At 28.7% G+C, this 72,089-nt stretch overlaps 1 protein-coding gene across 1 annotated transcript; it reads right to left on the reverse strand.

Moving 5' to 3' along the window:
• Nucleotides 1–12,544: 12,544 nt before the first annotated feature.
• Nucleotides 12,545–44,474, reverse strand: LOC111034853 (alpha-tocopherol transfer protein-like). The gene is made up of 7 exons (XM_022316252.1): nucleotides 43,866–44,474; nucleotides 22,352–22,452; nucleotides 21,694–21,847; nucleotides 20,618–20,811; nucleotides 18,205–18,315; nucleotides 12,670–12,820; nucleotides 12,545–12,601 (listed from the first exon to the last, which is right to left on the reverse strand). Exons 1-7 carry the CDS (start codon nucleotides 44,035–44,037, stop codon nucleotides 12,567–12,569), a joined length of 918 nt encoding a protein of 305 aa, XP_022171944.1. The 5' UTR covers nucleotides 44,038–44,474; the 3' UTR covers nucleotides 12,545–12,566.
• Between the last annotated feature and the right edge of the window lie 27,615 nt (nucleotides 44,475–72,089).

A 72,089-nucleotide genomic window follows, 5' to 3' on the forward strand; every position in this document is an offset into this window, starting at 1 on the left:
AACTGATTCTATTTATTGTTTCATTTTGAATTCGGACCATTATCACGTTCAAATCACGATTCTTCTTCTGGATACCACTAACAAGAAAGTGGTAAACATTTTGTCAAACAAGCGTTTCTTCCATTTTATTCTGCTTCTGATGAATTTCTAGGAAACTTCTTTTACATTTTAAAAATTGACTCTCCTAAAATAGTATTTTTGTATTAAAATTCTTCTCTTTATAATATGAGCTGCATGACACCATTTTAAACATTTTTCTGAAAAAAAACTAGATCACAATAATACTGTAATATGAGATGAAAAAAGTTCAGAACCATCTTTCGGATGTGATAATTAATCACATTAATGTACTAACAACATTTACACATCTACCTCTTTCAATATAGCTAACTCGTAGTAGTGTTCTACATAATATGTTTTAAAAAAATGTCTTTATGCATATTATTCTTTACTAATAGAATCATCCTTGATTTGCTTATACAAATTAATAATTAAAAACAATTATTATAAATAGTTGTGTAATTTTGTAAGTATATAGGAACTCAGTGGTCGTGTTCACTGAATAAACATATGAATGGAAATAAATTATTAATTTGTACATGGAATTGAAATATAAACTGAAATATGTTTTCGTTGTATGAATTTCATAATTTGAAATGATATCTATATTCTTGTGAGTCATACAATCAAATTATTTTGTACACATTTTCTTTGAGGCCGTGTAAAGGGAGTGAAATTAGTTCGCAGACTCGATGTTGGCCGGAACAGGAAATGAACGTATTTTTACAAGTATTGTCACAATAGAGTGGTTATTACTGTGTATATTGTACACAGCTGTAAATACATATAATACTAAGCAGCAATTGACTTAGTAGATAATAGTGGACACCAAATATCACTTATTACTTTATGCTTTAGTATTTATAATTTAGCTAATTTATTTTTATTATTGTTTACCTACGGTAGTCATCGGTCGGCAAATTAAAATATAGAATACATCGTATGAGTCTATGACCTCTACAAGCTCTAGTACAATTTTAGTTACTACGAAAAACGTCTTAGTTCTTCGCATATTATATAATATCCGAAAATGGCAAATTGTTGCACTCCACTTGAATGGACTAAATTGTAAAATTAATGCTGTTTGGCAAGAATAAATTACTAATTACTATAACTTTTAAGTTTGCCTATTGGAAAATAAATTTTACAGCGCCATAGAAGCAAAACGAATAAAACAAAATTTGAATATTATGCAGTTTCAAATTGTTAGCACCTGCAAAATAATAATAAATCATAATGTCAAACTTATTACACAATTTTTCTTAACTTTTAATTGGGCCACTTGCACACACATGGTTGACCGGTAACAAGTAGTATTCCTAAGTATACAAAAAAACTTTTGCACAGTAGTGAAACGGCTGTAGTTATGAGATTTTTTAAGTAATACTATTTAATCCAATTATCGCACAGTGTCTGGGAGTAAAAAAATAAAAGTAATTCCACTTGAAATCTTCACAACGTTCAATGTAATTAATTTCATGCTTTTTCAAAGTTTAATGGTTGGAAAATTAAATAAGTCGAGCTTATATTTAATGTCTTCTTTGTAATTAAACATTATAAGTGGCATTGGACATTGTACATGGTTTTCAAAAAAAAAAAAAAAATTATAATTTAAATAATAATAATGCATTCTATTTATTTTTAAATGAAGTTGGTACAACTGGTCACAAAAAAAAAAAACATTAATACATTTTCTTTCTCAGGTCCTTTTTCACACGGAAATTAGCTGTATAGTAAGTTCACTGATATAATCAAAATCATTGTAATGTCAAAGTATAAGATATTTATTTATACACATGAATATATAGCTAGGTATATGTGTACAGCACGAGACCGTTATAACTAAATCGTTATAACTAGATGATGTTATATAGTTATTGCGTGGTTTATTTATTTTATATTTCGAGAAAATAAATCTTACTTTGCAGTGAAACGTATGCAAACATTATATTGTTTCTTAAAGAATATATTACCTTTGGATACATAAAAATGTCAGTGTTTTACTCGAGAATGTAAATTAAAAGCTTCATTATAATATAAGTATTATTATATTATATTCTTGTATCTTTTTGTAAAAATCCTGTGACGCAATATTCATACTACAATGACGAATATTGTGATATTTTTCAACTCAAAACCCCCTAAATATGAAACCCTCATATTGTATATTTTGTTTTAAAGAAGGGAAAACTTATTTCCGAAACTTGTGGGTTTTCGTGATATGTCTATAATTTCTTCATGTAATTCGATACCATATACCAGGGTAGCTTCTTAAGCCTATTTATTTCTTAGTATCCCTTTATATATTGCTTGTTTGTTTGTTTTTTTTTCTGAGATTTATATTAAATTATTATATTATACGATATAAAAATATTGTTATTTGATCTTATCTTTTCAGATAAGTACTTTTAATGTACTCTCATTTTTTTTCTGTATAGAAAAATTAAATTTGTTAAGACTATTACATATGATATTCAAAAGAACTTCTGTTATTTGAAACTTCATAAATTGATATTTTCGGTAAGTTATGATAAAAAAAAGATTTTTTCTTGAGTTCGACTAAACGCGCAGCTTAAAAAAAATTGATTTCTTTCAACTCGTCTGTTCCAGTATATAACATAATATATTCGATGTATTTTAATTCCTATGTTCTTACAATATTTATGTATTTTGATGACTACTATGTAAACGAATAAAAATTAATTACAAATAATTCAAAAAATATATTAAAAGACTTAAAATTACATATTTCAATAGTTATAATATTTTTGCAAAGGATAAAATGTGAAATAGTTTAATTATTTTTTTTATAATATTACTTTTGATAATAATAATAATAATAGTAATAATAATATAAGATGGTAAGTAAGCTACTTAAAAAAATTATTAAATATTTATATTAGGTATTATTTATTACTTGTTATTTTAGTTTACACTTTAATTCATTCATCTTGTAGTATTGTTTTTTATCTAACCACCATCAAGTATAACAAGACACCATGAATTCTCAAATATAAAAATATAGGAAGTTAAAATAACTAAAATAAATACAGGTAGCCGAAAAAATTGTTGATAAAAATAATAATACTTAGTATCTGTGTTTGATTAGTTGCATAATGTATGTATTATTAGATGAAGTTATACTATTAAGTTATACGTATTAAAGATAATACGTACCACGTGAGTAACTAATAACTATAATGTATATGGTTCTGTAATGAATTCAATTAACTACATCATTCTTAAACCGTTTAATAAACTTGAAGATAGTTAAATGAACTTTTTTAAATGTATCTACGGAATCTATGGAATATTTTCTGGCGCCGATCTACCGACATTAACGGGAGGGTGGATTATATATTTATACATATAATATATTATAAATATGCAATAATTGCTTATTAATTATAATAAATATTTTTTTCTTCAGCTGAATTGAATGCCTTTATTGAATTATCTACCCTCAATCGGTCATAAATTGTTATTAAAAATTTATAAATGTGTGTTATTAAAATAAAATACGACGATTTGTTACTGAATAATATCACAATACATTTACATAAGAAAACACAAAATATTATATTTAAATTATACTGCCAACGAGGGGGGGGGGGCAATAGTCGCCCCTAAAGCCCCCGACTGGATCCACTCCTGTGTACGTATCCATATTTATTTATCCCTACACACTTACTACTGAATCAGATGAAAAGGGTATGTTTGAATGATATATTTTTATGACTTAAGTTTCATTTATACACACAATAATGATCTGAACCATAACAAATTAAATATAACTATATGGGAGATACATTAGGTACTAAAAAGTGATTAAACGCCTTATTTATTTAAACAAATTTACCCCAGTATAAGTCCTATCACTCTGATAATAAGGTAAAAATTGAGTAAATTGTTTTTAATAAGAGCAAATTTAGTATTTGTGAGTCACTTTTTTGAAAACACTGTAACACTGTCCTTTTTCGGTATTCAAATTTCTCAGCTAAAAAAAACCACAATTTCAAAACGTATACCTAGACTTCTGACTAATATGTTTAAGGTACCTTAATAAATTATTAATTTGCAATAAAATTTATTTTAAAAATTACTTACATAGAACAGAACTTAATCCGATGTAGCTTAATATTGGTATTTGGTATATTTGGTAATATTGGTTTGTATTGATATTGGTATCGTTTGTATTGGTCTTCGATATCATACGAATAAAGTATATTACACTCTGTGTATTCCATTCATGGATATGAACTTCGTTTTTACACTTCCCCACACAAATTATTAGACTAGGAGCCAACACTATAAGAATAATAATGGTCATTTATGACTTACAGCAGGATTTTGCTTGTTTAGAATATTATAAAAAGTTATCTGCTTTTAAAATTGAATGTTATGTGATATTAAAATATATATTATTATATTCCTGAAAAACGTAAAACGAATAAGTGTTATCGTATTGTCTTAGGTTTTAATTAAATATTCATAAAACATAATCGCCATCTATGAGAATTTATTGTATCATCTTACTAACCCCGGGTTACAATCAGTTCTTATATTTTGCATTTATTAATATTTTTTTTAAATAAATGTACATAATAATGAGTAAACAATTTAAAAGAAAAACTATTTTTCAAAGAGCCATTTGAATAGTTAATTTTTTATGAAAAATGGTATGGTTCAATTTCTTAAATTCGTTAAAATTGTATTTTTAAATTGTATTTTATATGTATGCAAAATATAGTAACACTGCTTATGTTTCTGTCAGTGATGAGTATTCATTTCTATCTTAGGTAGCATTATTAACTACTACGGTATAATAATATTTATTATGATGATCAACTAAAAGGCGAGACCCGTTTCGACAAAAATCGTACCTACTTCTACCATTCCTTTTTGGTCAAATCAATAAACTTAATATTTACTTTATGATACAAAATATATTTTAAAATAGTAAAAATATAAATTGTTTAAAAACCATGCAACGTAAAAAAAAAACCTATCTAATTGTTGTTATTTATTATTTGATCGGTTGTTTAATTGTGAGGGCAAGTGGCAACTTCCATTAGGTATAATATGTATAAAATATGAAATAAATAATTTGTGTACAAGTTTTATTTTCAATACTTTTCTATATGTTTAACATGAATTATCTAAATGTGCATGTTTAGTAACTGTAGTAGATACTGATAAAATAATTATTAACAGAAATTATATTATTAGTTATAATATTCACCTATTATATAGTTTGTATACAATTTATATTTTTAATACATTTCTCCATGGATAGTACATAAAGTAAATATTAAGCTTTTTGGTTTGGTGAGAAGGGGAATCAACTGTTTTTAAGTTTAGCTTGAAATTGAATTGCCTATCAATGGTGTACAAATTTGAACTTGAAAACCTCGTAAAAATGTAATTGACTTTCCAGTAGACATTTTTTATTGTTGGAGGTATACAAGCTTATTAGGAATCTTGTATTCAATTTTCAAATCTTAGATTAAAAAAAAAACTTTCTATGAATTTCTAACTAAAAATTATTTTCTAGATTTTTAAGTATTATGTCAAAATTCGAAATTCCTAATTAAAAATGTATGTTGGTTTACGATCAGCTTTTTTATTTTTAATTTTCACTAACAACAACTGACACAAAACCTCGTATGATATTTTTAAGTTTTTTGACCTAGCAAACATTTTTTTATCGACATTAATTTAAAAAAATCTAATTATTATCGAAAAATTTATTTGCTTATAAATAGTTCAAAATATTTTATTATTACCCATCATCATAAGACCAATACATTCATCTCTCCTCTCGGAATCTGAAATAATATAAAAAACGGGTAACCGTATAATATTATGTAGGTGAATTTCGTAATTAAGTAGGCAACTAAATTGAATGCGTAAAATGTATAAGGGACACATCACCTATTTTTCAAGATGGTTTATATTTTATATGATATTTAAATATTATTTTTTGGTATAAGTATTTTTTTAATTTGGTAGGTACTATGTTAAATAATTTTTTGCTGAAAATACTAAACAAATTAAACAGATGTATCATAGAATGGTGTGGTTCGGTTTATAGTGTCAATATCATAAAATTAGTTGAAATATATTGAACAATTCTTTGTGTATATGAAATAATAATATAAATATAAAATAATGGTGGCAAGTGACAAGCCTCTAAAATAATCATTTTTTTTTAATTACAACGAAATAACTTAAATCGTTAAAAAAAATAAAATTGTTATTATTCGTTTAATTATCCAATTTTGTAAAAATTATAACGCTTATAAAACATTTTTTATCCATGTTTAATATTGTACTGATATTTTTTTTTAATTGCTTTAATAACAACTTGTTAGAAACACTGTATAAATCATTACCTAGTAATCAATATTTTTGACCGTGAAAAAAATATTAACTTTATTTTAATTTTAGTTTGTACTCTATATAACACATTCCAAAAATATCTATTTTGAGACAATTTAAACTTTAAATGCATACAATTTATATATTTTACAATATTTAACACTTGCAATTAATTAAATACGTTTAGGTAGGTTTACCTATGTTTAAAATTAAATTATATTTTCAATTTGACTAACAGGAAAAATATATTATTCAACATACATATTAATGTATTCAATATACATAAATAATTTAATTATAACATTTTGAATATACTATAACTTGTTTTTAAACGTCTTTTATGTTTCAAGATTAGCCGCAGGGATCACCAACTTTTTAAGACGATTGAGCTAAAATACATTATTTAAATAGTTATCTAGGTATCTGGTGATCTACCAGTATTTGTTTAGGTATATTATTTATATCAGCGGTTCCCAACCTTTTTAGCTGTGCGGACCACCAATTTTATAAAAAAATCTCTGAGGCCCACAAATAGCTCACTTATATATATGAATGCAGAAATATATATGTATATACAAACGTCAGTTGTCAGAACTAAAAACTTAATCACAAGTTAAACAATTTAATGTGATTTTTGATATTACTTGTCCTTCATGAGAGAATCAATATCGGGATGAAAACTGGATAGTTTTAGAATTAAATCATTTTTAACATTCAGTTTATTCCTATGCTTAGCGTTAATTTGACACTAATTTGACACTACAGAGTGTAGATAATATTGATAAATATTATTATAACCAGTAATATTATTGGGCATGTACTAAAAATATATAAAATTAAAGATTATATATTTATATGGTTCACGGCCCAATACCATTCTGCTCGAGGCCCACAAGTGGGCCGTGGTCCATGGGTTCGGATCCGCTGATTTATATTATTACATGCACCATAATAATATTCCTATTTCATTATTTCTCTAAAATTCTCTCTATTATTTTTTTTTTTAATTGTATGTTTTTCTTCACATTAATACATTAGTTTGCAGATATATAAAGCTTGTGTTCAAGTCTGAAACTCTCTTTAAAAGGTGTATTTAAGTCTTAAACTTCAAGGTAACGAACGTGAATAACAGATATCTGTTTAGTTAATTTTTTATAAGATCGGCTAAAATTCCTCGAAAAATTGACCAGTCGATCATCGCGATCCTTAACGGTTAAGTTGTTCACAGTAGGTAAAATATATTGACAGACACCAGTGAATGTCGACATAGGTACAACAAAAGTCGTAACTATAGTGAATGTTGCCAAAACGGCCTTTACGCGGTTATTCATCGATCACTGTTGACATATTTTAATATTAGTGTTTGGTCAATTTTGACCGAGCTTGTAGCACGATGCAAACTAAAGGATATATTTTTCAATAGTATTAAAACGCTGTCGATCTATCGCGATATTTCGGAACTTTTAAACTTGGTTTTTTTAACATGTTCGACTGTTATTCAGGTTATCGCATGAGATATGGTGAGCTCGATATGCAACAATCCGATTTTGTAACTTTTAGTTGCAGAATATAAATCGTTAGAGTCGACGCCTACCCATACTATAAACCTAGATCAATGCTTTTTGTAACGATATTTTAAATTTTAAATTTAACTTGAAAATGGAAAATATTAAAAACGTTTTTATAAAAGTTAAGTGCACTTTTCACTAAAAAAAAAAAAAATGGAGATAATTGTTTTTACTTAAGTTCTAACAAAATATATAATAAATAATATATAAGTAAAATAATAAGTGCTAAAGAAAAACACACATAACAGAAAACTGATTACATTAGTTTAAATCGGTTTGATGTTATAAGTATTATGAGTATAAACTATAATCGTTCCATCTAGTAAAACTAAAATTATTTATTATGAAAAAAACGAAAACTATATAAAATTATTTTTGACACTCATATAAAAACTGGTCATGGAGGGTAAACCAAAAAATGCTGAGTGAACTACAGAACAAATTCAAAAATATAAAATACGAATTTGTTATGTTATTTATGAGTTTAGGTGTATGAGTTTAATGCAAAAAGTTCTAAAAAAAAAGTACTGTAATTAAACCTATTACCTATAGGCTGTGAGCTGAATTCTGGGTGTCAAATAGACTTAGTAGATATTTATGCAAACTCACAAAGATGTCCAATTTAAATTTATATTGAATTATCTGGATCACCTATCAACGTTTATCCAATATCAAGAACTCTTTAATCTACAACAGCAGAAAAAGGGGCATATGACTTATTAAATATATTTCTTATTTTTGGTGCTCCGAATATATTTTACATTCAGACAACGGAATACGCAACGTTCGTAAATAAATTATGTACGTACACGATAACAGAAAAATACGTGGTGGTGTAAACATTTTACACCAAAAACCACGGTACAGCCAGACGTAAGAATTCATAGAAATGGCAAACCAAGATTTCCAAATTATTTCACAGATAGTTATAATCATAAAATATCATAATATTACGGTTTACGATACTACAAAAAGGTCAGAAACATTTCCGCTTAATTTACGGCAAAAAAACGACGTATCATTAGGCAAACGCACTTGTTGGCGATTAAGAATAGAGGAATTATGGCACTAAATGTACTTAAAACACAAACAAGTGTAATGGTGCGATCGTCCAACCAAAAAATATGTCCGTCTGCTCAAGTGGGCGATACTGTTCGAGTGCGTGTTCCAGATATCGGCCGAGGACGTACGGATTCCCAAAATATCTTACCCGTAGTTATGGACGTAGATAATGACTTCTAAAAATTGCCAAAAAAAACATGGGAACGTGGGATTGTCAGTCAGCAGCTGTACACTCGTAATCAATTTGCAGCGTGCAGAGAAAAAAAATTGGTATCACTAAACGACGTAATATCCGATAAGACGATTTCTTTGAGACAGGTATCGACAGTTGCTTCAAAAAGTGGTGCCCAAGGTTTGGTGAGACGCCTTGGTAAAAAAGAAAATGTAGTTTTAGATCGGGGGAGGATACTTTGCAACAGTAAATGCCACGATAAAGTGTAACGTGTTGCATGAACGAAAAATAATTATAACCTAAAGTATTTTTTATTACAGTGAACTATAGTAGTTATGTACGGATTTTTCATTTATTTGTTTATTTTGTTTTTTTTCTTTACTGATTGATCATCAACTACATAGTTTATTAGCTCACAAGTGTTCTTTAAAATTAAATATTATATAATATTATACAAATTGATTTTTTTTTAAATTATCTTTTTTCTTCTCTATTATATTCTATCTATATATTATGTTTGTCTCTGACTAATTATTAATCGCGAAATATTTTAATTGTAATTCTGTGGTTTACCATTTACTAAATAAATATTGTGGATATCAACAAACCCCGTTAAATGTCTGTATTTTGGGGCATTTGTAAAAATGTACGACATTCATCAAAACGATTGGTAAACGTCAACAACCACTGTCAACACTCATCGTTCACTGCTAGGTGGTGCCCTACACCTTAACATAATTATAAAATGGGAGTTTACCAAATACGGTAATAATAATGTATTTTATAAGATTATTTTTAAATCCATTTTACTCAACATTTTTGTTTGATCAATAAACATAAATTATTCCCGAATACTCCTGCTAATATTATAGTACGGTTATATATTTTATTGATACCCCGTAACAATTTGAATGGAGTACAATAAATTATTTTAAAATGTGCTCTCTTAATCGTGAATTAATGTGTATATTCAAGCAATACAATTTATAAAAGTTAAAAATGTGCCATTACGTGAATAATGTGAAATCAGAGAGCTAACTGGTTAACGAAGCTAAATCTTTTGTCATATAAAAATCAGAATACTAAGAGTAACTACAATATTATACGTGTGCGTTTGAGTCACGTATATTATGATATGGACAATGGACATACAACGACGTGTTTAGAAGTAAAAAGAATTTTAACAGGGACACGGGGTTTCGTTTGTAGTTTCAAAAATGAAAACGTGTATTTTATTGTTGTTACAGTGATAGTTATAACGCCTTTCTTGTATGAACCCTATCAAGGGTGGGGACCGAGGAAGGGGTAAGACTTCATGACCTAACCGTGAAAACATGTGATCGTGTTCTGGCAGTCATAGTTAACTACAACTAATTACTGCTCGCAAAATTAAAACAAAGCGACGAAAACGATCACGACAATAATAATTCCGGCTACAACTATAGGCAATTGTATGCGCTAGTGTTGGTTTGTTAGTATCCCGATGGGTCAGCCACTAAAATATCAATATAATGATAATAATATTATGGCGATCGTATTATTTTTACTGTCGATTGTTTTATTACTCTCGGTTTTCATCGTTAATTAATAATTTGAGTTTTACACGAAACGAAAAAGAACAAAAAAAAAATATTCATTTTCTACATTAAAATGTGGTTTTTAACGTGTCCGCGACGAGGTTTTGTTGTTTAAACACTTCGAGTGCATCAACGAAACTCGAATAAACTAATGAGCACGTTATTCATCACGTATTTCCATGCAGTAAGAATTATAATACGTAGCGCCGTTAATCCGATGTCATACATGAGATATTATTATGAGTCCGGATAAACATACTCGCAATGACTACTATTCTGTTTAAATTGATGTTTGTTTTGTATTTTACTTGTACCTAGATAGTCTAAATATCAATTTTAATCCCTCATTTGTTTGATATATGATCGATGTATTTGTCACTATGCATAGTACAATTATACACGCACCTACAATCTACATAGATAAAACATTAGAATATAACTTATCATTTGTTTGGTTTGGGAAACACTAGTTGTGTAGTGTATTTTTTCAACGGATTACACTATCCGCAGCAGGGGTTGCGAGTTTTTATATTATTCGCCTGACCTAAAAACTACCTAAACGTGATTAGAAGAGCACGCTAAATTTATTATTTCAAAATAATATTTGTTTAATAGTTACACAAGGTAGGTAGGTACATCGGAAAGACTCGTGTTATCATGTTCGGCAAACATTGGTCCTATTTAATAGTCTATATATGCATTATATTCTCCGAGAATTAATGTAAATATAAGGGAACCCCTTTTTTTCATCACTTTAAATTATTATGAATTCCAAGCGTAATTATAGTGTGGAAATTTGGATTTTAGTTGTTCAATAATTTGTGTTCATTGCTCATACATATTCATAAGTTCGTAAAAAAATTACGATAATTATTAAATATAATATATACATACATATTCTTATAGGTACATGATAATTCATTTGTGAGATTATAATAATTTGTTCAAACTCAATACCTACGTCCCCGTTATATTACATCGGTTAAATCGAAGTGTTAATAAACAATAGCTATTCACAATAAATTTTTATACGTCACGTGCGCCTGTTATATGTAGTGTGTATGATAATATTATTTTATCAATTTCATTCAACTACGTACGTAATAGTTACTAAAACTTTTAATTTTGTATCAAATATTCAAACCACTAAATCCTCATGGGGGAGAAGTTCAGAATTACACTTTATTTAATATTTTACTTAATATTTTTTCTTAATAATTCATAAATACTTTAACAAATTATAATTGAAAACTAAAGTGTTATTTTAAAATTCAAGTTATGACGACAAATGTCTTAAGAAATATGTATAATAAAACAAAACTTAGGAGAAAAAAACATTTAGGTTTTTATTTTATCATTGTAATAAAATTTAATTTCAAAACTAATATTAGTCATGTCATTGCAGTATGATTAAATACTATGTAATCATATTATAAATATTTGACACAGTAGAAACAAATAATCATCAATCAAATAATAATTTGATTTAGTTCAATAATTTGTAATGAAAGTCACTATAATATAATAAATACATTTGGATAAAATAATAAATACAGCAATTTAATTAGGTATTATAAAAAAAAAAAATAAGTATATAATACATATTATAAGTTTATATAAGTATTCTTCATTTTTCGTTAATAACCCAATAACAAAAAAATTAAATCTAAATTTATAATAGTACGTAGTATTAAATAACATAAAATTAACGGATCTAGTCTACAGAGTTTCGTAATATATTTTTGATTATTTCTTCTTTTTGTAGCCGAATTCATTTGTCACTAAAATAGATAAAAGGACCACTTAAGTCGTTAGTATGCAATTATTTATTATTTATATTACGTCATACCTTTATAGTTGTCTTCGTAATAACACAGTAAATTCCATAAATCTATGCCTTGGTCGGTTTCAATGTCCATGAGACCACCATATTTAGTTGGTAAACATTTGGCATCCAGATGTTCCAATAATGTTGAGTGATCATAACCGTGCAAAAGCATCTGCAAAAAATTTCACAACAATTATGAAATACAGTTTGTCGACAAGAAACTAAATTTAAAAAAATGTGCATATTATGTCATGAGCAATGTAGGAGGTTTGAAAATTTGGAAATATGAAAATAATAAATTTACGATCGCAATATTTCCTAGAGTTTCAAGGCGAAGTATACTCTGCTCAGAATCTAAAGAGTAAAGAAGTTAAATTGACTCACATAATCATAAGAAAAAGAAACAAAAAAATGGAAGTATTTCGTACATTTGGCAGTATTCAATTAAAATAATACTGTGGCAATTAAACAATTTGGGTAAATAAAGAAATGATTTATGTAGTATGCATAATATTATAAGACGCTTTTGTGTAAATTATAAGCCAAACATAAGTTTAGTTGCGAAATTTCCAGACGACTCTAAGTACCTAAATTAAAAGAAGTGGTTTGCGTCAGAATAAATAAAAACAATTTTTTTCCAATATAATTTATCTAATTTAATATGGTAGGTATGTGCATCGCTTATTTTAATAATCATACAATAATGGTATAAGAATAATATCATGTGTTCTTAAAATTATTTTTTTCCTGAAAATAAATATTACTCAAATTATTACTAAAATCAGATATTGGACACAATATGTACATATTTTCATGTTCCAAATACAATTTCAGATGAGAAGCCGAGTTTGATTTAATAAAATATATATATTATATTTTGTTTTATCAAATTTGAGGTACCTGAAGTGGAAAATAATTATGGTACTCTTTGAATACCTAGGTTTCTATTAAACTTTAAGTATTAACTTTAGAAACAAAAAATAATAATAAGGTCAAAGTAAGTAAATTAGTTATACAAAAACGTTTCCAGTATAATATTTTGAATATAGCCGTATAAAAATGCAGGTTTATCAAACAAAAAGTCTACGTAACGATATTATGCTAATTTTAATTAAACCCCGTTAATCGGTTCTGACGCAATTGACGAGCTATACCAGTTTTTATTATTTATGGTAAGAGACCAACAAAACACAAAATTCTACATTTCTGATACATTAGTAAATATTATAATTATGTATTATGGACACCATACATTAACATTGACATACATTGACGATGTAGATTCTTAATTTTAATGAACATATTTATTTCAAATATACTTTTTTAATTTAAAATAATATCAATTATAGAATAAATGTTAATGACAATAACAAGAAACGGTAATAGTATTTAGTACTAGGTACTTAATAATTAAAATATATTTTAGATTAATAGATTTTGGACTAATAAAATCTCGTTTTTCTGTTTCATAAAGACCCAGTTTTCAAATATTATTAATTCAAGGATGTGTTACGTGAAAATAGATTATTAATATTTCGTTCAAATTTAAATATCAAATTATTGCGAATTTACTTTCAAATTGTTTATTTTAATGCTCCTAATAACTAAATATTTTTAGAGGAATATAAATTACATTTTCAAGTTCACTAACCATGCTAAAAAAATTTGATCTACATTTAGGTATATTAAAAAAAATCAATGGTTGAAAATGTCTATAAATTGCTCGAAAATTAAAAAAAAATCATTATTATTATTACTATTATTTCTTTGAAAAGTACTGGACATTTAAAATTTAAAATTTTCAAAAGTAAAAATTAAATTCACTTTACTAGCAGTACACATATTGAAGTTGAAAGTTAAACCATTTTTACTACCTACTACAAGACGTGTACAGTGTGCAAGACTCGAAAAAAAAATTACAAATGCTCCGCTCAGAATTATAAATAAAGCGAACCGGTTAAATGTTTGTACAAGTCTATTATGTCATATTGCAAACATTTTTAAAGAAAAATATTAGGTATATGGTTATGCGTCGGATAAAATTCACTCCGATGCGTAAACACAGAATACAAATAATTATTATATTCGTTCCAGGTATTTTATTTGTTTATTAAATATTACACAATTAAACTTAACTTTTGCGTTTATTTATTATATGGGTACTCGAAATACATACATACTACGTTCGTAGAACATAAATAATATATTATAATGTATAAACTATAAGTGTTTCACCGACAACTTGCATTAAGCTGCTAGTTGTAGTGGGGGGGGGGAGGGGCGAAACTCCATTAGGTATTCCAATGCAACACAAGTAGGTTCCCGAGGGCACCTCTTATTAAATAGCTATTTCTAAGATATCTGTATCGTTTGTTACTCAATAAATTAAAATGTACAATACTTATTGACCTTTACATACCTACCAACAATATATTTGACATACACATCCGAGTGGTCTATGATTTTTTAAAACAAACCCCGATGTTTAATTTATATTTATGTAACTGCAATTAATGTTGCGAATTTATGTAGATTATCCTGTTTATTTAATTCATAGATTTTCTTCAGGTATAATTTGGTATCTACCTGCATGCTATATGGTTAGAATAGCCCTGTAGAATCATTGTACGTATAGGTATTATTATGGTGTGTCATTAGAAGTCTGAATACAATTTATTCTAACTCAGTAGGTATTCATAAATATTATTTTGTTATATAATATGATGTTCGTGGGTATATTTTAATTGTCGCAATTTATTTATATATTTATTTGGATTTCCAAGAAACATACAAACATACAATATATCATTATAATGGATTATTACTCGTTTATTTTTATTTTTATTTAATTACTGTCCAGATTAAATTCCAAAAAAATAGTTTATAGACACGAGTAAACACGTACACCCACTTCGAATTATAATTCTCGCTAAAATTGATTGATTTCAATCTAACTTGTATACAATTAAATACAAATACAATACATTTCAAATTTTATCAATCACCTTAACTTCAAAACATTAGAATACATTTTCGCTACAATTTATAATATAAACATTATCCATTTGTCATCCTTAGGTACCACTAATACAGAGACCTTCAAGGTTCAAATTAGATGACTGTACTATGTCAACTAATAAATCTAAAACTAGATAACTCAAAATTTTACCTCCGATTAAGGGACTCAATAATCAAACAATTAATAACGAATCTTAAATCATAAAATCCCGAATGGTAACAACTCAACAATAGTCATTGTAGTTATTCTCCTCTCCACACCATCCACAATAATATTGGAAAAAAATAAAAACTTTTTATCACAAATTCTTTTTTTCAATAGTATCTGAAAACCTAATACCACCAATCATGATGACACTAATCAAAATAAATTTCAATACACACTAACTGAATATCAAGAAAATACCATCCAATAAGTATACCAGTGTATTATAATATGAAAAGAACAATTAATTGTCTTAATGTTAGGTATACAACTTTCGATTTAATTGGACTGGAAAGCTTTATCTGAAAACCAATTACGACTTGTTTAAATATACAAACAGATACCCCCGATAACTATAGAATACTTGTTCACTTTTTAAAAGACGAAAATGCAGATTACCACATCTTTCAACTTCAGTTTCATAAATCACTCGGATAAGTTATTAAAAATATTCACATCTCAACTGATTCCGCCGAAATCGTGCCAATACTAAAAGTAAAAAGATGTACCTGAGTTTACCATAGGACAAGCAAACATAAAACAAATTACAAAAATATAACTACCTGTTTTATTTTGTTTTAATCTTTACTTAATCAATTAGTAAAGGAATACTTAACATATGCCTTCTCTACTAACCAAAAAACTCAGTGTTAGAACTACATAAAAGCCGTAAAATTCATCGATTCCAAAACTGACAGTCGTACGACCACTTTTTTCTCTCCTCACAATGGTTACATCCGGTTTTTTAAATTTTAAACTCCCTCCTAAACCTCTCATGGAACGCCAATGGTCTACAAAACAAATAGACAAATACCCAATTACGCTCCAAGAAATAATAATATAAATCAATCCGAAACCCATTTTAAAAATAACTATTCTCACTATTTACCAAGTTTTTGTTAGTACAATACCAACTATACCGATAACGCTACTCACACTGCTCATCTGGTGGTGATGTAAAAGGAAAGCTACCCGACAGGGGTACCATTCTACCGATTCTCCAGGTAAACGCACATTACATAGTGAAACATGCAAACACTTTCAAGTTATTTCACCTACTACTTAATGATCAACATCACTTCCAAAACGACCAGGTATAATAGATATATTTGTAACAATAATTCCTAACACACTCCACTGCACAATCATCAACCCTTTTGCGCCGCGTTTTGGTCACTCACCCTCCCCCCACATTTTTCTCTCAGTGGATTGCCAACCTTTACGATCCTTCGTTTATAGGTTGTTACTATCAAATAAATAAACGTCGTTCTCGGTGTGGGTAGAAAAGAATAAAACATTCTGTCAAAAAAAATATATTTATTGTAGTCACTTGCAAGAACAAAAAACTATGACATACCCTAGAAAACTACTGAAACAAATACTATATTGAAGACTTAGCCACTCACGGACTACCATGGGTTTCTCCAAAACAATTTCATTATACGAATATAGCATACAGTCCAGCTGATTTACTCAACTCCTATAGCATTTGGGTACACTCAGAAAAAAAACATCATTTACAAACACAATAAGATGTAAAAAATATTATATACATTTTATACAAATAGCTATATTAGTACACCTTTATAGTAGTCAAATGCAATTTACCATAATATTGAAATGAAAAAGTGATAAATATTGCTGTTTATCTTAAACAGTGTTATAATATTTTATAATGCATAGTTCTTAGTTATGAGTTATGACTTAATAAATGTTATTGTTGAGTTTATTAATTATTCATTTTTATTTTTTTAAAGTGTTGTATAAATATGCATTTAAAAATGCATAAAACTACATGTCCCTACATGAGTTTAAATATTTTTTTATAACCATATACTGTTCAATTGAATTATATTTTTTAAGTGGAATAAATGTTGATGTACAATGATATTTAGGAATACAAAGCGTTTTTAATGCATTTCGAGTGCATCTTCATTAAAGTGAGATCAAAAAAGAATACAACTGGCACTCATTATCACTATTATTCATAATCCGATTACATTGTTTATGTTATACGAGCTGAAAAATTAAAGTTACTAATTTTAACTCGCTGTATACTAGAAATCATTACAATATAGTATAATATAAACCTACGTAGTACGTCCTACATATTTTTAAAAACCATAATATTATGACGTAGGCAATGTCACTATTATTTTTAGTATGATATGCAGTTGGTACGTATCAATATTTATTAAAATGATACGAAATTTCGCCCATTAACTGTACGATTATAAACACCATGTACCGAAATATTTTTATTTTGCAATTTCGGTAGGTGGTTATTAACTTTCTTTTTACCAAAAAATTGTTTTGAAATAGTTTTTACATACTCGACTTCTTAATTTTTCTTGCATAAATGGTTTGAACATTGCAAACACCATGTTGAATATGTACGGTTGATTTACGATGTGCACTTCTTTAAGTCTTGCGGGCATTGAATACTGAAACGAAATATTTTATTTGATTAGTAAATAATAATATGGTATACCTAAGATGTATGGTGAGGACCAATATTATTTCTATGATTTTCATTAAAATGAATTAACACTTAATAATTATTAGTACATGGGTACTTATAATATTAATGCATTTTTATAAACCATCTTGATGTCTATGTATTACTGGGAAGAAAAAAGCTCTACAAAATGTGTTTAATGCCATATTATTATATTGTAAATATATAATTACTATATCTATATTATATTTATTAAGTACATTTTAGTTCTTTTTAATTTTGCATAATTTGTATTTTTCTCTTAGATTAATAACTACTTTTTTTTACCGTATAGGAATTTAATTATGATATTTTTATTTTTATTTTTCGTTTGTTGGGTTCAAATTTTAGCAGAATACCACAAATCATTTTAAAAATTGTCAAAAAAATGTATTGATATTGACTTTTAGATTTTACTTTAATATGAATCAATAATTGAATAATAAAAACATGGGATACAAACAACCAATCGCGTTATTTCGTACTTTTCTTAGTATTTTTAAAAATAAATATTACACAATTTGGTTTAGATTAGATTTTAAATTGTGATTTTTTTATTCACTTAAGTGTATGTCTCCAGTGCTCAAGAAACCTTTGTAGTTTATAAACATACGTAAAAAGCTGTATAAAAAAAATGTTATAACTTATAACATAAAAAACACGTTATAATGCATTAAATATGGATATTACTTCAAAATCATTTTTCTGAATAATTTTGTACATTATTATTATTTATTATTGAGAACTTTGAGGTCGAAAATTAAAATACTATTTCTAGGTACATTTAAATCATCGTTTCAATTAATCATGTTTATTTATTCTTTGTTTTGTACTTCCTTCGAATGAATGTGTAGTTAAGATTTCAATTACGAAGAATAAATTATGACGCCTTTTTTAAAACTATAATTGATAAATTGTATATTAAATTATTACGAATAACCAGAATATATTATATAACTTACTAATTGCTATAGTTTTAAAATTATAACCTTGATTAAGATTTCCGTTAATAATAGAATAATATGTATCATTATAACAGGATTATAATTTTCTCAATTTATTATCGCATAATAATATAAGCTTTATGACTAATAATTATAATTCACAATCATACCGATAATCATATGTTATTTTTATGTATATCTTTCCCATAGTTAACAATATAATATTATACACGGATTATATACTTGAGCTTGACTCTCGGTAAAATAAATAATGTTTTAGCGGTGAGAAAATGTGTTTAAGTTTTTTTCGTTCATTGTTAGCATAATGGAATGGTACCATTAGATTTTATAGTCTTATTATGTATTGCTTTGCGAAATAAAAAAAACTAAACCAAATCGTAGGTACAATTTTATTCTTTATAGCCACGTTATTATATCAAAACAGAATCAAAAAGTGTGTTACTTATGTGATTGGTAAGTATAGGTACATGTAACATTGGACGTATTGGGAGGGATATTTTAACAACTATTATTGTAGATCACTGCATTATTCTGTGTGCTTTCGACATTGAATGCCGCACGGATTTTAATTTAGGAATGTTTACGGAATCCAATCGATTTAACTTTTCAATATTGAGTAACCCAATTAAAAAATGCTAAACTGTGAATCCTAAACTCTTAGGTATAGTTTTATGTACTTGTAACCCTAAGTTGAAATATGTAGAGACACTTTATTTCAACACGTTTTGCAGGAGGGTGTAACAACAACAAAATCATTGGCCCACGATGGGAGGATATTTATCAAATAATATTACAAAAAAGCAACTGGCACCGTTAATCGTTTATTAATATTATTGAAAGTTAATTTTAAGTTTATACCAAATGCCATTTTATTAATATACATAACAGTTTAGCTGAAAATGTATACTTATAAATCAATTCATATACAAATTCTCATATAATGCTGAATTATTATAAATTGAATGTGCTAAGTTTTTTTTTATACATTTATCATAAAGAAAATGAACTTAAAGTGATGAAAAATGTATGGTTTTAAACTGTTCAAACCTATGTATTATTATAATAAGTCATTATATACAAAGAGCATAATATTAATATCAAGAATACAAAAATAATAATTGGCACTGGAGCTGAAATTGTACGAATTATTAAAATCGACATTCATTAAAATATATAGAAAATAAAAAAACTGGTTAAATTATATTATAATTAATTTTTGATGGGTAATTACAACCACAGTGTCCTGCAGTTAGATAGGTAGGAATAAAAATAAATTTTCTTTACCTGTATCCAGTCCAAAACCAGCTTAGCGAAGTTTGGTGTGAATTGCCACACATGGTTTATGGTCAGACCAGCAAAGTCCACCAACAGCACCGTGCCCGACACCTGAGTTCTGGGCTCGAGAATAGCCGCTTCTATTACCAGCTCGACGCCGCGAAAGATCTCTGTTAGCGAGCAATTTTTAACTTTCCACCTCTCTACAAGAAACGCAAACAAATACATTTCATATCATAACGTGTTTGGTTAACAATGGGGTGACAACGGGGAGGTGCTTATTGGTTATTATATTATAATCGTATTTCATTCATTGCTGTCAATGCAGTATGCAGCACGTGTTTCAGAGCTATTCATTGAGAGAGTGTTACCCATCAATGCTGCAATTTATTATAATATTATTATGAACACAATTATTTTGACGAGAAAAATAATAAAGCTCATTGACACGACAATAGTTGGGGAACTTTTAAAAGCAACGCATTGTGTATAATAATAATATGTTTATTGTATAATATAGGTATTATTACACAGACATGCATAATATTATAATACACGTGTTTAGTTTCTTCTTATACTTATAAGTACCTTAAGTATTTATATTACCTCCTACTTTTACTTGAACAATTAATAACTACCAAAATTAATTGGTCAGGTACATCAAATGTATTATCGGTTAAAAAATCATCCGACAAGGATACCCCAAAACTTATCATATATTTTTAAATCAATAAAACATTTAAAAAGTGAATACCTATGATGAGGTACCTATTCGCCAAATTAAATAGGCAAGAAACTGGACCAGAGCACACCACACAGAGTGCTACTACCACAATTATTTAGACATGCGTCGTTTATTGTTTTTAATTTTAGGTTTAAAACCCTAAAATATCCTGCATTGTAAACCATCTAGTCTGGGTCACGGCCCTTGGGGACACATTACTCTGTCACTTCGGCATACGTATTTATTTACATTTATAGGTTTTAATTGATGTGTCATTGGCCATTGATGAATAATTTTACTTCCGAATGAAGTTCATAAAATATTTTTACAACAAATATAAAAAACTATTATTTAGACGTACGTCCACATTCTGTGATCAATATTCTTCTTCCGTGTTGATCACGTGATGGTAAAACTGTAAGAATATTCTGAGCAAAGACGTTTTTTTCCAAACTCGGCAGTAAGTCATTGCAGTACTTCGGATTTTTCTGGCGTAATTTGTACAAAAATTTCACCTAAAAATGAATTTGTGTTGTAAGTAAAATTACAAATTTATAAATAAAATAATTGATTAAAGAAACAATGCTAATAATTAAATTGAGTGTATAATATGTGAATATACAAAGTAATTCTAACCATGATGAAAAATAAATGATAACTATCATATAAAAGTGTTAATGAATAAACACAAAGTAAAATCGTATATTATGTTAAGACGTATTCTTCAAATTGAACAAATTAAGATTTGTGCATTAATCCTTGTTTTACATAATTCTAAGTAAAACTCTCTAAATTCGTTATCGAAATTGTGCTATTTAATAAAAATAAATAAAATAACTAATGACAATTAATGTGATAATGAATAAAACTCGTTCGAGGAAACGCAAACCATTACGTTCAGAAAGGCAAATTCAATCAATTAGTTAATTATGTCTGGTCCTGTATATACTCGTATAATGCGTAATAATATTTTTGTATAATGTAACGCAGGCAGGTTCGTGCAAACAAAGTATACTAACTCTTTTGAATGCACTATCCGGGTAGAATTTGCAGACTCTCAAGAAGGCTAACAAGTACAGTTCCGTGGTTTCGTCAGTGGGAAGGTAAAGTTTTTTCTCTTCTGCAAAACAAAACAAAAAATAATAAATAAATTATAACGGACATATTGTCATTAGAAACGTATCAAAAACGTGTACGCTCAATAGTATAATATAATAATAAATAATAACAACAATAATAATAATAATATGTTGTAAAACGTATTCAGTGGCGCTGGGTTAGTGCTCAGACAAATGCACGACATCATAATATATTATTATGGTACACGAACTCGTGAATAACTGCAATAACTATTAAGTGCGTTCCGTAATATTATGCACATGTAAAACAGTCTGGATATCGACGATAATATTATTATAATATTATATAATTATATATTCATATAGATGTCAATACATTTTATTATTATATGACGTATGCAATACGCACGGTACAAACATTTTCCATGCGATCGTAACAAGATTTATTTGTTTACATTCGTAATTCATTGTATTTATTTACTCATTCATTGTACTGTAACAAATCAGCACTCTGTGTTTGTGTGTAAGACTCCTCTATTCATAACAGGGGGCAAAAAAAATAAAGCTTACAAGTTACAATACACTCACGTATTGCGGTGTTTTCCCGTAGTTTATGTGAGCATTTTTATGAAGAGACCACATTATACGACCAAAAGAATTGTAAAATATATTGTTGTTAAAAATATACGTGCCCTGTGGTAGTGTATTGTGTTCAATTGTGAATTTAATTTATTTTTAATAATAATAATTTAATACGTTGAATACACAATTTACAAATGGTTGAGAAATAAAATGTTAGATTTTTCAAACGGGAAATCATTGTATATGAACACATAAAAAATAGTACATTAGAAAAATGTTTACTTAAAAATGAATAGGTACATTACAAACGGGAACATTTGCTATAAATGTATAAGAAACATGAAATTTCAAATTGAATAAATAATTTAAAAAACTAATTATATAATGGAGAATAATACTATATAGTATATACCATACATATACCATAAAGTATTAAAAAATATATTTTAGTTGCTCGTTTTGAGTACGTAACGCAATTAAAAAAAAAAGTTTTTTGTTTATATATTTGTTTCACTTTTTAAAATGTTTATGTGTTGATATTTTTTTGTACCGAAAATATTAAAAAGTATACCAATTAATAAGTTGGTACATTATTTCATTCAGTGAAATATTATGAATCATAATGACCTAATTTACGAGTTTTTGATTAAATTTTTCTGGATAGTGTTTTCCTGTTTTCAGTCATTACAATTACGGATAATTACAATAAACTACAGAACAATCATCAGAAAATCAATTTTTTTTCTGAAAACGTTTTTTTATTTTTGAATAGGTCAGTTTTCAACCACTATAGTAATATCAGTGAAAATATGATTGATTTCAGTTATTGTACTATAGCTGCATTTATTTGCTAGTAAATAAATATCATGTAACATTTTTAAGTATGATATTAAAATATTTACAGCCAGAATATGTTATGCACACTTCATAAAGGCAGGTAATCATTGAGTCATTGATGAATATTAATTTTATCACAGTGTCAAAACCATCGATAAAATAATGTCAACTGACAATTTGTATTTGAATTTCGGAAATCGCGGGAGACGTGTTCACTTCTAACGTAAATCTGCAAAAATAATCGATTCGTACAAAACAAAATGCTCGAACACAATATACATCTTGTCAGTATCAAATACGAACTCGATAAATAGGTGCACCTATGACCTATACCGTAGGAAGAAAACGTTTCTTCGCGTTATCAGAAAACTGATTTTGTTATTACGAATGTCTGCGTTTTATTTTTATTTTTTTAATAACATCATTCCCATTGCATTGTGACGACAGATTTCTCATTTTTATAAACATCTAAAATATAGACTTGCGCGTTCTTTAAAATAACCTCTTCGGAGTCGTTTAATAGGCTATAAAGGAAATACATGTTGGAGATGTATGGCGTACCGTACTGGTAATAAAAATCAGCAGTGCAATTTTAGTGCAACATTATGTCAGAACTCACGAATGTTCATTAAAAGTTAACGACATGTTGTTAAACGGCCGAACCATCAAAAAATAGTTTTGGCACCATCGAAAACTATTTCATGGAATATGTACGTGTAAAAATCTGATGATAAATTCAATTTACGAGTTAATAATGAGTATATCAGTGTCTGGAGAAAATATAATATGCTTTCAAAACATACTCCTTAATGTGCACAGAAAAAAATATGCATTTTGTACAGTGAAAAAATTTTGAGTATCCTATAATATGCGTGGCGCGACTTTTGCACTGTGTTGCATGTTCATTATATTATTATTGTGCTCGAATGACGCGTACAGAAATATTTACATAAATAAATACAAATTTTATTGATTTTGTACATTTATTGTAACTCATAGTGAATAAAATAAAATGAATAAAATTAACTACATTAATACAGTGAAAAGTACAACGCATTAAAATCAAATTTGGGCTCAATACGTATAGAACAAAAATAGACGCTGACTGCAGAATTCGGAGTGGAAAAAAAATATTTTGTAATTTAAAACATTCCTTTTTTAATAATAATCATGCTGTTCGACATTATAATAATGTGTAATGTTTCAACTTCTCTACAGTTCAAGTTTAAAATTTTAGAATAGATAATTTTTCCACGACTTTTCTAAATAGAAATTTCAGCGAAGTTGACTAGGTATCGATTTCAATTATTGAAAAATTTTATAAAATGGAAAAATTATGATACACCATCTAACATTTAACATCCGGAAAATAATTATCCCGGCGTACTTAAAACACTTCCCGAAAGTACAGAAATCGTTGTTGTGGATTTTAACACCAATACGGCATAGATACCCGTTAGTATAACAATGTCTATAACAACACTGAAATCTTAAATAAAACTTCAGCGCTGTTAGGCACCTATCGTAAATGATTTCGGTTAAAATTAATTGAGAAAGGCTGCGTTGATGTTATTCCAACAACAAATCCCTTCTCATATCCTTTGCGAGCGTTTACGATTTTTGATTTTCTCACGCTTAAGTTACTCGAAATTATAATTTGTAAATCGCGAATAAACTCGAATATTCGCGGAATTAAACTTAAGGCGTTTTACTTTCGAGACAGGTTCTTCTGCAGCGTTCCCGTTTACGAGCATAAACACGATGTTTTGGATTTTTCTTCTGTAGTGTTGTGCTGTGAATAAAGACGCGGGGAGACCAATACACTTGTTGTCAAACACACGCTGCAGCAACAATAATTATTACGGCAAGAGGAATTTTAATATTTGGTATTCAATTTTTTTTTTTTAATTTTTTTTTTTTTCAGTAGCACATGCGGGACGACGAGGGATAAAGACTTTTGACATATTATTTGACGGCATTCAACGCCAGGCCACGACCCTGTGTTCTGGAAACCGCAAAGTACCTCTGACTACGTGTACTTTTATACACATTTTACACATGCACACAATGTGTATTATTATTATTATTATTATTATTATTATTATGCATGCACATACATAGTTAATGGCGGATAATAAAATTAAAACTTTTACTAAAAATAAAACTACTTCTGCCAATACACAACCTCTGTTAGATTACGTTTTGTAACTGCAACACAAGTGGGTCGACCGATAACCTGCAGATCGCCTCGCTATAACGACACCGTAACCTAATTAGCGTTTGCAAGAGAGAAATATACTTTTGTTGATATAATACGTACATTATCAGTAAACCGGTCAATAAACTCCATAGTCGTCATTATATTATATTATTATATTTGTTTGATCTTCGAATTTGGATTGATTGGCAAACTTGTTTCTCTCATTTTATTTTATTGTAATTGGCAGTAATTTAATTGAAAAATAGATATCATTAGCGCAGTACACGTCGTTTGACTTTTACAAATTGTAAATCTCAGGCACTGTACAGTGAGGTTTAAGTATAGGGTTTCAATTGGCTTGTACCTTGCAACCAAACGTATTCCGAAATTAACTTACTATCCAACGTTTACTTTTATACTGTTTGTTCCTCATGCGACTACGTTATTTTTGAATGATAATAAATTCTTAAGACAAGTCCACGACGAAGGTAATGTCTCCCGTAATACATTTTAAATTAAATAGATTTATAATATAATGTTTACACATTTTTTCAAAATAGATTTAAAATATTAAAATTGAATTTCGTTTGAATAAAAAAGCTTCAGCCTATCGCACAGCCGCTTTGGGTTAGATTTCTTACTGGCTTCAATTGGCTGAGAGTGGATTCATTAATAACCAAGTTTTATATTATGAATAGGGGTTTTTGTTTCGTTAGGAAATACATAATATGGTCCATACACTGTATTTATATGGATACATTAATTATAAATCTCCTAAGAAAACGGTATTAACAATTTGTAGGCAACATTTTTTTTTATCTTAGGCTACGACTTTTGATAGAGGATGGTAACATAAAGATAAATATAAAGATACAGTTTTTATGATGTAGCATCTCGATTAAAAAATGACCGTGTACATTTATATTTGAGTATATAAACAGTACCTATTATAAGATATAACGATGCAAATAATATTAAGAAAAAAATGTCATCGGGAATTCATTTAAGTGTATTACATATTTTGTGTAAGACATTTTTAAAAATAATAAATACTCAACATTAATAAGAGTCAAGAATATAACTTAATTCAGTTTTGTACAAAAATAATATTAGTGTAATTATGTAGGGAAGACACTTAGTTTCTTAAGAAACTTTTCAAGCCTTTCAAAAAAAAAAAAAAATAAACTAAATAATGTAATTATACCAGTTATATTAATTCTAAAATACACTTGCCACAGTTTAACCTTCCCGTAAAAAGTTTTTGACTTATTTAATGTTACTTGATTTAATAGAACTTGAAGGGCGTATCTTTCGCGACATACTTCTTCTAAAACAATTACTAAACCTAAACACTCATTATGTTTTATATCGAATTTTCACCAGAAAATAACATTATGCCACCATGAAATGTTAAATATTATATTATATTAAACACGAAAGAATGGTGAAATCACGTATAATTTATTGATTAATATAATAATGCAAGTGCTTAAAATATTGTGCCAAAAACATTTTTGCTCTACATTATACATAGGTATTAATTAAATGAAAGCCTTACTGCAATTTAAGTTGTTAAAACATTATTTTAGATCATTTTATGTTTTATAATAATAATTTAAAACATATTATTATTCTATTGTACTTATTAATAAATAATAATTCAAATGTCCTCATTGGATAAGTATGCAAAAGAATTTGGTTCACGTAATCAATATTAGGCAAGTTTGCTAATTAAAAGTACATATACAATCTGCGATATAGTTTTAATACTATTGCAGTATTGCACTAATATATAAGTATTGAGCATACGCTTCATCAACCGTTATAAATATTAATTAATATTGTTCCGTAAACAAGTATCATCATTTTATTTTAATAATAGAAAAAGTGATGCTAGTGTACTTTATACTTTTAGTTTAGACATACTTAAATATACGGTAGGTATATAATCAGGGGCATAATTTAGACTTTTGAAAGGCCCTTACAACTAGGGTGCTAGGTAGGCCAAAAAAATTTACAATAGTCCAATATATTTTTTTGTACTACAGAAAAAAAATGTCGGGATTAAATTAGAATCTTTGTATTTTCCAACGAATAATATACTATAATGTGAATATTGTACACATAATACTACTTAGTTAGTACTTAAATTATGTATAGAAAATATTGTACCTAAAAAAAAACCTTGTGCATAAAACAACTCCCGAAATACTCAGTCAGACATAAATTATTTAATATAAACCAAGCATTTTAATATTTTATTTAAATAATGCATTCATAATAACATCACGAGGCCATAGTTACCAATAATTAAGACCAATTTTTAAAATAAATATTATTTTTTCCCTGCACATACAAATTATGGTCGCTCCAAAATTCAATCTTGATCAATTTTTGTCAAATTCAAAAAAGCGTCTTAAGCATACGCCGCAACATCTCAAATAATGCCCCTGTATGCAATAACCTCAATTAAGTCATTATGAAAATCACCTAGAACTAGGAGACAATTTTAAGATAATGTAAACGAAAATTAGCATTAACGATCAAAAGTAACATTTTGTACTAAAAATATTTAATCACACCAAGCCTGATCAACGTTTTCAGATGACTGTTGTGACATACTGAGTTAGTGAACTGTTAGCTATTCATTTGGGGTGCAAATAATATATATGCATTGAAACAAATGACAATTTTATATATTTAAAGAAATATTTTATTCGATCTCACACGTTTTGTTTTAAATAAAATAAGAGAACAATACGATATTAAAACAGTAAGATGAGTGTGATATATATTCTAGTAAATATTCAAACTGTCATATTGTTTACGAGAGTGAGGAATCAATGTACAAAAGTTTAATTTAAAGTTTCAAAGCTAATTACATCCACGTACAACATTCCGCTGAATTTTACTCAAGATTTAATATTACAAGACTTTCTTTTACTGTGATTCTTATTAATCTTGAAGTGTATTAAACTATGATGGATAGTAAAATAATGTAACTTGTATAAAAACGAAACAATACAATCGTCAGTTTGTTGGTAATTACAAACCATAATATACATATTATAGTATGCGCGTAATTAAAAACATATGTTATTTTGAATAATAAATTATTAACTAAGTTGTAGTTGTAACTATAAATTATTAACTAACAACTGTGTTCAGAAATTATATATTATTTATTAAGAAAAATCCGTGGCCACTAATTACCGTTGGCCGTCACACAAAAAATGTCAAATGTCAAGTATAAAAACTACCATAATTACATTAACACTTTATTGTATTCTATAACGAAACACGTTGAGACGAACATGGAGCACCAATTTGTACTTCAGTTACAATGGTCAGCGGCTTTGTAAACATAAATGTAATATTGTAATTGTAAATGATTACGGTATCACCTGTTGGCTGTTCTTTTTGAAAGGTTCCTTTTTTCCAAAGGATTTCCAATCGCATAAAAGTAGACCATACCCATTAGGCAACTAAGATCTGTTGATAATTTTTTTAAATACACTTTATCGACTGGCGTAACGTAATATATTATGAATAATAGTTTGGCAATAAACCATATTCTATTCTACACGTAAAAAACAAAACACTTTTTTTTGTTGTTTATAATATGTATAAGTGATTTTTATCGGAATTCATAATTATAACCACAATAAACTTTATGACAAAATATTGCAAAACAAAAAAGTCGGTGGAAATGCTATCTACACTCACTTTGTTAACTTTTACAGTAGTTAATTTACGAGTATTACTTACTCAGTTACTCGTATAATTCAGCTTTGTATTTCATAAATTTTGCTATGAACATTAATGATTTTAAAATGGATTTATTTTTTAGTGTTTTAATAAATTATAAAATTACAATAATTGTATCACATTTTCCGAGAAATCGATTCCAAAATAATATCAAAGATGCAATTTTTATTTTTTATTAAAATTTCAAAATAACATTGCGCACATTTTTTATTAATTTATGTATTTTGTGTACTACGGTTAAAACGTTGAAATATTTACATTTAAAATGAAACGCACTTCGTAGGTGGGTACAGCAACAACGAGGAAAGCACTGTTAGAAAGCACCTAATTTATTGAAATGTTTCATTTGATATTGTAAACAAATTTAAAGATTGGTACCTACCTATAATAAAATACACGGTTATTATTTAATGAATGTTATTAAATTTCAGTTAAATCGTCGACGTTTTTTATTTACAAAAATTATTAACTATATTGTAGCTCCGTGCATGATACAAACATGTTTGATTATAGGTATGGTAAGTTATATGAAGATACATTATTGGAATTTCAAGTAGTTACTTGACATTGACCTTAACCTAAGATCATTCTCGTAAACGTATTTTAGATACCATAATAATATACTCTTTAGATCCTGGTTTAATCCCACATTGTACGTAGCATTGTACTTTCGACCGTGAGTGGTTATGCGGTTGCTATACAAATTACAATGTAAGTGCATTGTCTGATTTATTGACCATTACTGTGGAGTCTTATGGATGTTAACACAAACGTTTTAAAAAACCAGACAGTTCTATATTTTAGTTCGTCACTACAAAATATTTAGAAAAAGTGTTTATAACTACTTAATAAAATTTTGCTCGGTGTTATGATACGTTGCGAAAACCAATTTTCTCCGAGTACAATAATCCGGTATTATAGACCTAGACTAGGTACTAGAACACTAGATACACTATTGAGATCGTTCAGAAGTGGTCACTTTTAGTACCTAAGCTACGTTTACGCAACCGCTTGTGGTTTGTCAATTGCACATTGAGTTCACATGAGAAATTTAAGTGTAAAGCTAGTAATATATCGATATGTATCAATGTTGTAATTAGACTTAACACGCATGGAAACTGAGAGGTTATGCGTGTGCATTAATTCTTACAGTACAGCTTCGGTAATAATACAATATAGATCGACATGATCTGGTAATAAAATAAGAATAGATTTGAAATTCACGATAAACTATAGATATCCGATATTTTTTCGATCCCAAATGTTTAACACCTAGTAAAATGAATTAATAAAATGTATAAATTAAATTTTTCTCGTTTAATGTTTCTAGATATTTGGGTTAAAGGATTTTTATAATTGTACATAATATGTAATAAGAAATTTGATCCGGAATATTAATTTAAATTACTCAACCAAATCGAATATAACATTATAATAAATTATGAGTGTGTAAAAGGTTATAATATGAAGAGTATAAAATATTTTCAACCGACAGGGAGGAAAATGCATTCGATTAGCAAATAAAAATATTGAAATGTACGTTTTTATAAACGATATATATTGGTACACAGGTACCACGTCAATTTCAATTTTACAAATAATTTATTGATACTTGAGAAAAGCTCAAAAAATATATTTCTACCTTTCAAAGTAAGATTCTGGGAAAAATTGAGTCTTATTTGGAGGTTGATTTCTAGCAAGTTTTTTTTCAATTTCACTACATAATAATAACAAAACGTACTTTATCAAAAATAATCAATTAATATTCCAAATTCCAATTTAACATAATAACAAACGAATAATGTGAGCTGTGCATTAATTTTTAACCATCTTATCCAACTTAAATATTGTATACGTATTTTAGTAAGCTTGTTGATGGATTAAAATTATATTAATGGTCACTGGATAGTAGGTATACGTAAATCCATTAAAAAATTGCCTTTTTTCTAGCTACCTACTCTAACTGTATTATATCATGTAGGTAGTATAGGGCTTATCTTCTTCAATTTTCTAATTATTTGACTTTTCAAAGGATTTTAGTTGCACATGATAAACATTACTATATTATTATAATGAATGCAATTTTTAAAACATTTGCAAGGTTTCGCAAATAATTGCAAGCTACGAGTACCTACATCAAGTAAAAAATCATTTATTATGCTAAGGTATTTAATATTATATTTATTAAAAGAAATGTATCGATCACTATATTGCTTTTCCGGAAAACATTGCCTTTATATTGCCATATACAATATATTTATTGTAAAAATAATCATCGTGTAATATAATATTGTTAACAACATAATATGTGAGAGTGTGTGTGTTTATTATGGACTTTGCTGAAATATTGATAATATTATGTTGTTTTAAACCCAATGACGGCAATATTTGTTTAATTAATACTACACAATATACCTACCTGTATAATAGTGCAGGTACTGTAACATAATATATTATTATAATCTCTTTTTTTTTTTCATAAGAGTCAGGGTACTCATTATTCATATATTATTATAAGAAGCGTGTGTTGCAAATATTTACTGTAATTTATTATTTTCTATTTATTATGGGCAAAGTTTTTCTTAGACAAGCAAAAAATGATTCTGTCTTCAAACCACGATGGTATGGAATTATACATTTTATCTTCAGAGGTGGTAATAAATAACAAGTTTATTATCATATTTTTGTTTAACTAAACTTCCGAAGTCCAGAAAGTTTTATATTCTTCATATATTTAATAATAAAAAAAATAAAAATGATTATGAAATAATAATTATAATAAAAAACATATAGGCTATGGTCTAAATCTCGATAATATTACCAGCGATTTGATCAAACTTGTATAACTGGTTTGGATTTGTGAAATAGGTAGGTGCCTATAAACTGAATGTCGGTATACGATATTCGCTCGATTGAAAACAACGGTTTTGAACTTTTTAACTAAAATGTGTCCACACAATATTTGAATGAAACTACATAATGTAAATAATAATTACAGCCGATGTGACCTGTCTCCAAAAATATGTATATTGTTCACTGCCCATGCCAAGGTACACGGAAATAATATATACCTACCCTTATAATTTATCAATCAATAGTTTCATATACCCTCATTGTGTTTATATTATGCATCTCATTTCATAGTAAGAGTTATATATAGGCTTTCGAATATTATGTAATTTGTCATCTTTGATATTATTTACAATACCTTTATAGGTATATGTTGTGCTAAAATTTAAATTATGTTCCACGTAACTTTATTAGGCAAGTGAGGTTTGTGCGTCATGCTTTATAATAATTCATTTAAATTGCGTTGACCGCGACTGGGTGAAATATAGAATATTAGTTGTCTTAAAAAATAAAAAATATACAAACAACATTTCGCTCGGACGATTTATTTGTTAACACAGAGATTTATTTTTTGTGTCGGCTGTAGGTTCGTACCTTCTATTTATTTTGTTTGATGACGCATTATTAGTATTATTACACAAGACCGTGCCGAGTGGGTATAATACTTATGGATGAACAAAATACATAATATAATTTTGACTATAGTATTTACTATTGCTTAGGTTAAACGGTGTGCAATTAGCAGACCAGAAACCATTTTTTAGAGAATGGTCTATGCATAACATTCCACTACCCATATAATATTTACTCGTTTCGACGTTTTCGCCTTGCAACGTCGCAATGGTTAATATATTAATTAAAATCTAATTGTTGTAAACCAATTAATAATCGACACCGTTTGTCATCACAGAACGAGTGTTTGAATTGGGGGCCCCTTTTATGTCAAATGCTTTTGGTAATAATTATCACTTAAGAACCACATCTGAGGCGTTCTTCGTCTTTAAAAAACAACTTTTCTCGTTACGCATTATTATAGTTCGTAATATTCATGCAATACTATATACCACACGGACACAAGTACCTACATATATACTACACTACACGACTTTTACGTCTGCAAAGGCCATGACGTGGGCGGCGAAAACTCGTCCTTTGTCGAAAGGACGCGATACGGAAAATTGACTCGGCTGGTGTATACAGGGTGATTCAACAATTACGATCACCTTGATTTTTCTTTTAACAATAATTTTAGGTTGAACAAGTTCTGATTTTTATAATAAAGGTTTTTTTTTTTACTAAGGATGAATTCCCCTAATAATAGTTTTGCTTGCAATTTAAAATATAATACCAGTACTTACTAGATACTTACTCAAGTACTTATTAAACTCGGACGATTTTCACAAATTATAAAATGTTCATAGAACAATAAAAATACAATTTCTATGATTTATTTTTAAATCATCATAGCCATCATGTTATAATAGATTGCAATCCTATGATTATCACTCAGGACCAATTATCCTTAGCATATACATATATATATTATAATAACTCATACACTATTCCTTTGAATTTCAATACACATAGGTAGTACCTACAGCACAATTATTCAAAATAGCTTGACAATTAACATTAAAAAAGGGGGTTCTCATTATAAAAAATATAAATTTGAAACGAAAATTCTGGAAACACTTCAAATGGCTTAGAAAAATCTAAGTACCTACCTATTTTAAAATATGATTTTTGAATACCTGTGCGTTTTTAGCATTTCAAAAATAATAATTTGAATCAAAATATCTATGTGAAGCATTATTAAAAAAAAAAACATTGATTCCAGCATGTTTGGTAAATCACTCTGTATATGCATAATATAGTGTTATACACTGATTGAATCGTATATATTATAACAATATATTGTATCTCTGAAGACCATTCCGGGAATTTCGAGCAATTTTAGTTATACATACATGGAGAAAATATAATGGATGTAGGTATCTGATAATAATTGCGTTCGTGAGAATCTGAGAGGTGTCATCATAACAAGTACGTGTTTGTTAACGAAAAAAAGCGTTAAAGTGGTGGAAGAGGAGTTTTTTATTTTTATTTCGAACGCACCGAAATAGGGGTATGGCCGGAACGCCGAACACGCGCTATTCGATTGGTACCCAGCACAATTTTCCTTACATTTTAAAAGTAAAACTTCATAAAAAAATTGTCCGACGCGTGGATTCGAGTTTCGACAGGACAGTGACAAATTTGCGGATCCAGATTCTTCGATGCGATTTCAAAAATGTATAGGCAGCCGGAGAATCGAAAAACGATTCATATTATGTTATCATTACATTTTTAAGAGTGGGTACTCGGCCTGCTATCGGTTTCAACGAGTGAGTGTAATACGTACGTATGTCAGACATAATATTATATACCTAGGTGTGGTTAGAAATGATGATATAGTTATGAATTAGGCCATCCCGGGCCAGCGATGTACGCATTTTTAATTGTATTTTGCAACACGCTGGAATCCCGCTCCCCCCGCTACCGCATACACATGCACGCAAACCGCGCATTCATCCAATCACGTGAGTATGTAGAAATTTCGTTTTTTGAGAATTGCGTCTATAAGTATTTGCCGTGTATCACGTATTCATTATCAACATTAATATTTATCTTAAACGCCCATTGCCCGTGTGATATAAAAAATGAGTTATTTTAATTGAACACTATTCTGGCTAATGGCAACAAGAAGCAATTTACATTTCTAATTACGTGTTAATATGTATCATAATATTAATAATCATTAGGTATATTATACTTAATCATTTGATTATTTATAAATAAACTTAACCTAGATTTTATTCAAAATAACTCGTTATTTATTCAGTAGTTAGTGCCAATCGGTAATTAAAACCAATGGAGTAAACACGGTAAAATGAACTGAACTTTTAACTTGACTGGTCTGCGCCTCCGTCCGTACATGTTAAATGAAATAAACATTGATAAATAAACACGTCAAGACGACAGCATGTATAGGTATGTTTTGACGTAAAAGTGCACATAGTCATAGTTCATTGTTTTCCCCAAAAATTTCACATCGTTTTTTTTTTTCTATGAATAATCGGTGACGTATCCGTGGGTGGGCGTTGTACCGACAACTGTTGAATGATAACGAAATCGTTTTCAGAGAAAATTTGTCAACATTTTTAACCCATCCCCCCATCCCCTTCAAAAAAAAATCTGGTTTCGCCACTCTGTGTATCTATTATATTTTTGTTCTCGGACGCTTCGCCTCTATCGAGTACTCATTCGGTTGACGGACTCAAAGCCGGCTCCGGTCCCGGAGACTCCGATGAGCTGCTCTCGTCTGTACCGCGCCGGTACAACTCACCGCAGTGCAGCCAGACGAGCCACAGTCGGTCGGTCGGTCGGTCGGTCGGTCGTCGAGACGACATGGTATACCATAACTACTGCATAACACTCTGAGGGCAACCAAACTGGTTCGGACCGGCGGCGGCGGCCCGCGGTACGCGGTTACGAACGATAATATACGACGCGCAAACGTTGCGTAACGCGCGAATATTGTATTATCGTCGCCACACATTTGCCCCAACCCGGCTAGCGCGCGTGCGCGTGACACACACGATCGCCTTGACCCAATACTGAGCCATTACGATCTCGCGGCATGGGTGTGCGCCGGTGACTTTTATTTTCTTCCCCGAAATGTGAAATGCATTAAATGTACGTACATAAGTGTGGGTACGAGTACGACGCGGAGTACTCGTGTATGCCTATAATAATAATATTATTATGTGCCTTGTACATGTTTTATGATAATATTGTGTACATCGGCCCGCGATACCAAAATCGTAAAGTATATTATTATTATTATTATTATTATTATTATATGATTACTAGCTGCGGTTTGAAATGACATTGCGGGAGGCGCGAGACCGCATTGAGCGCGGCATTAACCGAACTATTATTATTGCCGATCGCCTATTAGAAAACTATTATTATCAGCATCGTATATTATAAATGTCAGTTTTTGTGTTTTCGGAACGAACTGAAATAAAAATGATGTTCCCTTATATGTAGGTACCTAGGACAATTATAGTCCTATACGTATAATGGTGTTTGGTGCAATCTAATTAGATCAGCTACAGACGATATAATATTTTCTACGACCATTTTGACGTGTGCAGAATAAAGCGTAGGTACACTAAAATCTTTATTTTATTTCGTGAGCATTTAAGTCGGTATATCATATTTTGTGTTAAAATGTACGGCACAATTACACATTATGGAGTACCTGCTACTTCGCATAATATATTATTAAACACCGCGGTAGTCTCGGCTATAAATGTTTGAAAATAAAACCAACTATCGCTTTAATATTTTGTATTTATATTCCTCTACTTTTCATTAAAATATTTCGCTTCAGAATACGAAATTAAAATACACGGTGTGTTGTCATTTAATCAAATAAAAAAGCTATAGGTATACAAATGAAACTATATTATTATGTTTTCGCAAAAATGTGTTCGGATACTGTTGGGTAAAAGTACTTCAAATTCTATTGATGCAAACATGTGTTTTTTTTATTTCCGAAAACACAAAATTTACTCGGAAAATATGTGTTCTGTTTTAGAAAAATCAACTTGACGTATATAATAATATATACTACAATATATGAGTAGTGAGTAAGTTTCGTTTCGGATCCTAGGACCCGGCGAGACGGGGTGGGACGTCAACTCTAATACGTGTGAGCACATTTCTCTCTCTCTCTCTCTTTTTTTTTTTTTTATCACGATGACCTATTAATGTCATACACGCCACTGTTTCAATCATTTCTCGCATGTGTAGGTAGGTACTCACTGCAAATGTTTATTATCGTTTACGCAAATACCTAATCGATTTGTTTTGTCGAAACCGAAATCGTATTGCATTTTAATGTGTTCGTCGCAAACTGATGCACAGTAATTTATTAACTACAGACATTGCAGTATTGCTGATATCGCGTATTATTTCGTAACTCTCATTTACAATAATTACTGTCATCAAAAATGTATCTCACACATATTTGTTCAGATTTAGTATTTAGACTTTCACCTGGACTGCAGTGTTTAGTATCAGCTCATAATATTAAATTACTAATTGTTTTATTTTTACAGTAGGTGCCTACATAGGCTAGGCATTAGGTTTATATTATAATAGTTATTGTTTTGATTTAATTGTACATCCTAAAAACAGTGTGACGATTGTATACACTATTAATAGCCATATTGAGTTAAAATTTCCTTGAACATGTCAAGGTGACAATAATAATTAGTCTGGATGTATTTCCCCTGACAACTTTGCAATAAGTAATAATTAATAATTAAATATAATTATATATATATATTATTATAACTGTTATATGAAGTCACCTAATGTATATTTTGACACGTTGTTTAAGAGGATTTTACCGTGACTTTATATCATGGATTTTTTTATACATTTATGACTCAAACATTCTTATTGTACAGCTCAATAATTTTATTTTTTAATATGAAGTTTAATTTTGAAATTGGCAGTATCAAAACTCTACACATAGCTTATGATTAAAATAACTAAGTTACATTCAATAACATGTAAAATATTGAGTTTTTTAAAGTTACAGCAGACTTAATAGTTTTAATTAATACGTCATTTTTTTTTTTACTTTATTATGTGCGTAATTCGAAAAAAAATGTTTTCAACTTTGTTGCTTTTATCAGATCCATTCCATTGCAATTATTTAACTTAAATCGAAGAATTTACGATTGGACGATGGATTAAATATTAAAAGATTAGATGTCACAAAAATCAATCAATAAATATGATATATAATTATTACTACGTTATGTATTGTATGTTAGAATATTATGTAAATATTAGTCTTATGAAAATATTTTACAGGTTTACTTAATTTGAGTTGGTATAAAACTGATTTTTTATTTTTATTAAAAATATTCACTCAATAAAATTACGAACATTTTAAACATCTCATAATTTCTCCACTCTCGTTTTATATCATGTTAGGTATTTATTTAAACTATAATCACCCAGATTCACATTTGGTCTAATTGAATTAGTTCATTGTTAATCAATATGAAGATAAAAATATAAATGAGAAAAATAAAAATCACGTGAGAGATATCAAATTCATCGACGTAAATAAACTTTACCCACATTAACATTGTTATCTTATACATTTTAATATAATTTAATATTGATATTCTTTTACATTAGTGTTTAAAATATAACCACAATACAGGTCTAAAAAATAAGATAAGTTATCAAGATATTCAACATTCTGCAGCTATCAAAACAAACCAAGATATTTCGATATAGGTCATTAAATCATAAAAGACCAATAAAAATTGTAATTCACATAATTATGATTATACGTTTTTATTATGTTATTGTGATTCGAAATTCGATTGTTATTTAAATCATTTTTGTTTTTTATTATTTTTACCATATTGTATTGGTTACAATGATTTTCCATTATTTTATTCTTTCCTACCGCGGTACTGCCTATGATGTCATTCGTTCAACAATAATTAATAGGGCTTCGTATTTGCCAAGACTAGAAAATATTAATAGGTAACTACGTTCATAGTTGGATATATTTTCATCCCTTCATTGTCAAAATATTATTATCCGTAAATTCAAAGAAATAATTTTTAATGTATTTTGCACACGTTCCCGACATGAGCAAACTGTCATGATCAGATTACGTTTGGAAGATTGTTTTAAATGGTATCAGCTGCAGTATGTTTTGAATTTTCCGAGTATAAACATTGTGTATTAGTATTACTATGCTTCAACCTCATTTTCGAAGTTTAATACCATTGGTTTTTAGATACTTGTAATGTGACCACATTGTGTAAATATATACAGAAATAGATAAAGAAACAAACTCAATAGTTAAAACATATTAAATCTAGATCAAATTCATAAAGTAAAATATAGTGCATTTGTGTGTAAGTAACGATTTTGCTTTATATTCTAATTGGCTTGTGCGTTGTACACAAATATCACAATAAATTATAAACTTTGGGATGTTGAAAATAAAACAATTAATTCATTAAACGCGTTCCTACATTCTACCATTTTTTCCATTTATCAGTTATTAGGTACTTATTAGTTATTAAACCAAGTTGAACTTTTTTAATTAATGATATAAACAAATATTATGAACATGACATTTATTTTTTATTTTTACCAAGCGTATAATTTAATAAATAAACAGCACAATTCTCTAATAATATTAAATCGAAATTAATATTTATAGGTACCTATTTGTTTGGGTATCGTGATATTTGAGCACGTGAGGTAAATAAAAAACGTACTGCAATGAAGGTACATATTATTTCTATTTATGAGTGGGTAGGTATTCATTTTTCGAAAATCAAATTAAAATGGTTCAACAATATGGTAAGTACCTATACAAAAATAATAATATTATTTAAACACACTATTCGTTTATAATACTTGCATGCCATATTATCGTATAATAATTATTAATACTGCATAGTTTAAATGTATTTTACTAATCAACTACCCATACATTTTTCCAAAATTAGTAAAATGTTTGTTTCGTATATTATTAATTTTATGCAGTCGATATTTATACTTATATTAGTACATAATTATCATAATAATGATTTATTATGTTATTACTTTTGAACTAGGAAAAAAAATATTTACTAAGAATTAAATGTAGTGTCTATATGACGTAATTATTTCATGATAAAAAGTATCTAAGGTCCAAATTTAAAAGTACAAAATTAAAACGATAGTGTTTTTGAGTGAGTCACTGGAGAGCGCACAGGGTGTTAGAGTGAAAAGAAAATTGAATCAATATTTAAATATCCGAACTAGGTAGGTAGCCGTTTTTTTCTTAAAAAACTGTTATTACATTAAAACGATTCAATATAATATACATTGATTGAAAGTTAAAACAATATATTTGTAATACATGAATTTCAGTAGAAATTCCGAACTAAAAGTTTCGATTTATGACTATAGAATACTTATGTGTGTATAACATACGAGGAGGCATGTATTTTCATGCCAGTGATTTATTGTGAAAAATGTTCTATTTTATAACAATAGGTAGGTGCGTTGTTATTCACACGTTATAATATGATTGCTTTCAATAGAAAACAATCGATTTTCATCTTCATTTATCATTTCTTTTCTACTATTTTGGCTATCGATAATTATTGTAGTTGGTTTGGTTGATCTAAAACTCGTAAAGCAGACAGTATACTAATATTTAGGTACTGAACTTTATTTATTACGCTTTTGTATCCCTCTAACGGCTTAAGCCATATTTAGTAAATAATTATTACACATCGATTTTTTTTTTCAGTTTAAATTCTTCAGGTCAAGTCTTGTGCGCACCGATAAAACATTAATTAATTAGGTACCTACCTTCCTATATATTCGATGATCGGAACAATAATGTATAATATATGTAATTATGTAATGTATGGTTTAGCCATTAAACTTTGCCATTTCTGAATGAGGTCGTCGACACATTATGTTATGAATTATGTAGATTATTATTCATCTATTTTGCATTCTCGGTACATAATTATCGTATCATAGATCACCTATATACGTTATATTCTGTTTCGATAAAATATTTATTAGCCAATCTGACCGCCTGTACTCGGCTTATTAATAATCGGATTATTTATATTAACCTCTGTATTGTGTTAGTAATGATTGTATCTGTAATTTTGCGTATTCCATTTTCGATCCGAAAACGATAACACATGTTTCATAATAATTAGTTAATTTGTTTTTTTCAAACACACACAGTAATTATTACAATAACAACGATCATTAGAGGTATACATTTTCGCTATAATACATCTAGGCTTTAAATCGGTATCTAGATGATTATAATTCATAATGATGTATAATATTATTAAATCGCACTCAATTACATTACAATATAATATATAGGCAACAAATGCACGACGGTGTAATACTCGACCCGACGTTACTAATATCCGGGTGATAAGATTTGTCTGCGATTTCAACGTTCGACAAGCTGAACAAATAAATGAGGGGTTTCCGCATGGTGTTTGTGGACATTGCAGTGGTTTTCGCATAGGTTCTAAAGCTCGGGAAACTTAATTACTCCGCCGCCAATCCATATACAACTGAGCACCGTGGGACAACGCGCGGCCGTGCATTTATATCATATTAATTTTGTATTGAGCATTAATAATAATAATTGTGCCTTCCGCCTAGTAGACACCTATCCCGACCTGTTCGATACAATGAGCACATGATTCGTGGAACAACGATTGTGATCGTTTACGGCGTCGATGACGATTATTAAATTAATTGCCTTTTAATCTTGGGGGGGGGGGGGGGGGGGCGGCGGCTGTGTCGAAACAATATTCTGATTTAAATTGAGTTTTAGAGATTGTTTTAAGGCAAACACAATGTATTGTAATGGCTCAATAATAATAGGTCGAACTCCGAAATCGAAGGGTAAAATAGAATTCGATGACAAAGGTTACGCTACTACACACTACAACATAAATGAGAATGACATTAGTAGTTGGGAATATTAAGTTCACTCTGTCGTATGTAAGTCACGTTTAAACGATATAGTAGTCTTGTTCTCGGAACGTTCCAGGGATAATGGTAAAATGTAAATTCGCTCGACAAAGAGCATAATTATTATTACTTTTAATTCTATTATTCAATACACCGCTCTTAAAATACAATCAAACACTCCCGAGTATAAATTCAAAAGAAAAACAATGTTGCAACCGTTTTACATGTGAAATGGAAAAGGTGTTAATACATCTATAACTGCTGAAAGTACGCACGCTAAATTATTTAAAACATCCCTCTTTTTGTATTGAATAATTTGCACAATCATTCCCGGTGGTAGCATTATTATTATTACTCGTAAAAGTTTCTCTAGAATATACATTTTATGACATTTATTATAATATAGATACAAATCGCTGAATTATAACTCCAAAGGATTTCGTTGAAACTATGAATGAATAATGAATATTGTAATAGTAATCTTAATTCGGTTGAAATAACACTATCGTCTGTATGGTAATTATTAAAGATTATGACGTCTTACCTGCAGTTCATTTACCTATCTACCCTCCGTCTTTCATATTCAAAATTATAATACCTGTATAATTTATTTACATTATGTCAACGAGGAAATCGACTGAATGTAGGGAAATTATATATTTTTCTTTATTGCAATTTATTGATGAATGCTTATGACCAACACCATCCGTCGTTATACTCGCTTACATAGGTACCAACAGAAACGCGATTTATTTTAATCAATTTTCAACGTGTCAAAAAAAGTTGTGGGTACGCAATAATTACAGGAATTATAATTTAATATCAATAATAACTATACGATTTGGAAAAAGTCAGCTATCAGAATTTTCAATAATATAATATTATAGATTCGAAAATTTGGTGAATTTGAAATAATGTAGGCATAGATCAAAAGTTTTTAAATAATAAAATAAATTATACAACTCAAATATGTTAAACATACCTACCACACATCAATTATGTATAATGTGCTGCAACGAACTCGAGTTGTATAAAGTTATTGTTACAGTTATAAATTCGTGTTTGAAAAATTGTAGTACATAGTTATATGTTGTGGAAAATATTCAAATGTTCGTATATTGTAGTGTAAACCGTATTATACCTTATTAATTATTATAGGTATTTAATTTGCTAACTTTTTAACTCTATTAAGATCCGTCGAATTGATAGATATGTATATATTGTATAAAGTCGAATCCCATATTAACTTTTTGTGGCGCCAATTTATTTTCATAGGATTAAAGGAAAAAAGCTCTTTACGGAGGAATCAATTATTATTATTAGTAGTACCTATTATTATTTTAATCCCGTCGTTCACGAGGTGTCCCGTGTTATAAATAATGAAAACGGATGTCCGTACGTTGGTCACCTGCCCATAATAATTACAATACGATACTGCAATGATATTATTATTACTATAAAATTGTTATTAGATTTAGGGGAAAACATATGGCGACCGGTGACACGGACGGCGCGCCAAAATCATCAATAAACAGTCCGTCACTCGGTCGCCGGGGGAAGAAAAAACTAGCCACTCTGCAATAATTTCACAAAAAAAAATATCTCTGTTACCTCTGATCAGTCTCCGGAGTTCCTCTAGAGCTTCCGCCCGGCGTTCCGGCGTCTCGCCCAGGTCGTTCACGGCGCGCTCCTTGTACGACTCTTCGAAATTGGCGTCGTCCTCGAACCGCAGCTCGTACCCGGAGCCCATTTTTACGACTGGTCCGTAATTGTCCACTTCCATGGTCGATGTTGTCAGGGTTTTCGTTTTGAAATTGGTTTTCGTTTTTTTTTTTTTTGGCCCGACGTTGACAGTGGACGGCCGAGGGTCCGTTATACACGTGTTGTACCGTTCAGGTAAAACGACGACGACGACGACGACGAAAAAACACAATAATTTTTCGATGTACCCAACAGTTATAGGTTTCGTGTTTGTGCGTGTGTGTCTATATCGTTGACCGTCGCGGACGGATAATGATCGACGTGCAGGACGACGGGACAACCCAACGGTTTTGCTCGAAAATCGGCGACGATATTTTTTATTACGACTGTCGTGCGACCAACCAACCGATCGACCAACCGGTACGGCGTCGTGCGTGTGTGCGAATGTGCTCGGTGCTCGGACGTTTGGATGTAAATGGAATTGCAACACGGCCGCTGAGGTATTATAATGGCCGATAGGCCGCGATAATAATATTATTACCTGCACACTGTGATAGTATTATTATTATTATTATTATTATTATTATTATTATTACAGCGTGTTATGTATGTCTGAAAGACGCTACTCCCGCCGTCGACCACCGTCGGACTGGTTTCGTCGGACACTAGCGCCGACCGACGGGCGGTTTGACTGTCAACTATCGAGAATCTGGGTTTTGATATTTTTTTACTCTATACCCAAGCGAGTATCACCGCTAATAATATTATAATTATTTTATATTTTTGTGCGAGGACCAATCATAATAGTTAGGTACATATTATTTTATTATATTATTCGTTAACATCAATGCTGAGCGGCACGAACAAGTTGTTTGAGTAGAGTGTATTTTAACTTGACTTATTTCATTTAATATTTAACTTAACTTTTAACTCAATGCAAATCGTGTTGATATTGACTTAATAAATAACGAATTACTTTCAATAAAATCCAAATTACGTGTATTCATAAATAATTAAATAATAAATATAATACAATTTATATTGATAGATGATACGTAATATAAAATTAACAATGTAGTTCTTAAAATTATTTCTCGTCGCAATTAGCCAGGATTTTTCAATTAAAATAACTTAATTTCAAATGAGCATTTATTTTAAACCATCTAATTATAACTTCCTAACCTAATTATATGTTAAAAAAAAAGAAAATTATTTTTACGTAACAACGTTAGTAATTCACCCGGTGCTAATGTCATTTTGTCTTCACAAATACACTCTTCGGGAATAATTATTGTCCTGTACTGTAGAACCAACCAAATATATTTATTTATTTAATTTATTTATAAAAGGACATATTATACGATCTACATTTAACTCTATTTTTCAATATTCCAATCTCAAATGGCATAATAATATGTCTTCCAAAAAATACTTATTTTATAATTTTTTATAAACTATTTCGTACCATTACTTAAAATAAATTTAAAAATCGGTGTTCAATGAGGGCTGTAGAAAATCTTATTATTAAGTCATCTGGATAAAAAAAACAGTTATCAAAATCCGAAAACTGTGCGAAGCCTGAACGTTTTTCCTGTGAAGTCTTTTTTATAGGTGTAATATACCGTAAACTCCTACCCCTCCACCATAAAAAATTACCCGGTAGTAGATTAGTGGAAAAGTATTATGCATTTATAATTAAGGTAACAACTAAAATATTAAATATAATTTTCAAACTTTATACAACTACTGAAAATTTGGAAAATTGGCAATGAACCCCTTAAGACGTAATTAAGTTAATTTTTGGAATCTATACAACTCTTAACCTGAGTTTTAAAAAAAATGAACCAACTATTAAAAATTAGATTGTAAATTTAAATTGTTTAAATAATTTTCAAATAACCCTACTTAAATCGATTAGAAAATATTAGTAACTTGCCCAGTCTCGGTTATTGTAGAAAATATTATGCCATTTATCAAACCGATATAATTGTACAGTGATAATTTCCCAATACTTCAACTACAACATTTCTCCAAGGCAAGTGGATATTTGTCCTATCACTAACGAGTCAAGCATCATCTGAAAATAAGGAAACTGTTCGTCGAAATTACAATTGTAGATACTTGCCATTTATTATAAACAGTTCAGCATCGTTGGCTTATACATTTTCTTTTCCGTGGTTAGGAGCATTAATAGTAGAACGAAACATTCGTAAATCGATATATATTTCTTTTTGCATTTTTTATTTTATAAACCACAAACTGTTATACAAGTTTTGATGAGTGTATTATGGATAGGTACGTTAGAGGATTGGGCGTTAGAGTGGTGTTGGTTCAACGGTATCCAGTTTTACCACTTCGGCATAGTTTATTGGCATTTCAAAGCGATTCATCATAATATTGTGTTTAATGTTGAGTAGATTTTTTTTAGTCAAAGCGTCACAGTTCACTTGATTGAATTCAAAAAACAAGTAAGTACTAACCTTTATGTAATCTACTCATCAGATATACGAGATTAATAAAACGTGTATAATAAATACTTATTTATTATTATATTATACTAAATATTATGTTACCTAAACAGACGAAATTTGCTTTTGTATGGTACGTGAACGGTATTAGTCTGGCGATGAAGGTGTCTTGGGCGCAAAACGTAGCTACTTAATATTATATAATTCCATACAAATGTGTCCACGTAGACAAATTTTTGTTTTTAAGCGTTTACATAAACCAGCTGTTTTTAAGTCGCAATAGCCACACTGTTAATGCGCGTCCTAATTTTCAAATGTGTGAGTGTGAGGTTACCTGGTTACTGCTTCGAATTGTTCAAACTGAAATTAAGTAGTTATTCAATTTCAACAGATTAGGTAGGTACCAAAAAATTTCATAAGTTTCTATTGTTTTTTCGTACACGTATCATACCGTGTTCATGTTACTGTGTATTGAATTAATTATTCAAAACGGTGGGAAAATTTGTCTATCTTATTAAATAAGATATAATTTGTTTTTTTCACATTAATTATTTTACATTTCAAAATTGGCTACACCTTCATAATATTTTATAAATTATGTATTTTCAATTTCATATCGAAGATTTTTGTAATGTGTGGAAGTAATTTATGTAGGTACATTGCCAACAGGTTTTCTTTGTTTCTGCAGAGAACAGATAACGTTCTGTTATTGCACATTTTATTGATTTTTGAGGTACATATTATTAATATTCTTGATTCTGTTTTTAATTATATAAATTATGCTCGGTAGACAATAGAATAATAAATGTTTACATTTAAATTTTGATGTCAATATGTTTTTGAATTTATTCTTGTTTTTAAATATTTACGTACAATAATACATTTTATATATATTTACCAGATGCCTAGTAGTAATTTTTACTATTGTAAATAGTATATGTTTAGTAATACGAAATATCCGTATTGAGAGCTCTAAATTTATTTTTATTATATGGTTCAGAGTAAAATACAATCAATTTTAAAGAAATTGAAGGCTGCAAAATTAAATAAATATCGATAAAGAAAAGCGCCGTTAAAATTTCCGCTCTAGGGTGGTAAATATATTTAACGACGAACTTGCTCACAGGTTTACTGTGAGAGAGTCGACAGATCACAACTACGAAAGAGAAGGTAGAGGAGTGTCCAACATTCGAATCTTGCAATATAATATTCTAGATTTGTTTTTTCAAAAGTATATCAACTGCAATATGCACACAAATGTTATCACTTAAATTATAGGAATTTACCTGTAGACTGTACATTCTACAACTATTTAAAATAATAATTTATTAGATAGTGGGATGGAATCCCAATAGTTTTGAAATGAAATATTTTTATTCTTATATCATTGATTGGAATGTCGATGATTGTGTCAGTCACGAGATCAGCTAACTTGTGAGTTGTGAAATTCTCAGATTTTCAATACATACGAATTCATACCTTAGCTTATCAATACCAGACATTTTAGAACTTTAGAAAAAGCTCTCAATGAAGGATATTAAGTACTGAGATCCTGGACACCCTTACCAAAATACATACCTATACATTTTAAATAACTTTTTTATGTTCTTGCAGCAATGAAATATATATATCTAAAGATTACATTTTTAATCATGTAATCGCATATATGCGTAGTGTACACAAGGCTTAGATTTTGACAAGCCTAATATTATAACTAATAATTTTTAAAAATAATGTTAACTCACTACATGATTGCACAATTTCTAAGTTTCTAGCTCGGGCAATCATGAATCTATTGACTTACTTATAAATATTCTACATACCATCATATAAGCCTGCGTCCTACATTTGTTACGTAATATTTTTCTCACAATAATATAATACCTATCTTCCTCGTTATACATACTACTAAAAATATAATTGATAGCTACCATCAAAGTAATAACCTCATCGTTTAAATGAAGCCATATATTATGTAAAATATATATTTTTAATTGTGATATAAATATAAAATTATTTACATGATATTTTCACATCGAACAAAAAATATGTTAGCCACACACAATGGACGATTAATATTTATGTTTATATTTTTAAGGCTATATACACTTGAATCCTTGACCAGATCAAACGAAATACTATAATTATTTTGATAGTACTATACATTTTGAAACACAAATGAGTTAAATACTATTGTAGATACAATTTGATGAACATTTTAATGACAGTATTTTTTTAATTTGAAACAAATCATTTCAATGTATATATAACATATTAATTTTATAATATATCATAAATGAATTTAATCTACTACGTATATAATATTATATTATAAGTACCTATCAGGTTTAAGATGATTAATATTCAGTGATTAACATATTTCCAACAACACAAGTACTAAATTCTAGTTACATACAACTAATTTTTTAATTTTTAATTGAACATTTTTTTTTTTAAATAGCCATTTCAATTGAAAGTATTAAAATTTCAGTTGCTCATAATTAATAATATTTATAAAAAAAAAAACGAGGGTTTCACTAAATCTTCAGACTTTTATTTTATTTTACTTGTATTTTGACGTCGATTCGTAATTTATATACCTACCTGACAAACATTAGGTATGTAATATTATGGGGAACCTTATCCAACGAGCTAACAACAATCGTAGTATAGGTACTATAGGTACTCTAATGTATGTGCAATGAAAACAAATCAAATATTTATTTTATTCATAGATGAAATTATATTCTTATGAAAAACTACGATATTCTTGTAAATTGTGGGATATAAGTAGAATGGATATATTTTTATTTCTTTAGTTTTTGCATTTGTCTATGATTACTTAAGAATCTAGGAGATATATAGACTTGAACTATAGGTACACGATTATATAAGTTTGACATAAGGTACCTGCAGTGTAATAATTACTGTATTGAGCCTGCGGGTTTATTAGCCTGCTGGTATCCTTACCTCATACACTCTAGTAGGTTAGTATGTTTAAGTACTCGTATTACTAACACTACATCTATATAATAGTAATGGTTTAACCTAAACATCTTTATGAATAATATTTAAAAATAAAATGCAAATTATAAAAAAACAAAACGATAGTATACCTCACCAACGGAATTATAGGAATTATATAAATTCAATGTTATTTAAATATGACCTTGGCATACGAAAATGTAAAAATGCAAACATTTACGTAGGTATAAAGTGTTACATTTTAAAATATATTTTCTTATTCAAATTCGGTGTTAATTAATTTGTGTTTGGTCTAACCTTCCAAAAATAAATATGTAAGACCGTAATATTAAACTGATTAACTCCATGAGTTTAGATTAAAATTTTAAAATAACAGTGAAACACACGATATTTCATGTGGTGAAACTACGAATCTAGAACAATTGACTCCCGTGGTTTTGTTCAAAAAATGGGTCGACTGATAGTTTTACCCCCCCAGTACAACATATAAATATTCAGATAGAATTTTTATTTTGGTATCCGTGAGATATTAGCCATAGAGTTTTATATTAATTATAGGACATTATGGAGTTCTGATTTTCTAATCATTAGTTGCATTATAATTTCCTCAATTACGTTTAAATATTAAGAAAACGATATCAAGATTGGAAATTAAAATTAATTATTTTTCTAATCATTAAATTTTTTTTAGTTAGTTATCCTCATCATATTATACAGCTAATAAATGTTTTTGTCACACTCTTACGATTTAAAAAAATAATTTAACTTGCAATTAATCGCTTTTTTAAGCCTTTCTATATTCAGGAAGCTACGCTTGATAAGTTTTTGTGAGTATTAATGCCTAAAGGGCATTTTGCCCTTAGTCGCTCCATAAAAACTTTTAATAAGTGCAAATCACACACACACACACACACACACACACTCATACACACAAATACAAACATCGATATTAACAAGAAAATCACAGCTTCCTTTTAAACAGAGTTTATCATGTGATAAAGTTTATTAGTGTCGCCGATTAAAATTATAAATGAAATCAGAATTCTGTGGGGTACAGCAAACTTTGCTAGACCATCTTATGAATCAGTAATAAATGGAGAAAATCATAATATTATTTTCAACCAGTCTACAGGTCTAGTTAAAATAATTATGTAATGAAATAAATCTGTTTCAAGTAATTCACCAAAATCGAAACAACTTATAATAATGATCGCAAAATTAATTTCCAAAAATACGAAATCTCAAAAAAACCTCCTCATTTGAACATTACTTCCACACAAAGTTAATTGTAATAATCACAACACTATTGAACGGAATTACGCCAGTCTCAATACCAAATAAAACAATCACTCAAACCCTTTGGTTCAAAATCTAATTAAAAATAACCCATGCAGACACTTAAAGAATCTGATATTGAAGATATTGTTATAAATTAATACATTTTTATAGAAATTATTAAAAATTGTTATATATTAATAATATTTTTCTGATTATTCCAACCTCCTACCTCAGATTTACTTATTGTACGCACTATATTCATACTACAGATTGAAAATATCATACTATGTATATATATATTTTTTTAATGTTCATTACCTATATTATACGAAATATAAAAGTGACAATAACACAAATACATACATTTAAATATGAAATATAATTATAAAAAAAATAATGAAGAGTTAATTAACTCACAATTATACTCAAAGTAAAAATTAAATTCATTAAAAAAAAAAATAATTTACAAAATATCTCATAAAAATGTGTCGTTAATTATGAGACGTTAGTTCTTTTTATTATTTATAATTCTAATTGAATTATTATCATTTTCGTACAACTAATAAAAGCAGTTAAAATAAATTAAACGATTAGACAAATAATTACCTATAGTTACGTCCGTAGCCCGTAGGATGTACAAACTCCCAGGTACCAAATGTCCTGGCTAAATATTTCACGCGGATGAGACTTATGAAAACTAAATTTTTTTAATGACGACGTAGCGGAAAGGTGGAACTGTCTGTTTACCTAGAAATGTAACTAAAAAGTTTAGAGTACGAAAGTCTATCACGTTATTTTCATAAGAAGTGTAATGTGCATTCGCAAATACACAGTATTTATAAAAAAAAGTCTACGCAAATATTTTATTTTAGTCTGTAGATTAAAACATACTATTTTTTTTGCAGCACCACTAATAATTCTCATAGTTATTTAATACTATAATATTATAATTTATTCCGACGACTACATAATATAATATTGTGTTAAATATTCAAATCAGCTATTTTTGTTTTAACAAATCACTTATTGGTTTTGATTCTACTTGTATTAATTGATCAAAGAAATGTATCCATAATAATGCGATATCAGTAATTATCGGTAAACAATATATTTGCACTGTTTCCCTGTCAATTACAACAAACCGAATTTAATAATATTGTCATGGTTATAAGTCTAAAACAACTGACTGTATAAAATGTAATTACTTTCTCAGTATTTAAGAGATTTTTAATTAGTAAAAATTGTGATCGGTAAAATAACATCGCTTGACTGCTACTTTTGTGCCGTTAAATTAGAAATCAACCAAAATGTAATCACGTTTTTTGTTGTTAATATTATTATGTTATTAATTTAAGGAACTTCTCCTCGGTATTCTAAATTAAACTTTAAAATGATTTTAATGTGTACATTAATACAATATTAACATAAAGTTTCGTAAACTAACATTATTGTCGATTTCAGAGAATTAATCAAATAAAATATATAGAAGGCCTCAACGTTTTCTGATTGTTAAAACAACTTTTAGTACCTACGGTGAAAAATATAATCTAATAACTTAGGTAACATTTAATTTTATTAGTTTTTGGTTAAAGAGCATACAATTTTGATTTGCTTAAAAAATATTTTCAGATTATTCATTACCAAAACACATTCATGAAATTAAAAAAAAAAATTAAAATTCTGTGTACGTTCATTGAACGGTAGGTACATCTACCTATAAGTTAAATTAGGTAAATTTATGTTCAAACAATGGACGGACATCACTGCCATTGCACTTAGGTACTGCTTTGATAATTATATTGTAGTTTTGATGAGAAGTTATTACCAAGTTTAAAATTCATATCCGATCTTTTTAATTAAGTAATTGAATAATTGTATTCAAATAATGTTTTAGTCGAACATTACAACAGCTGTTGTTTAACTATTGGTGGATCTGTTGATCCGTTATGGTAAGTGATCACCGTATATTATGACATGTTGATTATGTAAGCGGAACTGCTGATGTTTTCAAGATGTAAATTATACATACGTTTGACCTAAGGATAGCTTGATAATAATCGTTAATTTTGGTATTAATAAAACATAATATTATACCATAGCGAATAATTGCTCGATATATTACCCAGGTAAGTACCTACTAATTGTTTAAATACTATAGTGCCTAGTACAGGTACAATCATTGCTATTATTTTAATGTGTATTACAATTTATTATGGTCTCTTAAATCATGCTACGTAAGCATAAAAGTAAAAACTGACTTTCAGAATCGACAAACTATTATTTTTTAAACTTCTGTAAAGCTAGCATATTTAAATATGCTTAAGGTGTTCTCAATTAATTTTTTTTAAATTTATAATAATAATAATGCAATATAAATACGTTTTTTGTAAGTATATAATATTATTTATTTAGTTTCAAACTATGTCTTATTATTACTTTTTAGTTTTTACGGAACAATCTAACAGTAAGTTATAGCATTGCTATTAATATTAATTATAAATGAAGTAACTTTAACATTTTTCTTCTGGTCATACAGGATTTAAAACTTAGTTGGTTTTTTTACTAATGGACCTCAGCATTAGTACATTGCACACAAGTTAATATTGCATTTTTTTTAAAAGTATTATTTTATTGGTACACTGCTTTGAATTTCTGGGTTAAGCGACCTAATCGATATATTTTTATCAATATGTTATAATGTTTATACATTATTAAATTGTCATGTCTATTTATAGTTAAATAAATTACAATTTTGAAGCTTGAAACCGAAGTTAAATGAACAAATAATTCTTATTTTTTTTTATGTATTAAGTAGGTACAATATAATATTGTGCACACATTTTTAATTTAAATATCGTTTCTAATGACAATACATTAGCCGTGTGAATTCACAATTTTTATTAATTACAACGTGGTCCGCTGTAAGACTTATCATCTTGCGGTGATGTAACGAACCTGCATTACCACACCTAAAAGTAAATGTTAAATGCCTACACCAAGAGTATCAGTAAATCATCCTGTAATAGTGTGATATTAATGTCTGCGTATACATCGATGCGAGAAATAACATTAGGAAACCAATAAAGCATACCGACACCATTCAATCAATCACAATAAATTCTACTTCGTTGTTCGAATATTTTTTTTTTCAATCCAAAAATAAAACAAGAATGTAATATTTTTTTAGCCACGGCTTGTCATCTGAATAACCTATAGTAAGTGTTTGCGGACATTTGAATTTTATCCAGTGCGGAATCGTCAGAGAAATATTAGCTTTTAGAGTTTACATATAATTATAACAAAATAACACAAATCGTTCACTAAGTATCTGCCTACTGCAGATGCATATCAGTGCAACTTTATGATAAAATAATAATATGCGTTTTTATTGAAATTATATTGATATCGAATGAACAATAATGAAGCATCACGAATATTTAAATACCAAATAAATACTCATACTATATACTGATATAATATCACTGTCAATGGTATATAATATATTAAAATATCATAATATGTTAGTATGATCATTACTGGTAAATATTTTTTAATTTGCAAACACGATGTTATTACTAAACGAATTCCTTGAATTGAATTTTCAAGTTGACGAGAATACCCATGGTCGGTCGGTTAGAGATATCTGGTCGTTGCCCTGCAATATTCAATTGGTTGACATAAAACTGTTTCCGTATTACATATATTAACATTTACAACGGCGGTCATGGCCGAATTCATCAAAATACTCCCATTATAATACCTATAACAGTGAGTAGTGATGATTTCGCACACATTGAGGAGCGTTTCAATGTCTTGTTCGCAGTTTTAGTTTGCACGGCTGTTTACAGAATAATATATTGGTGATATCCGTGGCCGGGACTACTGCATGGTCCCAGTTAACCGAGTCCGATTTGAAATCGAATTTGGATGTCGAAAATTTGAAAGTATGATATTATAATAATATTATGTTATGTACTTAACGACCGACTGATTCTCGAGGCGTTTGTCTCGCATCGTGATAAATATGAATAGATCTGTAATAGTGTTTAATGATAGTAAACATGTATCATATTTTAGATCCTCGTGATATCGTCATAATATACGCATTGTGTACACATATATATTGTGAAAGTTGAAACGTCTGAACTTGATCTACAGTATTATTCATTAGCTATGTATAATACCTATACGTACTATACACGTAATATAGGTGTACCTATTCATTAAGTTTGAGGTGGCGTTTGACTTTTCGGTCTGTTGCAACGAACGCGCCCGGGCTGGAACAATTTTAAATTTAAAAAATGAATATTTCGTCTAAAAGATTTTCGGTCACATAAAAATCGATTAGCTTTCACATTTTGACGACAATATGCATTTGTTGTATGCTGGAGAAACATAATATAATTCATTGAAATAATGGTAAATAAGCGAAGAGACTGATTTTATTATTATTGTGTTCGTCTTTAAATAATTAGTTTATGTAGCTTGGCAGCGAGCAATATTGTTATGTTGACATAGATTATTATTATCGTACTATATATATGTACTATCTGAATCATACATCCTCGTCCTTAAAGCCTATTAAAATTATGATGATTATAATATGACATGACTGGTCTACTGTTGAAAATGTTTTCTAGGAACGCCATATTAATATGTAATTACACAAAACAATTTAGGCATTGTCATTAATTGGAAATATTGTGTAACAAAGTTTGTTCTTTGATCGGTAACCAATTTCAATAGACACACTTCAAACTGCAAAACGTACGTTTTCGATAAATATAGTATATTATTATCCCTACAGTTGACTTTAATCGTGTACCTGTTAAACCATATTATATTCATGTCAAACCATGTACACATAAACTCCACTTAAATATTATGTTATGATCAATTATTGTGATTTATTATTTGTATACTTTTTATACGTATTTTAATTTGAGGTATATGCGTATGCGCATATAGTAGCCATTATAATTGTACAAACAAGTTAAAACCGATCATATTTTATCGGAATGCTCCAAGAATATTTGTATTGTTACGTACAATGAAAATGTATAGGTACTTATAAAAAAAATCATACACAAAATCAGAACCAAATAATTTTGGTTCATCGTCGCTTCGCGATCCACGAATCTGTTTTACATTAAACAGAAAAACCACTATTTAAACTCATGTTTTCCATTAACCAAACAAAACGATTTGTATGTTGGTACTTTGTCCGTGGGATATCGATATACAATAAATGATGTGTGTGTGTGTGTGTGTGTGTGTGTGTGTGTGTGTGTGTTTGTATTTATATATTGTCCACCATTGCACATCAAACATATCCAAAAAAATGTATTGACACACAACAAGATTAAATCCATTATTGTCCCCGTTACATTAGTTTTGAAATATTTTGTAATTATTATTACTACCGACGAGTCACGGAGACACACTGCTGTGATTAATTTGGTGATGTTCTGTGTGTGTGTGTGTGTGTGTGTGTGTGTGTGGAAAGTAAAAATTAGACTAATACACTGGTATACGCCAATCACGTCTTCACGACAATACAACAATCGGTCTCTGCGTGCAGCCTGCTGTCGAAAAAGGTACCTAATAAATACAATTACAAAACGTTACAAAACTTTATTTCGAAATGTCCACCGACAGAGCGCTAATGTACGATGGAATCAAAAAAAAAAAAAAAGCTTTTTCATTCATAAATCATAAGCCATATATATAGGTAAGTACTTATATTATATTGGAACGGCAAATGACCTTGCTGGTAATTACCCGGTAGGTACGGTTACAACGTTTATTATTATGTGAGCAACTCGCGTTATTATCAAATTCGAAATCGACGATGCGCTCGAATTATAATTACAGTGGCGGATCATTTTCTTAAAATGTGGAAAACAGTTGTTCGTAGTTGTAAGACTAAAACCGATCGCGAGATATTATACGCGTTTGTTCTAACGCCATGTTAGATGGTTAAAATTAACTTTGTTTTTATTAAATTACGACATTATACGTACACATCATAACGATTAATCAGAGTTTGGAAAGAACGAGTTTATGGACGCGCGTTCATTACGCCCTGTAATATAATACACGTCCGTAACTATTCACGAACAAATCGAGAATAATTTCACTCATTTCTATGAAATTGAACGTGAACTTGAAAGAAAACCGCGTGTATTTTTAGTGAATTTCGAACTTTTCGGGACGTTTATCGCACATGTATAGCTTTTGAGGGTAGGTGTATGATTTTAATACGATATGAACGAAATGTCGAAAATAATTTGCCATTAACACTGAGCATTTTCGCCACTCTGGTCGTACACACACAAACTTCGTTTATCTCTACGTACACTCCCTTAATAATATTATAATATTCACAATTTAGCGATAGTATAAGAGTCTACGCGTGGTATGACGCAGCGATGACGGCGGCGGCGACGGCGTATATCGCCACAACGACGATAATATAATAACAATAATAATAATAATAATAATAATATGAGACTCGCGATACTAATATAATACAATTTATAATTTATAATAATAATAATAATAATAGATATTATGCTGAATAATATAATAATGATATCGTAAACTATAGTGTAACGTATAATAATATGTACAACGTTACGCAAACTGACGATTATAAAAGTTTAATAACCCAAAGCGTGTTTGGTTAATGCGACAATATAATAATTGTATTATTAAGGTACGTTGGTACCTGTATATATGGCAGAATGGAATTTTAAACGGTTCCGACACAATATAACGGGTGTCTATGCGTATATATATATATATATATATATATATATAACATATATGCGAGTATAACACTTGACTATATTATAATACAAAGGTTGCATCTATTGTGTTCGGCACGATAATGTCATTAACTGTACCTATAGCGCAGCCGTTATATCATTACTGTAATTATTGAACTGTTATTGCATTAAATGTTGTTATTTTTCAACACAGTCCACTGCACTGCACGTATTTGATTACACACTTATTTTGCTCATCGGATTATTGTTCATCTATTATTTGCCGCCGCGTATGAGAGACGTCAAAATGACCAATCTTGTCCATTGCAAGTACTAATTTTTAGGTTACAGTGTCACTTCCCCGCCGAGAGTGTAATGTCTGCATGAAGATTTTTTTTTAAACTCAAATTAGTTAACTACGCATCAATAAGAAAAAGTTTAAAGTTGGAAACATTTTTTTTTTTTTTTTGAAACTTATTATGAAGTTAAAAAAAAAGTATATTTATTTTTGCTTATAACACTATGTACTTTATATGATTTATTTACCAATTCAAAACTACACAGTGTGTGAGTATACAGTATTTCTATAAAGTACTTCATTAAGGTTTTTCATCACTAAAAAAATAAAATCACATCAAACATTACCCGACACATCTTTTGACATGGAAAAATTCGATTCAAGTGTAATAAAATAAAATTGAAAACAAAATAAATTTAAACTTTCTAAAATCAAAATTAAATTTAGTCATTTCTCGTTGATTGAAAAACAATTCAATTAAGTTAGTATAGTTAAATTAACAGAAATTGAAAAGTAACTAGATAACTTAAAGAGTTAAAACAAAATTAAGTTTTTAACTCGTTAACGCCCAGTCTTGCTAAAAAGATGATTAATTATGTTACATTATTCTGTTGCACGCAAGTACCTGACAAAAATGAAACACTAAAGATTCTTAAACAATATATTTTCATATTATCTATTCTAAACTTAAAGTCAACTTACTATTCAATATAGTTTATAAATAATAAAATCGTCTGAGACTAAGACTGTGAGCATTTAACGACAAAAGTAGGTATGTATTAGTTACTGCGCAAAAACACAGTAATACAATGGTATATTATTTTAGTAGTCCAATCGAATAAGAAAGTTTTATTTTTGAGTTCATAAAAATTTACCGGCTTCAACAACTTACGTCTGAAGATATTAGCCAACAAAGTTTTTTTTTGTACAATACACTGCAATATAATAGTATTATATAATGATGATAATATCGTATCTAATTATGTTACTACATCAATCAATATATTGATATTATATGTATATATAATCGCAATATTTAAAATAATTCTAAACTGATAATTTATTGTTGCGCGGCAATAATTAATACGTTGTTTGAGTTATATGAGCGTAGAAAAGCTTTTCGTGCACAACGCAATTTGAGAACTTTTTGACGCTCAAATAGCAAAACATCATTATTATACGTGTGATGGGCCATAATATATTTTCTAATTATATTCGTCCGTACACAGGCCCGGTGACTGTCGAGACTATATTATGGAATATTAGTCATTAAAAGACCGCAGCAAGGCCATTCAGTTTGCTTATACCCTTCGTTTAGAATAAAAAAAAAAAAACACAGAATAAAGTACTGTACGTTGTGACATGAATATAAATGAAGTACCTACTCAGAAAAGTGCCACTGACACTCGTATTGTCAACATTTTTATTGTTATACCGTGCGTACGTCTGTATACATGCGTCGCCGTACAAGTGCTCACAAAAACATATTATAAGCAATGATAATAATATTATCGAGGTGATGGCAATATTTCTCGTCGAGCCAAATCGTTATTATTATTATTATTGTTATTATTACGTTACGGCGTATACCTGCTGTCGATGTGGCAAGGACGGAAAACAAAATCGTTTAACGAACGTGCAGATTTGTTAAGTAGGTATAAGTTATTACCCATACGATTTAACAAAACAGTTACACGTTATTTTATTGTAATCTACGCGAACGCGAAGTATCGCCAAAACAAAATACGATTCGGGTATACATACGCTTTTGGTTGTTTAAATAATATTACGTTATCACCGGTGGGGCGTTGTTTTGTAAACGAATTGAAAACATTATATAATATCATACATTATATGCGACATTATTTGTCAAGGCTGAGATTGCTTAGTAATAATAATAATAATGATTATCTGATATCACGAAATAACAACAAAAAATAGTACATAATATTTTATGTGTACACCTACCAACATCGGTAAATAAATATTAAACAAAATACTATTATCACTGATAAGGTTATAGTCCGGTAAAAATGGACAAAAAGAAATGTAAACTTCGGAAAAATTCGCATAGAGCTAAAAATTAGTACACACCTTGATCTACAAATTATGTAAAAGCTATTTTTACAAGAATACTTAAAGTTTAAGAGATATTTGTGAAAACCCTTTATTTTTGTGACCTTTGACCTCGAATTAAATTTTTATCAGCGGCGGTATCGATGGGGACTTTTGACATTTAATTTGTAATGGTGTACCTAAGATGTGTACCAATTTTCAGCTCAATGCGAATTTTTCCGAAGTTGAATGTTTATTTTGACTGGACTATTAGGAGTTATCGATGAATTAATAAATTATGGTAGTATATAACGTACTATAATATTATGTACGATTTTTTACGAGCCTCAAAATATGTTGTTGGATATTTTACTAGAATAAATTAAAAATATATGCTGTACACTTTTTAAAAATATACACACACTATGCATATATAATAGACGGAGAATTATTTTAAGCATTTTTGTACGTCGACAGATTATGATTAACTACAATAACAACTATCAAGAGTGTAGGTTATATTAATGTTAGAAGGTATTTCGCATGCGCAATTAATTTGATCGATTTAAGGTAATTTATTTTGATTAAGTATCATAAAATACTCAAAGTAAAAATATTGTAATACGAGTAGTGCTGATGGTAATAGACTGTTGAGTGATAGTGGTGTTGGAAATGTCGTAACTCGTGGTTTTGTGGAGATACATACTACAATATTTATGAAAAGAATAAACAAAGAAAATAATGTAAATAATATAGTGAAAAAATACAACTCTGGCTTTGTAAGTTCTCCAGTCGATGTTTCATTTATTTAGCAAGTAATCTAACGGCAGTCTGCAATGGAAGAAAATAAGTTTCCTAATCACTGGTACAGGTTCATATTTTTTTTCTATAAGCGTTACTTACTTACCTACCTATATTATTGTTATTATCGTATATGTGTTGTACAGGCATATAGAAGAGGAGGTTGTGAGCGCGCATTGTTGTTATTTTTTATTTTTTCAAACTATAAGAAAAAAGTAATTTTCTTTTGTTTTTAAAAGGTGTGAATATAATTTTAAAAATTTGTTGAACCCAGATGATTGTATACATGCAGGGAGATATTATATAGTACTCCATGTTATCGGTGTATGCACAAAATAATGTTCATAGTTTCATTTTACATACTTTAATATAGTTTAATGAAAATAATATGATACCGTGCAATATGCCAAACGAAACTTTCGCAAAATCAAGATGTATAAGTCAAAAGCTATTAGTATTTCTTGTTACCGATATTTATTTATTTTGTACAAGTTCAAAGTGAACTTTGATTAATTTACACAGTTTTGTATGGGATACTCACTATTCACCCAGCAAAATGATGTCAAGTGTTCTGTGTTATGTTTAATACCATAATTATGTACAGTTATTGACAATTATGTATTGTATTATAACAATAAATTTAACAAAGTTCCATTTAAGTCCCAATTAAAAGTCCATTAATTGACCTTATCAAATTTAGAAATATTTAAAATCACTCCAAAACAATGGTATTTTCTGCTTACACTCGATATTATAAAATATAAATATATAATAATATGTGTTCATAATTATTATTCAAAATTTAAATTTATTCGAAATCATTTACATTTTTGAATAACGTATAATTAATAATTATTCGTGTATAAGCACCCCGTTTATGAGCTGTATACATATTATTATCCAAACTAGAAAAAATTTACACATGATTTAAAATTTAATTAATCATCTATACAGCTTTATTTTTAGTTTTGGGCTTGACACGATTAAAAACCACATTACTTAATCGTTGAAAAATAAATATATATATATAAAGCATATTATATGTATTTGTGTCAATGTATTCAAAACACGTGAAAAAAAACTGGCAATCGCCCTCAAGGAATATTGTAATCGTTTATAATTTCTATCTATTATTCGTGGACCCGGTAAAAAAAAAAAAATACCATACAAATCTTTAACATATTGCAATACTGAATATTTGCGAACCCGATTTTCGTCCACCTACCGGTTTTACTTTTAACATCATGATCGGAGTCTCTGTGCCCCAAAAGGTATATAATTTTATAGTTCTTGTAGCTTGTTACATGTCGCACAACTTTTTTCATAACGATCTGTACCTATTTAAAATCCGATGTATTCACTGAAATAATACAGTATAGGATGACGCCATTTATTCATTTGTGGTATATGACTTACTTTTATTTCTTAATTTTTTTTTTAGTGTTTATATTTTGGTATGGTCATTCCGGTTTTTAAATCGCAACACTTGTTTTAAAACCTATAGTTTGATATAAAATGTTTTTTTTTATTTTATTTTAAATGTTAATGTATACAAAAATACGGAGAAGTATCAAATCAATAAGTAATATTTATTATTAATTTAATTATTAATATTTAAAGTTTAAACGAGAGAAAGGAGTTGCAGGAAACCCTTCGAGTTTTCACCCTTTTACCCGCCCATAAAACTTTGTAAGTAAATAATTCACTTTTGGTAAAATATTGGAAATTATATTATATTATATTTGATTTTTACTCTGATAATTTTGGAGTATACGGAATTTAAAATTTGGGTAGCGAAATATAAATATCCAATTATAAAACTAAATAATACGTTATGAGAATAAAAAGACGGAAAGTATGTAACCGCTTTGCTGTACTGTATAGTAAAGTATAGGTTTTAAGTAAAACACTGTATCGGATGCGTTATATTTGAATTCAATGATAAATCATTGAGCACAAAAAAAAATTCTTAGCTAAAACGGTCACCAGATTATATTAGTATATTTAATAATACATTTATATTGGTATCATAATAGTTTATTTTAGTATTGATATAACAGTAAGTTGAATTAATTTTTGCCGAAAATATTGCATTTATTATATTATTAATAATTCATGTATGTTTGTAAAAAATTGTACTTATATATTTTTAGATATTTATTTTTTCAGTATGAACTATTTATGAAAAATCGTTTATTAAATGTATAAGTCTAAGTTAAACAAATTGAATATTTCATAAATTATCAATTACAAAATAATTTTATTGATTTTTACCAACACTTTAAAAAATAGAATCTAAACAATTTGAAAATTTTAACGCATATAATCAAATTAAGTTTAGTCTAAATATTTTAATATTCTCATTAAATATAGAAGTCAAAAATTTAAGGATCAGTGAAATGCTTATCGAGCTGTACGAATAATACTTTTTTAAATTTGAAAAGAAACTAAGACATTTGATAAGAACTCGTTATTTTAAGCGTTAATATCCAATTTCATCAAAATTTAAATTTCAGACGTTCATCAAAAAATATTTGTTCAATTGAGCTCAACTTTTTTTTCAATAATTCTGCCAAGAAAAAGTAATGTGGAATATTTTATTCACCTTTAAAATCTTGGTATTTAAACATTTTATGTATTCTACCTTACAAAATAATTTGGAAATATTGGTGATTTTATTTGGGAACTTATTTAATATAAATGAGTTGTTTGGAACTTTATATTAAGTGTTCAAGCTTTTTAACACTCAAAAAAATTAAAATAAATCAAAAATAACTATAAAAAGTAAAAATACCTATAAATTCTAAATAGCACAAAAAGAGACATTATATATTTTTTTTCGTTGTGATTGCCGGTTATTTTTAATAAGTACTTTGAATTTTTAGTTTTACTACACGGAACAGTGATAACTGAAACAACATACGAGTATAATATTAAACAAAAAATCACACCCACACGCACGCACACATCATTGTAAAATTGATCACTCCAGGTCTCAGCTCAGGATCTCATATAAAACTATTTATTTTTTGGAAAAAGTTACATAACTGTCATATAATTATCCTCTCATTCCTATATTGTATACATTTTATCTCTTGCAAAGTAATTTTATTTAGATATGTGTACTTTAAAAATCTCCCTTGTAAACTTAGCAGCGAAAGGCTGTCAACATTTAAATCAATCTAATAAATTTGTTAGTAAGTTGTTCGAGATTGTTAAACAACTTTCAAAGTTTGTTAGACTTTACGTTTGAAGCCAGGCGACGTGAAGATAGCATACCAAAAATTAAGTCTTGTGTTGAAAATAAAGTCGAAAAAACTTTGAAGATTGTACAAAAATCTCCAAGAACATGGCAACCCATAAATACCATCTTTTAGATTGATTTAATTTTTGAATGTTGACTGCTAATCTTGCCTTGGTGAGTTAACAAGAGTTTATATATCGTGACTGTAATTTGAGACTATAGGAGTAGTTTTTTAAAAACAAGTAGTTTTTACGTATCCAAAAAATGGTGATATTGTTTTAAAAAATATGACAATATCATAAAAGCACATGCAATTATATCTAGTTTAAATAAAAATAATAAGCATCATGTATCAGCCAATGGCCATCGCTGCCGAGGCTTATTTCGAGTAAAAAAATAAATAAACATCATAATGAAAAACTAAATAAATTGGTTCTCAGAAAGTTATTTTAGAGTAAAAATGTATGTTATAAAACGTTTGACGACATATTAATTAATTAGTATGAAAAATTCTTGCAAAAAACAATCGTAACTACTTAAATTTTTATTTTTATTATCTAGTCAGTCGAGTATAAATCTGTGTGAAAAACCGACTTTTAAATATTATTTTACTGTGATATTGCTGATTGCGCAAACATATTTTTACATTTTTTATCACGTTGATACTTTTGCGGAGGTAACTTTATTATAATGTAAACATAGATGTGTATATGGTCATTTCAGAGAAGACGCGTACGCGGTGAATATGCTAAACACACCCCTCCTTTTCATCATGCATACGATCCAGTTTTGTAGATACCACTTAAACAATATTATTATTTACTCAAATTATAAATACTTAAACTGTGTTAGTCACCCTACATTATGTAAATTTGTGATTGATATGATTTGTGGCCATTCTTTTTTTTACCGTCAATAAGTAAAACTACATATTTTACATTACCTTTTAAGTATGATGGAATAAAATCTTTATGTACATTTAAAACATAATACATTTAAAATAAGACTTTGTTAACGTTTAGATGAAAACAGGGTGTTTTAGAAAGTTTGGACGGTTTCGAGTTTTGCTAAATTTGTTTGATACTACAAGCCATTATTATATTCATTTTCATTTTCATAAATATTAAATTGATATAGGTATGTCATGTCTTTTTTACTGTATTAATATTTAAATTTATAATGCAAATTCTTGATATTTTCATAACTCTTAGGTTACACATCGGCAGTTTCTTAATAATCATAATATTATATTCTCAGTTCGGAGAAAATTTAATTGATTGAATCGGATATTCTGCTGAATCCTGATTCTATCTCCACTACCATCAACTAAATTCACTGTCGCTGCTAATTAAACTATAATAGCATCTGTTCATTGATCATCAAGTTGTTCATATCGTGTAATATATGTATTTGTATACTGTGTATAATATCATGTATAATACATACGAAATGCGATGTCTGTGAATCACTCCTTACTCCTTAAATGATGAGCGTGGGGTAATTATTTACCCCGGTTGATATTTAATGCGCTATAAACTATTTTTGTTAATTTTCCATATTCTATTGAGTAATACTATCTGTAAGCAATTATCATCCTATCACAAAAATGTCAAAATATAATTTTTAGAATTCTAATAGCAGAGCAATGAATGTTTTGATTTTACAATGATGTGTGTGTTTTTTTTTGTATCTGTCATTATAGTCATTACCTTTTGGAGCAGTAAATATAATCTGATTTTTAGCTTTGATATTTTTATGGTATGTGATCTTTAAGAGGGGGGGGGAGGCAAAAGTGAAAATTATTAATAGTCTTCAAAAGCAGCGAGAAAAACATCCCAAAATAGAAAGAAAAAAATTGAGATTTTAATGCAAAGAAAGTTTTTGATAAAATCAATTTGGTTTTTTTCGTGTTACTCTAAAACGAATAGCCGTATATAGGCTTGAAATTTTCACCAAATGTTTAAACTCGCATTTTTCTTCAATGATAAAATTTAAAAAATATTTTTACTCTTTTTAGGCATAATAAATTTTCGATTTTAATTAGTTTTTTAAAATTATTGTCGATAATTGTCAAAAATCTTGAACATTTAATACAATGTTTCTTTTAAGTTATTATTTGTTTGATTAAAAAAAAAAGTTCACAGAAAAGTCAGATACATTTTTTATGAGCGTTTGATAATAAAATCTTACGAAATTGGATATTCACCCGTAAATTAACGATTTCTAATAGAATGAAATTGTTATTTTGTTGTAAATCAAAAAAAAAGTAACGTAGATCCTTTAAATATTCACCAAATGTTTGTTTTATAATCGTCTATATTATTATTATAACATCAAATAGAGCAATAATTGACGTTTTTATATTTTTATTTTACATTGTTAAAACAATGATTATAAGATGTTATTGTCATACTAATAGTATCCAAAGTGGCTATTATTTTATTTTAAAATATTATTAGATTCATTAATATCTCTATGTAAACATGTTCAACGAAAAAAATCGTTTTTCAGAACAAAACATTCAGATTGTACGCCCTATTTGGTAAATGCTACAACTGTGCTCTTGGCTACCAGGGGTTATATTGTATGCATTATAAATCTGCTCAAAATGTTATTTTGTGCAAGATCATGGTCCGAACACGTGCGATAGAACGACTGCATTCAAATGCAAGAAGCTGTGCGCCAGGCCGAGTCCCGCAGAGGTGCTGCGTGTAACGTCGTAACTGTCCGCCTCGGCCGAGAATATTGTCCAGAGAGCTGATTCATCAAGACAACATCGTCGGAAATCTGAAAGCTGTCTTGTATTCCTTCAGCGGCGATGATTACGACGAATCGACTGACTTAGGTGTCCTGATTGCGAATGCCGACTTCGATTCGATGACGGCCAACTTTTGGCAGGCTTTGGCAACTTACAACAGTCCGCTGAGACCGTGGTATCAGATGGTTAAGAGGTATACCTCTTAACCATCTAGACTGCTGTTCACGTCGCCGGCCATTCGTCTTTGGTCTTGAAGTTCGCGAGTCTGCTTAACGTGTCGCTGTATGGTAAGGAGGCCGTCTCGGTGGCCAGTTGTCTCGTCGTCAAACGATAGTTGCAGACAGAACAAATCGTCACTACAGCGAAGTGTGTCCGATCAGTCACGATTTCGGGTCGAGGACCATTCGATGAGTTGGTTTTCACCGTAATTTAACGTTCCTCTCTACAGCTGTGATAATATTATACACGAATTACTGATCAAGTGTGTAAAGCTAAATAACAGTATTAGACTAAAACATTTTTTTTAAAAATTATTATCGTCGACAGCAAATTGTTCACTTAGTAAGAAAGCTTTACAATTTATAACAAGGGTTATCATTAGATGTTTGAAGTTGTGAAGTTGATCAAAAATGTTGAAGATACATATGCACGACTAATAGGGTGCCCCTTATTTTTAAACTTTTAATTTTTTTATTGAGCGTCTCTCAATTATGTTTACTGTTTATTACTATAAGAAAATAATTTATGCTAAATTTGGTGATAAAAACTCACCCCCTTCAAGTGCCGAAAAAGGGTTGAAAAATGACCAATGACTGTAGATTATCTGTTTTTCGATTTTAAACCAAAAACTATAAAATCCAAGTAAAAACCTATAGAATCTTAATCTTAGAACTTTATATTACCTACAAAAAAATGTTCTTACAACATTTCTTGTAAATACTTTGTTTTTGGAGAATTTGTTAATTTATAATCGTCTATTATATTTTATAATTTTATATGCATTTAAAGTTCATCTATATCCCGGAAATTCGCGAATTATTTTTTTTTAACACCCGCACCCAAAGTTAAGTTTTCGATGACGGTTGAAGCGTTGGAAAGCAACCTTTTTCTACATAGTGGGTTTTCAATTGGGAATCTCCATAGCGTCGGCTGGTAAAGTGGAAATCTCTAAAAGCGCTGGTTGGTAATCTGGATATCACCAAATGTGTTGCGCGTATCCCCTGCACAATCAAGTACTGAAATCTAAACCCCGGTCCTTACGAAACATAAACATTTATTTACATCTTATATCCATATTATAACCTCCTTACATGACGCTTATACATTTTTCTTTCATGAAATTGTTTTTGTTGAATAGTCTGATTGTTGTATAGATCCCTGCATGACCTTTGAGTGATCTATGAACGCAAAGACGTGACAAAAAAAAGAGCTCGTGCAGGAAGGTAATTTAATTTCAGTATCTTGCAAAACATTGCTCGCAGCTGAAATAGCACACTCAACGCCTTTGACACACAATATAATATACTATTTCAGATAGAAATTCATATAAGTTTTTCTTTTCATATCTAACATTAAAAATTTTAATAGAAGATCCCCAACAAGTTTTTCTAGCTCTATCAAAAAAAAAAAGTTACGTTGTTTATAGCCATGAGATATTTTCGAATTTTATTAATTTTTTTTAACCATTAAATTTGATTATTTATACAAGTATGCAAGGATGCCACTACGTCTCTGCTCAAAATCTTTTTTTATATGTAATCATTTATCAATTCATATGGCACAGCCATCCCAACAACATGATCAACAACTGTACAGCAGAGCGGTACCCATTTGTCCCCCCTTTTTTTTTTCAACTTAAAATGTCTCGTTGGATAATATGTATCCAACCTACAATGACTAAAATTATGACACACTGTGTGTAATATGAAAGTAAAAACTGTGCAAAGACATTACATTGTTAATAATATAGTAATTTATATAATTGTTGCGCTTTAATATTAATACTGTGACACATATTATATAATGTAAATATATAATTGATAACATATTTAGTACCAATAGATATAGAATTAGTGAATATTCGCTGTAGATTTTTATATTACTTATTATTTACCTTATTTTGTTTTTTTATTGTAGATTATTATTTACTTAATTTATAACTCTTGTCTCCTGCTTAAAATTTCGTATATTATATTGTGAAATAATTAAATAAATCTACCAATTCTGCCCACACTAAGATACTAACAAGGGGAAAAGCATTAATTGAGTTTCATAAATAATTAATACAACAATTCGATACATCAAAGTACAAATACTTACCATCTCAATTTGGTTATTAAATTAAAATTAAAATCGAAGTTGACTAATTCGTTAAATAAATTAGGCAGGCTGTGAATCTGACTATTATTTACATAATTCTTATTATAACTAAGTGGGAAACGAAAACTGGATTTATTTCTAGAATAAAACAGGGCTTCTAAGACCAATTTCTGATAAAAAAAAAAAAACTCATGATCATCTAACGTAGCGCTTATTAACTTGCACACGAACACAACATCAGAACACATCCGACGAGTAGACTAATGCGTTTAGGAATATCTGAGGTAGAAGTATCAATAAAGAGCATTTTATAACCAAACATATGTATGTAAAATACGTACTTATGTATGCCTGTATACTTTCTCACGTGTATCGATTAGATCAGACTGAGACGAGTTCCAAACATTAACAGATCCAAATTCTAAATTAGACCACACCATTGCATAGGCTAATAAGACAATTTATATCTTATAAATATGTGTTTCTCATAATTGGCTAATACTTTAACCAACGAATGTAATAGATATTATTTTTTGTTCAAATTTGAATGAAGTTAAATTTTCTAACACATAACAACAACTGTAGGTATCCATTTTTTTTTGTTCAAAAAAAGGATTTATGGGTACTTACAAATTGTAGTGTATATTATTGTATTTTATACACACAATGAAATCTTCAAATGCAATGTTTTTGCCAAAAATGAATTCAACCTATTGTATTACTAACAATAAATAAAATAAAATAAAATAAAAATAACTTGAATAACAATAATATAATAAAAATGTATACTTAGTCAATAGTCATATAGGCTGGCAAATCATTTTCTGTAAAAATCATTTTTCCTGTACAATTAATAAATATCGTCGAATTCAAATTTAACACAGTGTCCATTACAGTAACTCACTCGACATCTACTATACAGCAGAGCGGTGTCCACTCCTTTTTTTCGTACAAAAAAAAAAAACATAAATAAAAAGCTTTTTAATCAGGTGAATCGATAAATCTAATTTTGCTATGATTAAAATTATAAAAGTAATTTTAATTTTATTATTATTGGATATTATTAAAAAATATGTTTGTATTTAAAGAACATGTGCCTGACTAAATACGTACTTATAATTTTTTATTAAAAGTGTAAAATCGGATGAACTTTAAAAACATACTTAAGTGTTTAAGAACATTTTTACAGGAAATTAAAAAAAGCACTTCTTACGTTTACCAATCAGCACCTTATTAATTCACAGCCTTGAATTTTTGATTACAGATGTGTGCTAAGTATGCATTGAAACATAGTGATGCAATAATACATCACAATTAGCAATACAATGAAATTCAATTTTACTTTTAGTGTTTCCTAGTATTATATTATTTATAATTGTAATTTTTTGTATACAAATAGATGTTTACTTCCAGACAGAAATACAAAAGAAATATTATTTTTTATTGTTTGGAATGGTATATACATGCAACATAAATAATAAGTTTTTTTACTACACAATTTTCAAAACATTTGATTGTATTTCTATAAATGATCGGTATCAGTATAATAATATATTTGAATAGCTATTTATATATTCTCAAAATGTTAATAAGTTACAAATAATTCCAGACTATGCAGACTAAAGGACCAATATTTATTAACTTTTTCCGTCCCAATTTCAATTTCAGAAAAACGTTTCCTTCCTTCTTTTTTATTTACTTAAAATATTTTTTTGTTGTTGTTAATAATGTCGTCATTGTATTGTAAAATATTAATATCTAATTGAGAAGTCTAAACATTTAAAATGATTACGGAAAACACACGATATACATATAGGTACCTATTGTATTCAAACGGAAGTCAATCATGAGTTTCTTGTACTACATTCAAAAGATGTAAGTTAATTCAAGCCAAATAGTACGCTTGTTTGTGAATGGTGGAAAATTTTGGTTATTATAATATTATAGTCACATATTATCATGATACTGATATTAATAATCATTATATTTTCGAGGCATGAACTTATTGACATTTTCTGCATCCAGCAATCATAAGATTAACAAATACCGTAAACATCAATGGCCTTAATTTAGATCGCATGTTAGGGTACATTTTCTGCATACTTTTCTGCAGACAGCGGATTTATAGAAACCCAAAATATAAGACTCATTAATCTATTACTATGCTTATATAATGGCTTAAATTAATATTATAGTACAGCGAATATGTCTTGAGGCAGTGCCAATGTATTTTAGACAATTATTCCAGTAAAATATATTATAATAATTTGATCGCAATAACGAAAACACTTACCGTCAAGTTAATGGTTATTCATAGATGTATACAAATGTCATCGCATAATACATAAGTGTTATATTTTGTAAATTATTGTGAAGTTGCAAGCGACCAAAATGTAAATAATTTAAATTATTGAGACGGGAAAGTGATGTTTATAAGCGGCGAGCCTGATTAATTTTCACGGGAAAAGGGCCATAGAGAAATGTGTACAGGATATATGAATAATATATTGCTTATGCCCTCTGAGGTTGGGGTGGGGTCACTTTCAACAAGGTACTAGGAGAAAAGGAATTATACGCGGAGATTGCATCTGTGACATTGTTAATAATATGTCGGTTCGCCGCGCATCTCACGGTTCGATGGTGTTGCCTTTGAATGTCGCCCATAGTATCGAGGTGTCCTAACTTAACCTAACTTAACATGAACAATAACGGTGGCCATCAAATCGGATCTCGGGACCTACCAAATGTATATATATATATATGTACTATATAAATGTATTACTAGACTAGTGGTTCACAGGGCGTAAATTATCCGTTGTCGACTCGGTCATTGAACTATGCGCCGAGAATGAACGTTTGTGTCGAGAAAATAAAAAAACTCGCCAAATTAAAAAATAAATTAATAAGTAGTTATAATCATATTGTTACGATATCATGGTATAGCGAGACTTCGTCAAGCACGATCGCAGAACATATCGAAAACAAAAGCAAAGCGTTTATTAACCGTCTTAGCATAATAATCGTCACGATTATTGCTGATACAAATACTAATGTCATTTGTGCGACGATAGTAATATATTTTAGTTATTTTAATATACTTTGCGTAAATGGTAACTAAAATAATAGCATTTTAATAAATTTAACTGCGATTGAGAACT

This window comes from Myzus persicae, unplaced genomic scaffold (assembly GCF_001856785.1).
Source record: "Myzus persicae strain clone G006 unplaced genomic scaffold, MPER_G0061.0, whole genome shotgun sequence".
In the NCBI taxonomy this organism is placed as follows: Eukaryota; Metazoa; Arthropoda; class Insecta; order Hemiptera; family Aphididae; genus Myzus; species Myzus persicae.

Excerpts from the sequence above, each read along its gene's own strand:
- LOC111034853 (XM_022316252.1), bottom strand. The coding sequence starts at position 44,037 with ATGGAAGTGGACAATTACGGACCAGTCGTAAAAATGGGCTCCGGGTAC. Across the intron at positions 18,316-20,617 it reads TGGTTTTGGACTGGATACAG|TATTCAATGCCCGCAAGACT; the intron begins GTAAAGAAAATT and ends ATTTCGTTTCAG. Across the intron at positions 12,821-18,204 it reads AAGAAAAATTAAGAAGTCGA|ATGCTTTTGCACGGTTATGA; the intron begins GTATGTAAAAAC and ends AATTTTTTGCAG.